General features: G+C 42.4%; 1 protein-coding gene across 1 annotated transcript; it reads right to left on the bottom strand.

Annotated features, from left to right (window-relative positions):
- Positions 1-2497: 2497 nt before the first annotated feature.
- Positions 2498-47324, bottom strand: LOC126259896 (deoxyribonuclease TATDN1). The gene is made up of 6 exons (XM_049956976.1): positions 47148-47324; positions 46846-47025; positions 16667-16856; positions 16402-16605; positions 14039-14242; positions 2498-2959 (listed from the first exon to the last, which is right to left on the bottom strand). Exons 1-6 carry the CDS (start codon positions 47227-47229, stop codon positions 2851-2853), a joined length of 969 nt encoding a protein of 322 aa, XP_049812933.1. The 5' UTR covers positions 47230-47324; the 3' UTR covers positions 2498-2850.
- Between the last annotated feature and the right edge of the window lie 13624 nt (positions 47325-60948).

Here is a 60948-nt window from a genome sequence, read left to right as displayed (position 1 = left end):
AAATTTCAAACTAAAATAAAAATAGGCTTCAGCTGAACATCAGATACATAAACAGGTCATATGTACACTTTCATATATCACCTTACATAGACACTTTTTTTAACACTGTTTCATGCTTTAGGTTGTGAAGCACCATTCAGTACTAAAACTCCCCATTCTTATATACAGTGCAAGAAGTGTTAAACACTGCTAGGATCCCCTTCTCACAATGCAGTGCAAATAGTGGTAATCCTGAGGTGAGAATGCACACAGCAGTGACTCTTTGGTATGCAAATACAAAGGTGATTTTCCATCACAGTGCATAAATGAAAGTGAACAGTGAACAACTGTTCCTCAGAAGTTGCTGCTCAACTCTTCGATTTAGTTTAGCGAACCATTCATTTGTACCTGTACCTTTGTGAATGATCCACTTCTAGTGCACATAGATGTTTGTAAAACCAGCTACTCAGTTCTTCTGGCTTTTCTGGAATTTTTCTTACAGTCTTGAGTGGTTGGGTATACTGCTGATATTGTCACCTTCCTTGCATGATATTGCATTGACTTGAATCAGTACCTTCATCAGGTGTTGCCTGACACTGACTGTCAGATGGAATGTGTCTGTAATTTGCACCACCTCCTTTCTGCTTAGTCTGCACCTGCAGATGCTGCCCTCGAGTGTTCTTTCTTCAGTTGATGCTGACTGGTTGCATTCTGTTTGTGGTCTGTTCCTGTCTGGTCATACTGGGAGGTTCTGTTGTCACCCAGCAGCTTGCTTAAGTTTTCTGTGATGAGTTCTGCATTGCTGTTCAAGCTTTACTCAGCTGATAGGCCCATGTCCTGATTGCTTAGGCTCGTCATCATTCAAATCTCTATTGACTCCCTCAAAGCTGTCCCAATACATGGGCATTCGGGCTGAGATTCTCTTTTCTTCATAGCTCATGGAATGATCAAATTCCAAGCAGAGTTCAGCAATGGCTGACTTGATTTCTTATCACATACTAATGAGGCACTTATGTTCTCAGCTTCTGATAGCAACAGCTCTTGTAGTTTGCCCAATATATGATATTCCGCTTTGGTAAGGCATCCTATAAATTCCTGGCTTTCACAAACCAATGTTATCTTTAATATACATCAAACAATGTGGCATGTCATATATTGGGCAAACTACAAGAATTGTTGACATCAGGTTGCAAGACCATCATTCCAACACTCATCTCCGGCAAACAACCAAGTCAGCCATCATTAAACACTGCTTGGAATTTGTTCATTCCAAGAGCTATCATACAAGAAACTTGGCCCAGACACACAGATATTGCAATAGAATAGTGAGGCATTCGATTGAGATTTGTCTGGCACAGATGCTAATCAACTAGGCACTGGGCATTATCAACTGATGAAAGCTTGAGATCGTGTACTGGATCTAATGAAATCCAACAAATACAGAACTAGTCAGCATAGAAACCTCAAGCTAAATGCCATGTGGAACAGACTGACAGCAGAACTTCTTAGGACGACCCAAATGGGAATGGACTGCAAACATAATATGATCAATTGGCTTGAACCTAAAATAGAACACCCAAGGATGTTGTCTGTGGGTGCAGACAATATTAAGAATTTCATGCTGCAGAGACACCCAAGGGCAGCATCTGAGGGTAGACCACTTATGGATGGAATAGGCAGAAGGTACAAATTACAGACACACTCCATCCAGTGATGTCTCTGGTAGCACCTCATGACAGCAACAAGTCAAGTCACCCAAATATTACCCAAGTGAGGTGGTGATATCCAACAGTAACCCCAAAACTCAAGAATGTCACCAGTTAGTTGTTGTTTGAGGAATCTACCGGTCTAATTTCTAAAAGCTCATTCTTGAGAAATGTTCCATCCTATCATTTCTGAAAGGAGTCTACCTTTCCTGCAATTCCTTCTCATATTGTCAATATAAGGGTAAGAAACTGTTTAGTTGGAAAGCACCAGTTGTCCCTTAAAAACAATAAACACAGTATGGTTCACTCAATATGTTTTGTTAACAAGTACCCCAGACGGACGACCTAGTTTTTAAACATTGGGTGTTAATGCTCTCTGATGACTCCTACAACCACTGGAATGTATTCTTGACCATCAATACCTACAATGACTTGACAGCAAATATTGCACCACACAAACAAATACAGAACTCATCAGCATAGAAACCTCAAGCTTACTGCCATGTGGAACAGACTGAGAGCAGAACATCCCAGGATGACCCAAATGAGAATGAACTGCAAACAGAATATGACCAACATGTTGTGGCTAGTATTACAATAAAAAGTTATGATGGGTTGCTGGGGGCTAGGTATTGTTCTATATATTTGAATTCATAACAGTCTAAAACTCAATATGGGCAATCAAAAATTAATGAACATATTCCACATAATTTATCTTTCTTTTTTTCATAAAAATACAGGCAATCAATGTAAAATTTCCCTTCATTGCTCAAACATTGAACACTAATCTCAAAATAGTAGCACCATAACCATAAGGTTATCAGAAGCACATGCTTCATAGAAACTTTATTTATAAAATATTAATAATACAATAATAATAATCATAATTTAAATGAGGTTTCATTATGGCTCCCTCTTTTCATAATTTCAGTGACACTGTATCTGACACATAATTTCAAGTTGGCAAGTTAGCATTTGTTATTAAGATAATCTGCAATTTGATTTTTCAAGTATGACATATTTTGGTATCAAGTTTTAAAGTGAAAGTAAGGCAATGCCTTTCTGTATTAAACAGCTTTCAAAAATAACGAAAGACTGAGGGAAGGTAAATTCACTGTTGTACCTTTACTTTTTCTTTTACACTGGCTTACAAAAACCAATATAATTATTCAGTCAAATGATCGAAAAATAACTTTTTTGTGTTTTTATAAATTTTTTCACACAGTTCTTCAGCATCTTCATTCCGAACTGCGGCTACAATTTCAAGAACATGCCTGTAAATAAACAAAATGTATTATTAATCATTAGCATTTCAGCTAGACCTACAATTTTGTTGAGACTGATAAAAGTAAGAACAAATGAGGAAAAAATTTTTAAAACAAATAAAATAGGAGAATAAAGAATGAAAAGGACTTTCTAGTTCCATTTTCCTTTTTAACAAGATCTAAAATTTAACTTTTTCATTTCTTTTATGCTGTTGGTTCTCTGACATTCTATGCACTGCATAACTATTAAATATATTATGGTCTACTAATAATCACATGAACCATGGACCTTGCCGTTGGTGAGGAGGCTTGCGTGCCTCAGCGATACAGATAGCCGTACCGTAGGTACAACCACAACGGAGGGGTATCTGTTGAGAGGCCAGACAAACATGTGGTTCCTGAAGAGGGGCAGCAGCCTTTTCAGTAGTTGCAAGGGCAACAGTCTGGATGATTGACTAATCTGGCCTTGGAACAATAACCAAAACGGCCTTGCTGTGCTGGTACTGCGAACGGCTGAAAGCAAGGAGAAACTACGGCCGTAATTTTTCCCGAGGGCATGCAGCTTTACTGTATGATTAAATGATGATGGCGTCCTCTTGGGTAAAATATTCCGGAGGTAAAATAGTCCCCCATTCGGATCTCCGGGCGGGGACTACTCAAGAGGATGTCGTTATCAGGAGAAAGAATACTGGCGTTCTACTGATCGGAGCGTGGAATGTCAGATCCCTTAATCGGGCAGGTAGGTTAGAAAATTTAAAAAGGGAAATGGATAGGTTAAAGTTAGATATAGTGGGAATTAGTGAAGTTCAGTCGCAGGAGGAACAAGACTTCTGGTCAGGTGACTACAGGGTTATAAACACAAAGTCAAATAGGGGTAATGCAGGAGTAGGTTTAATAATGAATAGGAAAATAGGAACGTGGGTAAGCTACTACAAACAGCATAGTGAACGCATTATTGTGGCCAAGATAGATACGAAGCCCACACCTACTACAGTAGTACAAGTTTATATGCCAACTAGCTCTGCAGATGACGAAGAAATTTAAGAAACGTATGATGAAATAAAAGAAGTTATTCAGATACTGAAGGGAGACGAAAATTTAATAGTCATGGGTGACTGGAATTCGAGTGTAGGAAAAGGGAGAGAAGGAAACGTAGTAGGTGAATATGGATTGGAGCTAAGAAATGAAAGAGGAAGCCGCCTGGTAGAATTTTGCACAGAGCACAACTTAATCATAGCTAACACTTGGTTCAAGAATCATGAAAGAAGGTTGTATACATGGAAGAATCCTGGAGATACTAAAAGGTATCAGATAGATTATATAATGGTAAGACAGAGATTTAGGAACCAGGTTTTAAATTGTAAGACATATCCAGGGGCAGATGTGGACTCTGACCACAATCTATTGGTTATGACCTGTAGATTAAAACTGAAGAAACTGCAAAAAGGTGGGAATTTAAGGAGATGGGACCTGGATAAACTGAAAGAACCAGAGGTTGTACAGAGTTTCAGGGAGAGCATAAGGTAACAATTGACAGGAATAGGGGAAAGAAATACAGTAGAAGAAGAATGGGTAGCTTTGAGGGATGAAGTAGTGAAGGCAGCAGAGGATCAAGTAGGTAAAAAGACGAGGGCTAGTAGAAATATTTGGGTAACAGAAGAAATATTGAATTTAATTGATGAAAGGAGAAAATATAAAAATGCAGTAAATGAAGCAGGCAAAAAGGAATACAAACGTCTCAAAAATGAGATCGACAGGTAGTGCAAAATGGCTAAGCAGGCATGGCTAGAGGACAAATGTAAGGATGCAGAGGCTTATCTCACTAGGGGTAAGAAAGATACTGCCTACAGGAAAATTTAAAGAGACCTTTGGAGATAAGAGAACCACTTGTATGAACATCAAGAGCTCAGATGGAAAAACAGTTCTAAGCAAAGAAGGGAAAGCAGAAAAGTGGAAGGAGTATATAGAGGGTCTATACAAGGGCGATGTACTTGAGGACAATATTATGGAAATGGAAGAGGATGAAGATGAAGATGAAATGGGAGATACGATACTGCGTGAAGAGTTTGACAGAGCACTGAAAGACCTGAGTCGAAACAAGGCCCCCGGAGTAGACAACATTCCATTGGAACTACTGACGGCCTTGGGAGAGCCAGTCCTGACAAAACTCTACCATCTGATGAGCAAGATGTATGAAACAGGCGAAATACCCTCAGGCTTCAAGAAGAATATAATAATTCCAATCCCAAAGAAAGCAGGTGTTGACAGATGTGAGAATTACCGAACAATCAGTTTAATAAGCCACAGCTGCAAAATACTAACACGAATTCTTTACAGACGAATGGAAAAACTAGTGGAAGCCGACCTCGGGGAAGATCAGTTTGGATTCCGTAGAAATACTGGAACACGTGAGGCAATACTGACCTTACGACGTATCTTAGAAGAAAGATTAAGGAAAGGCAAACGTAGGTTACTAGCATTTGTAGACTTAGAGAAAGCTTTTGACAATGTTGACTGGAATACTCTCTTTCAAATTCTAAAGGTGGCAGGGGTAAAATACAGGGAGCGAAAGGCTATTTACAATTTGTACAGAAAGCGGATGGCAGTTATAAGAGTCGAGGGACATGAAAGGGAAGCAGTGGTTGGGAAGGGAGTGAGACAGGGTTGTAGCCTCTCCCCGATGTTATTCAATCTGTATATTGAGCAAGCAGTAAAGGAAACAAAAGAAAAATTCGGAGTAGGTATTAAAATCCATGGAGAAGAAATAAAAACTTTGAGGTACGCCGATGACATTGTAATTCTGTCAGAAACAGCAAAGGACTTGGAAGAGCAGTTGAACGGAATGGATGGTGTCTTGAAGGGAGAATACAAGATGAACATCAACGAAAGCGAAACGAGGATAATGGAATGTAGTCGAATTAAGTCGGTTGATGTTGGGGGTATTAGATTAGGAAATGAGACACTTAAAGTAGTAAAGGAGTTTTGCTATTTGGGGAGCAAAATAACTGATGATGGTCGAAGTAGAGAGGATATAAAGTGTAGACTGGCAATGGCAAGGAAAGTGTTTCTGAAGAAGAGAGATTTGTTAACATCGAGTATAGATTTAAGTGTCAGGAAGTCGTTCTGAAAGTATTTGTATGGAGTGTAGCCATGTATGGAAGTGAAACATGGACGGTAAATAGTTTGGACAAGAAGAGAATAGAAGCTTTCGAAATGTGGTGCTACAGAAGAATGCTGAAGATTAGATGGGTAGATCACATAACTATTGAGGAGGTACTGAATAGGATTGGGGAGAAGAGGAGTTTGTGGCACAACTTGACCAGAAGAAGGGATCGGTTGGTAGGACATGTTCTGAGGCATCAAGGGATCACCAATTTAGTATCGGAGGGCAGCGTGGAGGGTAAAAATCGTAGAGGGAGACCAAGAGATGAATACACTAAGCAGATTCAGAAGAATGTAGGTTGCAGTAGGTACTGGGAGATGAAGAAGCTTGCACAGGATAGAGTAGCATGGAGAGCTGCATCAAACCAGTCTCAGGACTGAAGACCACAACAACAACAACAATAATCACACCCATACAATCTCAAAATTGTGTTAGTTTGCACTTATTAGTTACTGAGCAGGACAGCAGGCTTTTGCTCACCATACTGTTGACCAATAACTTCTACCCCTTCAGGATGGTTAGATAGAATACCTCCTTTAGGTAGTATCCTTTATGCAATTCATCTTCTATCACAATGCATGTATTTATGAGATGACAATGACACATACATGACAAATTAATTGTTACACACATATCTATTCTCTGTGCTTAATGCCATTTGTAAAATTATATCCTTCCTTCAAAGGATGACACGATTGAAGGACACCCATTAAAATGTACTTATGTAACATAATGAGACCCAATACTGATACAGATACTAGGTTCTTTATAATGCATAACCATTATGGGGCACATCACATAGCACTGTGCATGCTGATGGACAAGTTGGCAAGTGAAAGTTTGAACTCTGCCAGCAGTAGCACAGCACCTGATACTGCATCTAACATGGGACAATATCCAGTATATGAACAGTATAAAATCAGTCTCACAACCCATCATTGTCCCTGTCTCACATACAGTGTTTTATTAACCTTTCATACTAAAGATACATGTTGTACTGGTCCTGGAATTGGAGTCTGGTGAAGTAATACAAATGGTGCCACGCGGACAGCATGTACTAAATATTTTGTTTGACTTCCTGAGACATTACTTTATATTTCCTGCAGATGGAAACTATTTGAACAGTCTTAACAGTGAGCTTCCAAAATAAACTCTTGCTTGTATTTGTTAATTACAGGAAGTGACTGAGGAGATATATACCTCTGACATTTGGATCACTCAGAATCAGGCTGACACTGCCTGACCTGACAAAGTTAAGTACTGCTCGTACATCTCCACCCGGGGTCTTGAATACTAATGTAATCATAGATAGGGTCTCAGAGGACTTAAATGTATTGTGTGAAGTTTTGGGATCTTGGTATCTCAGTACTATATGACAACTATTTTTAAGTTTTTGATTCCACAAAGCATTATAGAACATTAACACTTTGAGGACTTGGTAGCTAGGGTGTAGAGCAACTGGCCAATACTGTGCTTTTTCATGGTTTTTCTGAATTTTTTGTAGTGGATTCTACTGCACAGAGCTTACATCATTTTATTGCATTTGAGAGTGAGTTCAAATGGCTCTGAGCACTATGAGACTTAACTTCTGAGGTCATCAGACCCCTAGAACTTAGAACTACTTAAACCTAACTAACCTAAGGACATCACACACATCCATGCCCGAGGCAGGATTCGAACCTGCGACTGTAGCGGTCGCGCGGTTCCAGACTGTAGCGCCTAGGTCCGCTCGGCCACCCCAGACGGCTTGAAAGAGGGGTCCTTTTTCTGTGAAGTACTGTGAAGAAACATAGCCTTGCATCAGTGATCTTTTTTCATACTGAAATGAAAATGTATTTTTAAAATGACTTCTTTTTTCTTTTTTGTCCTTCGCTTCCTAAATGTAGGTAGAATTAGAAGCTGCTGGTGTTAAAAATATAACTGCTTGAAAATGTGGGTTTTGATTGAAAATTATTTAATTACTTTTGCCTTGCTGTGAAAAATTCCAAAGATTTTGGAAAATAAAGTTTCTACTTTAAATTCTTCACAATACCACTTGGTATCTTTTCTTACTGGTTTCAAATAACTTGTCTTGATTCTTTCTGTACAAACTTTACACCTCCTCTGAGGCCATTGTGGCCAGATTCAAATTAGGAAAATATCTTCCACCGAGTCTGTTTCCAGGTGAACTATTTTTAGTGGATGTTTATTCAACCAGGCCTCCTTTGTTTATCAAAGTGACTGCCAATCCAGTATGGAATTCAAAAAGATGCCTGCTAGTAGGCCTCGAATTTTTACATAAAACATACAAATTTACTATCATGGTCATAAAAATGAGAAAAAAAGGCATTCTTTCACCACTATTTGCTCCCCCTCAAAGGGATAGTAGCAAGTGTGATCCACACAACCCTTGTTTTCATGCAGTTCAAACTAAAATAGGTTTCTTCTTCTCTGTTATTCCCAGTTTTGTTCTGATGTTGCAATAATTTTATGTTTTGCTGTCAAAAGAACTACAAACCTAATGTTTTTCCATTTTACAAATAGTAAAGTGTCTTGTCTACGAAATGGAAGTTCCTCTTAATTCAGCTTCTGGGGAATTAGATGTTTAGTCAGCACTTTGCTATTTTCAGTACTGTTCTGTAAGGCCATCCTGAAAATAAATAGAAAGCATATAGCAGGCAACTGATGTCCTCTGCACTGACTGTGACCTTGTGAAGCATGGCGTGTGGCAACAAGGGGAATGCCGAAACAGTAAAGCTAGGAGTACATGCTGTTGTCTGTATTTCTCTATGGCCAATACGAGTGACAGGTGCTCTCATCTGTGTTTTGCAGGGTAGTACAAACATTGTAGAGTACCTATATACACATGACAGACATAAGCCAAACACTGGAATATGTTTACAAATCTGAGAAACGGCCGACGTAGGTCCTATGTTGCTCATCTTTTTGGAGCATAAATTTGTGTGACATAGATGCTACATTGCTCAACTCCGAAGTGTTAACAGCTCCAATAACAGACAGCCAAACTATGAAGTATCCAGAGTTACATCACTGAATATTCAGCAGCACGGAAAAATAACAAATAAAATAAAGTTACAGTCTAGTTAGGCTTATTACAAGGAGGCTACTCATGAGCAGTAACAAAATCAACAAAATTAAAAATAAAAAAAAACTGATGACACAGCAGTTTCATACTAAACATCATTAGTGGATTTAAAAATAAATAGAACTACTATTTGTAAATAATAAAAATTTATGTCTCCCATCTTCACATTCTGATGAAGTAACATGCCCTTATGAAGGATGGACAGAATTTTAGCATGTTAACATCATGCACGTGTCATTGGGGACAAAGAATAACTATGACTGGACAAAGATAGGGGATTAAATTTGCTGTTGCTCCTCTGTAGAAATCATCCTACTATGCACATGAAAACACACACACACACACACACACACACACACACACACACACACACTCTAAATCAGAACAATAGGCTGAAGCAAGGAAGTGTACTATCACACCTACTTTTCATTGCCCAGTTTGCAGGAGATAATGACCAGAGTGGCAACATAAACAGAAGATGAAAATATGGAGGAAATGGTGTCTGTAGATGATGTAACGGTGTGGGGAATGGAGGAGAAGATGTATAAGAAAAGCTAAACGTATGGAAGTGGTGGGACAGTTTGGATTAAAATTTAACGCAAAGAAATGTTGAGTGATGGTGACAACAAGGAACGAGGCCAGTGTAGCAATGGATACAAGTATTAGAGGGTAAGCACTATAGAAAAGGGGAACATTTCAAGTATCTGGGGCACATAACAGAAGACAGTGGAAGGAATGATAAGGGGGATTAGTGAAAGAGGAAGGCAAGCCCATGGTTTCCTCCAGAGTGTAAGCATCCTCATTCAGAGCAAAAGTAAGTAATGGAAAATCCAGAATGGAATAATGACAGTACTACGAAAAGGATAGATTGTTACTCACCATATAGTAAAGACATTTGAGTTGTAGACAGGCACAATAAAAAAACTAATAAACAAGTAAACTTTTGGCCAAAAGACCTCCTTCTAGAGAAGACAACACACACTATCAGTGGCTGCTGAGGCCAGATTGCAAGCAACTGTGCATGATGGGAGAAGCAATCTGAGTCATGTGGGTAAGGAGGAGGTTGCGATGGGGAGGGGGAGAGACAGTGGGGTAGGAGAGGGAGACAGTAAAGTACTGCTTGAGGGAACATACAGGGACAAGGTGGGGAGAGCGTAGGACAAGTAGGTGCAGTCAGGAGATTAGACGGAGGGCAGGGAAGGAGGGGGTAGGGGAGGGGGGGGGAGTGGAAAAGGAGAGAAATAAGAAGCCCGTAAGTGCATTGGTGGAATAGAAGGCGGTGCAATGCTGGAGTGGGAACTGGGAAGGTGACAGGTGGATGACTACCGGAAGCTCAGGCAAGGGCGTTAAGGGAAAGTTCCCACCTGCACAGTTCAGAAAAGCTGCTGTTGCTCGTAAGGCTGTGATGCAGTCATTGACACGAAGAACATTGTGTTGGGCAGCATGCTTAGTAACTGGATGGTCCAGCTATTTCTTGGCCACAGTTTGTTGATGGCCATTCATGGACAGACAGCGTGTTGGGCATTAAGCACACATAGATTGCAGCTCAGTGGTTGCAACTTAGCTTGTAGATCACATGCCTACTTTCACATGTAGCCCTACCTTTGATAGGCTAGGTAAAGCCTATGACTGGACTGGAATAGGTGGTGGTGTGAGGATGTGTGGGATAGGTATTGCATCTAGGTCTATTACAGGGATCTGAGCCATGAGGCAAGGGGTTGGGAGCAGGGGTTGGGTAGGTTTAGTGGGCGGCGGAATAGCACTGTGGGTGCGTTTGCAAGGAGAGTGGACAGGGTATTCCTCATTTCAAGACATGATGAGAGGTAGTCAAAGCCCTGGAGGAGAATGTGATTCAGTTGCTCCAGTCCTGGGTGGTGCTGAGTCACAAGGGGAATGATTCTCTGTGGCCGGGCAGTGAAACTGAGAGATTAGGCACAGGAGATCTGTTTCTGTACAAGCTTGGGAGTGTAATTTCAGTCTGGGAGACCTCAGTGAGACCCTTGGTGTATTTCAAGAGGGACGGCACATCACTACAGATGTGATGGCCATGCATGGCTAAGCAGTATGGAAGGGACTTCTTTGTATGGAGTGGATGGCAGCTGCTGAACTGGAGGTGTTGCTGGTGGTTGGAAGGTTTGATATGGACGGAAGTACTGATGCTGTGGTCAACATTGAGGAAGGTGGCTTCTTGGGTTGAGGGGGACCAGATGAAGAGATGGGTAATTTGATGGGAAGGCCATTTGGGGGGATTCCAGGAGCCAGGCAACAACACAGGCACAGTATGTGGCACTGGGTTCTGGCTAGGGATAAGAAAACTTTCCTGTATTGGTGCAGGTGGAAGGAACAAGAATCCATGGTGTAGAATAAAAATGCAAAAAATAAATAAATAATGTAGTTATACTTGTGAAAAAATATGCAAAAGTATGCCAAAATACGTGGAAAAAGTCACAGAAAGGATGAAATGGTTGAAATACGGGGAAACGAGATGAAACCTGAGGAAGTAGGGTCGTTGGCGAAACGCAAAAATGAACTGAAATGAGGCTCATGGCTCCGTGTAATAGACCTAGATATGAGAACTGTCCCACCACCCACTGCCACATACTCCAGTCCAGTCACAAGTATCACTTGTCCTATCAAAGGCAGGAGAACCTGCGAAAGCAATCATGTGATTTACAAGATAAGATGCAGCCACTAAGCTGCAATCTATGTGTGCTTGACAACCAAACACCTCACTGTCCATGAGAAGCTACACAAAAAAAAAAAATCAGAGCCAATAAATAGCTGGACCATCCAATTGCTGAGTGTACTGCCCAATACAATGTTGTTCACTTCGGTGACTGCTTCACAGCCTTTCTATCAACACCAGCTTTTCTGAATTGTGGAAGTGGGAACTCTCCCTGAAAAATATCCAACGTTCCTATAACCCTCCTGGCCTCAACTTTCATTAGTCACTGTCCTTTATCCATCTGTGCCCTTCCCTGTTCCCACTCAACCACTGCACAGCATTCTATTCCATCAGTGCCCTACAGTCTTTTCACTTTTCTCCTTTTCCACTTCCTTCCCCCTCCCTGCCCTCTGTCTAACCTCCCAACTGCACCTAGCTGTTCTACTCTTCCCCCACCTCACCCCTGTATGTTCCCACAAGCAGCACTTCCCCCCCCCCCCCAACCGCCACCCTTCTATCCCATTCCCTCCCACCCAGCCTCCTCTTTAGCCATACCACTCAGATTGCTTTTCCCACCACGCGTAGTTGCTCGCAGTCTAGCCTCAGCAGCCAGAGAGAGTGGTCATGTGGTTGTGACTAATGTGTGTAATGAAGAAAAGGCAGATGTGCAGGCTACAAGCAAGCGAGATAAAATTTCAAAAAAGCAGAATATGACTTTCTGGAGTGGATTGAGTAAGAAATGAGACAATGAGAGAAACATTGAAAAAGAAGCCATTCTAACAGACTATAGAAAAGACACAGTGGTATGGGCGTGTTAAAAAACTTAAGAGTTAGTGGGATACTAAAAACAGGCCCTTGACACGACAATAAGAGGCAGGAGACGTACAGGTAGATGTGAGAAACAGATGTATTGTTGGAGTTAAGGAATATGTGATTAAGAGAGGAGAAGATAACAACAAAAACAAAAAGATGATGGTGAAAAATGTGGTCACTTTGTACGAGGGTTGACTGAAAAGTAATGCCTCCACCTTCGTAACTCTTCAACAGTTGGCAGAATTGGTATGTGGCAGGTACTGGCTTGTTCCGCAGCCTCTTCTCTACAGCTACAGTTGGCGGGAAGCCTTAGCATTGAACGGTTGTGTTGTTACAGTGTAATGTATGGAACCCTGTGAAGACAGCCGGTTATTGCGATTTAAGCAACGTGCAGTCATTGAATTCTTGACAGCAGGAGGTGTCACCTCAAAGGAAGCTCATCAGAGAATGAAAGCAGTTTTGGTGATTGTGTTGATGTGAGTACTGTGCGTTGGGCGAGTAAGTTTAAATATGTTGAGGTGGGGACATCTGACCTGCATGACAGAGTTGGACATCCTGTGACAGCACCACCGAGTTTCACAAGCAAAATGTTGACAGATTGATTCAGAGCAATCGTCGTATCACTCAGAGAGAAATTGCAAGCACAATCAGCATTTCACAAGAACATGTGGGTCACATTATTGCTTTGCTTGGCTATCTGAAGATCTGTGCACGATAGATACCCCAGATGCTTGAAATGAAAGTGCACAGACTTGAAATTTGCCACATTTAGCACCATCTGACTTTCATCTGTTCCCGATAATGAAAGACGATCCGCGGGGGACATCATCATGCTTCTGATGAAGACGTTGAGAGAACTGAGAGACTGTGGTTGTGGAAACACGGTGTCGATTTCTTCCTTGACGGCTTCAGAAAACGTTTTCATCGTTGGCAGGAATGTATCCAATTCGCTGGTGATTATGTGGAAAAGTGAATATTGGTAATTAAAGATCACATTCTAAGGATTACTTCCTCTGGACAAGTCCCAATTTAAAAATTAAAGTTTTCTTTCTAATATCTCACTTTCAGTTATCTGTGGTTTCTAAAATGATAAATATCATAATGAAAAGTCCCACAAGGAATATAAATAATGGAAGGAGTAGAGGTAGCAGCTGAGACACTGATCAACTGATAGGCACCAGAAACACTGTCTGTGCTAAACAACTCTGAAGAATACCATTCAAAAGCTTTAACTCAGTTTTATGTTCTTATTGGCTGCTGAATTATCCAACTGCATGGTGAGATGTTGTATTTACTACTGCCATTATTTAAATTGTTAGATAATTACATAAAAAAAACACAAATTTTTTTCATAGGACTCACACAATATTTGCAGGTTCATTTCTATCTTTAACCATATTTCCTGCTTGCCACTTCTCTTTCTTAACAGAGGGAAATGTAGTTTTTATATAGCGGGCCCCAGCATGTGATGGTCGCACGCCACACCAAGGACAGTCTGTTTCCAGTAAGAGACGGTCACTAGGAATATCAGCAACTGTCTTCAGGTTGTCTTCTGTCTTCAGTGAGCTACAGAATTATAATAAAAAGCACAAAACTGATTACATAACCAAAGAGACGACATATACAAAATACTAAAAACATCTGACTAAAATTATGCAAACACTGAAAACTTACAATTCATTAGGTACAGCTATACTTTGATGCAAAACTTATCACAACACATTTCTAAAAATGCTTCAAACTGTGAATAATAATTGAAATACATGAAGACGAATAGCATGATCAAGTAAAGTAGGTTTATAGAGCAACAGTGACACACAGCCAGTACAGTCAGCTGTGCTGAACAATTATCATCATGTGCACACAATAGCACCAGGTGTGTGTGTGTGTGTGTGTGTGTGTGTGTGTGTGTGTGTGTGTGTGTGGGTGGGTGGAGGGGGGAGGGAATTTAGTGGCACACACTTGTGTTGTATGTTTATGTATTGACTCTCTATTGATGACTCATTTAATGTTGTGGGCTGACTGTGTCAGATTGTTATTGGAAGTTCCTGCCCATTTGCTAGTGATTTAGTTTGATTTTGTGTGTTGTGGCTGATCAGTTCATCTATGTGTTTGGAATTAATAGTGCTGTGTGTATCTTATGGTCAGAGATTTAATACTATTTTTTTTTTCCAATTATCGATGACAGAAATTTAAGAATAGGTGAGTAGGTTATTACTTGTTGAGGTGGGTGAAGATATGTTGCTTACGATCCAGTTCCTACAGTTACTGATAAACATTGCTGATGATTTTGTTTTCTTTTGTTTCTTTAGGTTTTTGTGTGTGTGTGTGTGTGTGTGTGTGTGTGTGTGTGTGTGTGTGTGTGTGTGTGTGTGTAAGGGGGGGGGGGGGGGGAGGCGACGGCTCTGATTGGTAGGTATTCTTTTGTGGTTCTTGTTTTTCATTGTGATGTGTACGGTATGTGTTTTTATGATTATAGTTGTTTCCGAACATCAAAATTGGTGATCTTTGGAGTTTTCATAAATTTTGTGGATTTTTTTGTTAGTGTTAGTAAACTGTATTGAATTGTGGTTGATAGGTATCATGGATATTTGTTTACCACCACTGATTAGTTTATGTTTTTTGTATTAGTTATGTGAGTGAGTTTTGGTTTGTTTTATTGCAGACTTAATTTTAGATAAGACAGGGTAGATAAACGTAATGGATAATGGATTTGACTGTTGGTTCTTGGTACTGAAGGCTTTGTTTTAGCTGCCATATACTTCAAGCAAAATTCTCAATATCAGGTTTCAGAGTCACATGTGGGTTTTTTGGTACTGAGGGCTATGTTCGAGCTATTTAGAACAAGTGAAATTTGTGACACCAGGTTATTGAGTATTGTGTGGGTTACTAATATTGTGATATCCATTTGAACTACAGACGAAAGCAAAATTTATGGTATCACTCCTTTTTTCCCCCCTGCAGGGTTTTTTTTTTTTATGCCGAGAATTTCGTGTGCTTGATTATTGGGTTAATATTTGTTTTGGAATTGTGTCACTGTTCTTAATGTTGGATATTTAGTTTGCCCCTGCCCAAAACCTTCTACTTCTCATGGTTAACCCATTAATTTCATTCTATCGCTGGAGTTAAATATTTCACATATTATATATGTTTGTTTGTGGGTATAATGTGTGATGTCATGGTTTCCATATTGTATATTCTTGAAATAGTGGTGTTACCATCTTGATGATGTCACAGGTCAAAGCAGACAGGCGGAATCGAAACTTTTGGTTTAGCCCATTTCTGTATTCCTCTTAACAGAAAGAGAAAACACACTACTTCAAGTTATTATAACTGCTACATTTTTAGTGTGTGTTATGTACATGACCATCTTCATCACTCTCACATCATATTACAAAACCATGAAGTGCTGTTCTCATTGCCAGATCTACATTTTGCTTCCCTCAGCAACAATGTTGGCACCAGAATATGGAGAACATTAATCGAAACATTGCATTTCTAGCTTCATTCTTTATCAACTAGATAGCAGTGTAAAGGTGTGTAATGAGTATTTTTATTTGCATCACCATACAGTAACTTAAAATGTACTCTGGCATACCGCAGAACAACATCATTGTTTAAAAAGTACAGTGGAAAATTTTCAAAAAGTTCTAAAACAATACATATAGATTTGTACCACATCAATAGCTGAATAAAAAAATATAATGGTACAAAATTGTTCTCACCAGCCATTTATACCTATATAGTATCCAAGATCAAGGAAGGCCTTTGCCTCTTCTTTCGTGCCATCGAACGAGTGAACGACACCACCCGTCAGGCCATCTCTATGTTTCTGGAGGATCTCTATCATGTCCGATGCAGCATTACGACAATGAAGAAACAATGGCAGCTTGATGGATTCACACATGGCCAACTGTTTTTCAAAATATCTATTTCAATGTATATACACACTGTGTATTAAAGAAATGTAATTTTGAGTATCTGAAGTACCTGTATTGAGTTTCCTTCTGGCAAAATTCTAATCTGTCATAGTCCAAGCCACATTCTCCAATGGCTACAACTTTCCTCTTATTTTGAATAGCGAGTTCCTGAAGACTGTTCAGATATTCATTGGGGTCTCCAAATTTTTCAAATTCTCCACAGCGAGTTGGATGACAACCCACAGTGCCGAATAATCTTTCTACAACAATGTAAGCAAATTTGTACATTTCGAAAGTATATTTGTTTGTAAAAATCTTAAGTTTTACAGCAATTTTCTCAAAAAGGTGATGGTTGGTACCTACATCTCTATTATACTTAGCACCTCCCTACACTAATTTTCAAATGTCTTATCAGATCAGTAACCCATAGAAACCAGTCCAGTATATGGTGAAATGTGCTTCTCATACCCATACAATTTTAGGAAATGGAATCATAACATTGATTTTGTGTGGATCAGCAACCTGGTGCAAGTCTTTCAATTGGAACCTAGTTAAGTTTAAGAAATGTAAATAGAAATATGATCCCCAAACTACAGAAATGCAACATCCTACTCACATACTCCAAATTTTTGTGTGTATACATTGATGAAAACTTGAATGGGAATAAGCATATTACTGAGCTTCTCAAATAATAAAGTTCAGCTACTTTTGCTCCTCGTGTGATTTCCAGTCTTGCAGAGATACTAATCAACTTCCTGACATATTTTGATTCAATAATATATTATAGAGTGCTTTTCTGGGTAACTTCATAACTTAGAAATAGAATACTGACAGCACGAAAGCAACCAGGAAGAATAATATATGGTCTACACCTGTGGTCATTACTTAGGTTCCTTTCCAAGGTGTTACACATTTTAACTGCACCATCACAATAAATATATTTGCTAATAAAATTCATCATAAATAATCAATCACACTCTGAGAAGAGGAGTGATGTCTGTACCAAAACCCTAGGTGAAAAAATGGCCTATATTATCCACTATTAAAGCTGTCAGTGACTCAGAAAGGAGTTCAATATGTAGCACCAAACATTTTTAATCATTTGCCCAGTGACATAAACTGTCTAATAAGTAGCAAAGCATTTCTCCTGGACAACTCATCCCATTCCATGGATGAATTTCTCTTTAAAAACTGGCAGACAGGGAAAAAACATCTTACTTTTTAGTGTATTTGGATGAGCAGGACTAGAAAATAATGTGTTCATTAATGTTAACACTAATCATGTATACATATCCTATAAACTGACTTGTTCTACATCATCTTGGTAAAGGAATCATTCACATGATATATGCAATTTGTAACTAACTAGCTAGAAAATCCTCCCCATGAACCATGGACCTTGGCGTTGGTGGGGAGGCTTGCGTGCCTCAACGATACAGATAGCCGTACCGTAGGTACAACCACAACGGAGGGGTATCTGTTGAGAGGCCAGACAAACGTGTGGTTCCTGAAGAGGGGCAGCAGCCTTTTCAGTACTTGCAGGGGCAACAGTCTGGATGATTGACTGATCTGGCCTTGTAACACTAACCAAAACGGCCTTGCTGTGCTGGTACTGCGAACGGCTGAAAGCAAGGGGAAACTAGAGGCCATAATTTTTCCCGAGGGCATGCAGCTTTACTGTATGATTAAATGATGATGGCGTCCTCTTGGGTAAAATATTCCAGAGGTAAAATAGTCCCCCATTCGGATCTCCGGGTGGGGACTACTCAAGAGGACGTCGTTATCAGGAGAAAGAAAATTGGCGTTCTACAGATCGGAGCGTAGAATGTCAGATCCCTTAATCGGGCAGGTAGGTTAGAAAATTTAAAAAGGGAAAAGGATAGGTTAAAGTTAGATATAGTGGAAATTTGTGAAGTTCGGTGGCAGGAAGAACAAGACTTTTGGTCAGGTGAATACAGGGTTATAAATACAAAATCAAATAGGGGTAATGCAGGAGTAGGTTTAATAATGAATAAAAAAATAGGAGTACGGGTAAGCTACTACAAACAGCATAGTGAATGCATTATTGTGGCCAAGATAGACACGAAGCCCACGCCTACTACAGTAGTACAAGTTTATATGCCAACTAGCTCTGCAGATGACGAAGAAATTGATGAAATGTATGACGAGATAAAAGAAATTATTCAGGTAGTGAAGGGAGACGAAAATTTAATAGTCATGGGTGACTGGAATTCGAGAGTAGGAAAAGGGACAGAAGTAAACATAGAAGGTGAATATGGATTGGGGCTAAGAAATGAAAGAGGAAGCCGCCTGGTAGAATTTTGTGCAGAGCATAACTTAATCATAGCCAACACTTGGTTCAAGAATCATGAAAGAAAGTTGTATACATGGAAGAACCCTGGAGATACTAAAAGGTATCAGATAGATTATATAATGGTAAAACAGAGATTTAGGAACCAGGTTTTAAATTGTAAGACATATCCAGGGGCAGATGTGGACTCTGACCACAATCTATTGGTTATGAACTGTAGATTAAAACTGAAGAAACTGCAAAAAGGTGGGAATTTAAGGAGATGGGACCTGGATAAACTGAAAGAACCAGAGGTTGTACAGGGTTTCAGGGAGAGCACAAGGGAACAATTGACAGGAATGGGGGAAGGAAATACAGTAGAAAAAGAATGGGTAGCTTTGAGGGATGAAATAGTGAAGGCAGCAGAGGATCAAATAGGTAAAAAGACGAGGGCTAGTAGAAATACTTGGGTAACAGAAGAAATATTGAATTTAATTGATGAAAGGAGAAAATATAAAAATGCAGTAAATGAAGCAGGCAAAAAGGAATACAAACGTCTCAAAAATGAGATCGACAGGAAGAGCAAAATGGCTAAGCAAGGATGGCTAGAGGACAAACATAAGGATGTAGAGGCTTATCTCACTAGGGGTAAGATAGATACTGCTTACAGGAAAATTTAAGAGACCTTTGGAGAAAGGAGAACCACTTGCATGAACATCAAGAGCTTTGATGGAAACCCAATTCTAAGCAAAGAAGGGAAAGCAGAAAGGTGGAAGGAGTATATAGAGGGTGTATACAAGGGCGACTTACTCGAGGACATTATTATGGAAATGGAAGACGAGGTAGATGAAGATGAAATGGGAGATATGATACTGCGTGAAGAGTCTGACAGAGCACTGAAAGACCTGAGTTGAAACAAGGCCCCCGGAGTAGACAACATTCCATCAGAACTACTGACAGCCTTGGGAGAGCCAGTCCTGACAAAACTCTACCATCTGGTGAGCAAGATGTATGAGACAGGCGAAATACCCTCAGGCTTCAAGAAGAATATAATAATTCCAATCCCAAAGAAAGCAGGTGTTGACAGATGTGAAAATTACCGAACAGTCAGTTTAATAAGCCACAGCTGCAAAATACTAACGCAAATTCTTTGCAGACGAATGGAAAAACTGATAGAAACCGACCTCGGGGAAGATCAGTTTGGATTCTGTAGAAACACTGGAACACGTGAGGCAATACTGACCTTACGACTTATCTTAGAAGAAAGCTTAAGGAAAGGCAAACCTAGGTTTCTAGCATTTGTAGACTTGGAGAAAGCTTTTGACAATGTTGACTGGAATACTCTCTTTCAAATTCTGAAGGTGGCAGGGGTAAAATACAGGGAGCGAAAGGCTATTTACAATTTGTACAGAAAGCGGATCGCAGTCGAGGGGTATGAAAGGGATGCAGTGGTTGGGAAGGGAGTGAGACAGGGTTGTAGCCTCTCCCCGATGTTATTCAATCCATATATTGAGCAAGCAGTAAAGGAAACAAAAGAAAAATTCAGAGTAGGTATTAAAATCCATGGAGAAGAAATAAAAACTTTGAGGTTCGCCGATGACATTGTAATTCTGTCAGCGACAGCAAAGGACTTGGAAGAGCAGTTGAACGGAATGGACAGTGTCTTGAAAGGAGGATATAAGATGAACATCAACGAAAGCAAAACGAGGATAATGGAATGTAGTCAAATTAAGTCGGGTGATGCTGAGGGAATTAGATTAGGAAATGGGATACTTAAAGTAGTAAAGGAGTTTTGCTATTTGGGGAGTAAAATAACTGATGATGGTCGAAGTAGGGAGAATATAAAATGTAGACTGGCAATGGCAAGGAAAGCATTTCTGAGGAAGAGAAATTTGTTAACATCGAGTATTGATTTAAGTGTTAGGAACTCGTTTCTGAAAGTATTTGTATGGAGTGTGGCCTAGAGATGGGGGATCCGCTCTTGAACTAATTCATAGAGTTCAATCTTTCAAAGGAGTGAACAATCAGTGATTCAGAAAAAAAGAACGGTAGCTCCAAACGTTTCCCAGGCAGAGAGAGAGAGAGAGAGAGAGAGAGACGGAGCATATCAGCAGCGCCTCTGCTGGTCAGAGCACAGTGCACGCCACACAACACAGCCAGCGCCGGCCTCTGCCCTGCTTCTACCTTGGCTGCCTGCATTGTGCAGTGCCCCATTGGATTTTGTGTTTCACATATGCCGGGCCGTCTCTGTGCGTCGTCTGCCGTGTGCACTGTGCAGTGTCTGGCGCAGCTTAACTTCGCATCGCACTCTGTCGGCGATCGTTTCAGTCGCACGTCCTGCCCTCTGGGCAGTTGATGCCAGCAACAGGACAGAGAGCCACCTAGCGGATAACATAGGAACTACTTGCAAAAACCTGCTCGCAAGGGAGCGGACGATTAATTTTTGTCTCGGAGCGGGTGAGCTCCCCCCACCCTCGGAACTCGCCCGCTCAACGCTCACCCCACCGTCTCGACTCTAGCCAGAGCGTCGAGCAAAGCGACTCTAGTGTCACTCTGGTCTCTGCGGTCTCAGCTCACGCAGTAATACAGCTCGCGGCTCGACCTGCTCGACTCAGCGCCTCTGCATCGGAGTTTGTCCCCACTGGATATTGTTCTTCATAGTAATACCGCTATGTATATTACATTATTATGTTATGTATACATCAATTGTTTTTATTTTATTTTTATTTGTTTAAACTGATTAGATTAGGTTCCTGATGACTACTCTTACTATAGGATTTTTATTATGGACACTCGAATTTACGCTTTAATTACGAGCGAACCGATAAACGTATCGCAAAATGTGATACACCAATATTTTCCTTGTTTTATTCTGCGTAAGGCTATATGCAGCACTTTCGTTTTACAGTCAAATTTATATTTTTTTTTCTTATTCTGGTACAGATTTTGCGATTTTAGGCGTCTTCGAAAGGAAAAATATATGGCTTGCGATTTATTTGTATGAGGTTAATGAAATTTTAATACATTATAGCCAAATATATTGTTAATGTAAATCTCAAGTTACAACATTTTCCGATCACCCAAAAAACCACGCTAGTGCAAAATAAATCAATAATCAAAAACTTTGTCATATCGTGGAAATTTCAATAAACAATACAAAATTCTTACTCATTATCTATGTTACTTCAAAATAGGATCAAATAAGATCAAAATACAGGTATAGTACTGGAATAAACCAAGTTTAAAGGGCAATGTGCCTTTCATTTATTTTCTTTTGTAAATGAGTGGTGAGTCATGAAAAACAGCTAATTCATTTCAGGGAGTGAACAGTTCTGATCCAATCTCTGAAAAGAACAGTTTTGCCCATCTCTAGTGTGGCCATGTATGGAAGTGAAACGTGGACAATAAATAGTTTAGACAAGAAGAGAATAGAAGCTTTCGAAATGTGGTACTAAAGAAGAATGCTGAAGATTAGATAGGTAGATCACATAAATAATGAGGAGGTATTGAATAGAATTGGGGAGAAGAGGAGCTTGTGGCACAACTTGACTAGAAGAAGGGAAAGGTTGGTAGGACATGTTCTGAGACATCGAGGGATCAGCAATTTAGTATTGGAGGGCAGCACGGAGGGTAAAAATCATAGAGGGAGACCAAGAGATGAATACACTAAGCAGATTCAGAAGGATGTAGGCTGCAGTAGGTACTGGGAAATGAAGAAGCTTGCACAGGATAGAGTAGAATGGAGAGCTGCATCAAACCAGTCTCAGGACTGAAGACCACAACAACAACAACAACAGCTAGAAAATGTTGAACACAAACCACATGCCATTCCTGGTGAACCTTTAAATCACTGGGTTAAAGACAGACTGATAAAATCTATGGTCTGGCCGGGATTTGATTCCACTTCTTCTGGTTTCCAGTGTGTGTGTGTGTGTGTGTGTGTGTGTGTGTGTGTGTGTGTGTGTGTGTGTGTGTGTGTGTGTGTGTGTGTGTCAAGAGGTGGAAAGGGACCAAACTACAAGGTCATCAGTCCCTTGTTCCAAATAAAATAATGCCACAAGTGTGAGAATAAAACAAACGAGACTGACAACTCTAAACAGAATGAAATGGAAAATCACAAGAATGATGAAGGGCAACAAGCATGTAAATGGACAAAAGGGGACAAGAAAACCACAGAAACACAAGAAACTGAGTGAAGAGATTATAACAACAAAGCAGATTACCATGGCTGGTTAACCATGAGAATAAAAAAGGAGAAGCCAGCCACTCTGCAACACATTAGAACCTCCACCCTAGACGCACTAGGGTGGATGACACAGAGGGACAAAGGACATGCGCTAAAACTTAGATCAAATGATAAAACCCACCCTCACGAATAAAACGTAAAACTAAATCAGCGGATGAGGCATTGTCAGACAAAATTAGAGGCAACGAGTCCGGTAAACCAAGATTTCGTCACTGGGCAGTCAAAGTGGGACAGTGCACCAGAATATGGGCCACCGTCAACCGGGCACCGCACCGACACTCAGGCGGGTTTTCACGGTTCAGGAGGTGGGTCACCCAAGCATGGCCAATGCAGAGCCAGCAGAGGACAACTGATACCCTGTGAGAGGCCTGCATGGAAGTCTTCCACACATTCGTAGTACCCTTAATGACACGCAGTTTGCTGTGTGTACTGTTATGCCATTCCGTCTTCCAAAGCCGAAAAACCCTACAGCGTAAATCAGAAAGCAGATCAGGTTCAGAGATGCCCATCTTCTGAAGCGGTCTCCACGTAGCCTGTCAGCAAGTTCGTTACCTGGGATGCCAACGTGTCCTGGGGTCCACACAAACAACACTGAACGACAGGACCAGTACAGGGCACATATAGACTCCTGGATGGACACTACCAAAGGATGGCGAGGGTAGCACTGGTTGATAGCTTGTAGGCTGCTCAAGGAGTCAGTACACAGAAGAAACGATTCCCGGGGGCATGAACGGATACACTGAAGTGCATGAGAGATGGCCACCAGTTCTGCTGTGAATACACTGCAGCCATCGGGCAAAGAATGCTGTTCAATATGGCCCCTGTGGACATAGGCGAAGCCAACATGACCATTAGCCATCGAGCTGTTGGTGTAAACCACTTCAGAGCCCCGGAACACGTCAAGAATCAAGAGGAAGTGATAGTGGAGATCGGCACGAGTAACTGAGTCCTTAGGGTCATGCGAAAGGTCCAGACAAATCTGCGGCCTCGGTGTACACCATGGAGGTGTATGCGGATGGACCTGGATGGGACGTGGTAAAGGGAAGGAATCCAGTTCAGACAGAAGGGATCGCATGCGAAGCGCAATCATTAGCCCAGACCTGGGCCACCAATGTGGGAGATGAACTGCCGCAGGTGGAAAAAGGAGACGGTGATTTGGATGCTCAGGAGAACTACAAATGTGTGCAACATAACTGACGAGCAGTTGTGCACGTCAGATCTGCAACGGAGGGACTCCAGCCTCCACCACGACAATCATCACCAGACTTATTCAAAAAGCTCCCGTCACTAGGTGAATGCCAAAGTGGTGCACTGGGTCGCGTACACACAACACTGACGGAGCCGCTGAACCATAAGCCAGACTCTCATGGTCAAGGCGGAACTGACCAAGGGCTTTGTAGAGCTGCAACAGAGTAGAGCGATCTGCACCCCAGCTGGTGTTGCTCAGGCAGTGTAGGGTATTGAGGTGCTGCCAGTACTTCCACTTAAGCTGACGAAGGTGAGGTAGCCAAGTCAATCGGGCATCGAAAAACAGTCCTAAGAATTGATATGTCTCCACTACAGTGAGTGGATCATCATGAAGGTAAAGTTCTGCTTTCGGAGGAACGGTATGATGTTGACAGAAGTGCATGACACACAACTTAGTGGCCGAAAACTGGAAGCCGTGAGTGAGAGCCCATGACTGCAGTTTGTGGATGGCTACCTGTAGGTGCCGCTTAGCAACACCAGTACTGGTGGAGCAGTACGAAATGCAGAAGTTGTCTGCATACAGAGGGGGTGAGACAGACGGCCCTACAGCTGCTGCTAGCCATTAATGGCCACTAAAAATAGTGATACACTCAGTACAGAGCCCTGCGGGACCCCATTCTCCTGGATATGGGGGGGAACTATGGGAGACACTAACTTGGACACTGAAAGTATGGAGCGACAGGAATTTCTGGATAAAAATCGAGAGCAAGCCTTGGCGTCTGGAAAAGGCTGTTCGGATGGCAAACTCTAGACACACAAGATTATCAGTGGTAGAGTGCTCCTAGCGGAAGCTGCCCAACATGGAGCCAGTAGGCCACGTGACTCCAGGACCAATCCAACCGCCGACACACCACATGTTCCAGCAGCTTACAAATAACTTTGGTGAGGCTGATAGGCCGATCGCTATCCATAAGTGGGTTTTTACCAGGTTTGAACACCGGAATGATGGTGCTCTTGCGCCATTGAAATGGAAAGACACCACAGCACCAGATCCGGTTGAAGATGATGAGGAGATGGCGCTTGTAGTCAGACGAGAAATGTTTGATCATCTAATTGTGGATCCAATCCAATCCCCGGAGCTGTGTCGGGGCAATGTGCAAGTGTGCTGAGGTGCTCCCACTCCGTAAATGGGGCGTCATAGGGTTCACTGTGGCATGTAGTGAATGAGAGGACTTTCCTTTCCATCTGCCGTTTGAGGGTGCAAAAGGCCTGGGGGGGTGGGGGTATTTCTCTGACGTAGAGGCTCAAGCATAGTGCTCAGTAAAGTGCTCGGAAATTGAATTTGCGTCGGTACATAGCACGCCATTGATCGTAATGATGTAATGACACATTGCACCCAATGGTTGACACGTACCTTGTTCTTGGGGGTCGTCTTTTTCGATTTCTCACACTGTTCCTTGGGTTTCCCTGGCTGGGAGGACTTCCCTGAATCAGTCTTCGAGACTGATGATGAGCGTGAAACCCTACGGCCAGCTGATTTTGGGGTCTTTAGCCACTGACGGGTGTCATCTTTCCCACTAGCAGAAACCTGGGAAGGGGGAGTGGCTGAAGAGACCCCTTCCTAGCAAGAGGAGCCGAAGAAGCCTTACGCTTCTCTGGCTCAGAGGTGGGGATTGAAATCCCCATTGGTTGGGGGGGGGGGGGTGTTGCTCCCGATGTACGTGGGCAAGTGTAGTCTCCTGGGTCTGAGGGGTGACAGGAATTTGAGGAACTGATGGGGCAACAACTGTTCTCATCGCAGCGGCATATGAGGAGGTCATAGCCAGAGGATGTAGGTGCTCAAATTTCCTCTTAGCCTCAATGTAGGTCAGTCGGTCCAGGGTCTTATATTACATGATTTTCCTCTCTTTCTGTAAAATCCTGCAGTCTGGCGAGTGAGTTGAATGATGCTCTCCGCAGTTGACACAGATGGGAGGCAGGGCACATAAGAGTATTGGGATGCAATGGACGTCCACAATCTTGACTGATGGGGCTAGGAGTACAGTGGGAAGACATATGGCCGAACATCCAGCACTTAAAGCACCGCATCGGAGGAGGGATATATGGCTTGACGTCACAGTGGTCGACCATCACCTTGACCTTCTCAGGCAATGTGTCACCCTCGAAGGCCAAGATGAAGGCACTGGTTATCCCTCGGACCCCGATGGACGCGCCGGACGAAATGAAAATATCTCCGCTCTAAATTGGCGTGCAGCTCGTCGTCAGACTGCAAAAGAAGGTTGCTGTGGAATATAATACCCTGGACCATATTTAAGCTCTTATGAGGTGTGATGGTAACAGAAACATCCCCAACTTGCCACAAGCGAGTAATGCCCATGACTGGGCAAAGGATGCTGTTTTTATCAAGACTGATCCAGAGCGCAGCTCTAAATCCACAGGCTACCACAGCAGGTGGAGGCCACAATCCATTCTGGGGCCTGAGGCTGTAGGCAGCAAGAGGACGGAAGAGGGTGCAGAGGATGTGGCAATGGCGAGGCACGCTGTTGCCAGTGGGAGCCACTCCAGGAACAATGCTGCAATCAACCCTACCATTCAGCTAACTGGAAGGCTGCTGCATCAGTGACGCTCCTACTGGTCAGTGGCGCAAGTGACTGGCATGATAAGCCAGCTGCTCCCCAGTGACATCCACCACAAATAACCGCCAACCTCTGTGGTCTACTACAAGATCTAGCAGCCTCACCAGCTGCCAGCCGAAGGACCAGGCCCACATTGGAGCACCATGAGAAAAATGCAGTGAGCCATGGTGGTCCGTTGCGTGCAACTCATGGTGCAACAAATCCGTGAGACCCTATAGCTGGCGCCTATGCAAACGTTCCGCAGGACTGTACCTGTTGACTGGCTTTTCTCGGTATGAATCCAAAACACTTGACATTGCATTGTTGAAGTAAAGGCAGACACAGACTTCTTCATCTGAGTCTCGCAAGTATGTACAAAAAGCTCCACCTTCAAGTTAGAAGCTGAGTGAGATGGGGCGGTAGTCAGTTGCTGACTGCCACTGCAGATGCAAAAGTCCTTAAACTCCCATGACACAAACTGCCAACCATTACAAATGTAAGGATCTGAGGAGGTCCCTCAGCGGCAAAAATAAGTGATAATGCATGAACGGTGGCTGTCGGCAATGTGGAAAACAGCTTGGCTATGAATGGGAAATTCAATAATGTATCAACCACCAACTACTACATACTGTCCAAAAATGGAGGTGCAAAATCAATGCGTGCCCTGTCCCAAAAGTGTTCCAAGACCGGCCAAGGAAGATGTCCCATGTCAAGATCGATCGCCAGCCAGTATAGTAGATGTGATGATGTGCCAAAGCCTCCATCTGAGCCATATTCCAGTGCAACGCTTCCAGCAACTGGAGGCTGTGAGGATGTAACAGAGAAGTGACAACCACTTGACAGTATTGCTCCTCTGTTGCAAGCATGGAGAAAATACATAAATCACACTGGATCTGCACCAGAAAAGAGACAGTCTGGCCAACTCATGTGCTGATACGATTTTCCGGAAAATCAGGTCAGCAGCTGTCGTCGTCATGACCTCTTGTACTGCCAATGTTAAATCTGACAGGGTTTGCTCCAAGGCATCTTCTAATGCAAACACAAGAGCGTCTTGCTCAAACTTCGGATTGGGCCCCATCAGCAGCCGGATAAGTTCATCGGTTTTGGCATACTGGGCGACGGAGCAGTAAAAATGTCACAAGAATAGTTACTGAGAAAGAGAGCCCATTGCAGCAGCTGGTGGCAGTCCTATCACACAGTTTGGAATGAGGGTCAATTAAGGAAACTAACAGTTTGTGGTCAGTGATGAGTAGGAAGCTCACCCCATTCTCATAAACCATTTTAATTTCTACAGCAAGAGTGACAACGCTGCTAATCAAGATGATCGGAGGCCGACAGTGACTTGGTAACAACCAGGGAACAAAACCCTGTGAGTGGAACAAACTTGGTGTGTTAATTGAACTACAAGAAGCAGAGTGTCAGAATCCATGTAGTTATGTGTACAACAATATAAGCACAGCATGCGGCTAGTGTGGGTGGCTAACGACTGAGCACACAACAACTCTTGGCATAAGTGTAAGACTAACAACTGGCACATATACACCTGTGCCCACCAAGAATTTATGTTTACTGTGCCAAGCAAGTAACAATTTTTCTCTGCACACATTCTTGAAGTGTACTGTTTCATTGGGAATGGAATTCGATGTTAAGGCACTCCTATTTGCATCTGACAAACATTTCCTTTGATTCCATTTATCGTGCTTCCTACTCTTGCAGTCACATGTCCTAAGCCCAAATTACCACACTCAGCACATTACAGCTGATGACACTGCTTTGTTATGTGGCCCACCAGTCCATTTGACACTTGACGTCAAGAGGATTGAACTCTGCAGGAAAACTGGCCTGCTCCCCGTACTGCCACACATGTGCCCTCCGTGGCAAGTTTCTGAAATACTCTGCTGTACCACCCATGCCAGTTTATCTGCCTCTATTGCAACTGATGTACCTTCTCACATGATGTGCGCAATTTTAGAGAGTATGTGCCCATAGAGTTCACAGTCCCACTTAAAGAGGCCACCTGGGTTGGCTCTCTGGCGAGCCACCAAAGAAACAGCATTATTTAAACAATCACAAACGGGTAGCCACCTTATCGTTTACACTATATTAGCATTATCCAGTCATTATGTTTGGTGCTACACACAACGTGTGTCTTAGGTGTTGCTCTAGAGAGTACTATGTTCCATAAATCATGTTTGTTATTGCTATAACAGGGACGTTCGCTGGCAGAGACACTAAACTATTTAATAACTACCCATGCAAACCTAGTGACAGTATTACAAGCTTGTCTTTGAGGAAGATAGATCATTCTTTATTGTCATGTTGATGACGTCAGCAGGAGTCTTTCAATGTGCAGATCTCAGTTCAAGGTCATATACCATTAAATACTGCTAATAATGAAAATTCTCTACCAACAACTGTAGAGCAGCCAGTTGCTCCATCTTGACTGATGTGATCGTATGACATCAGACATCAGCTTCTGAGGCTAGAACAAGGGATGAACACACGTGTGTTTGGGACCACACTTGGTGTGGTGCACATCAAGCCAAAATGTTCACCCTGTAGCAATCACTGGTGTAACTTTGACTAGATTACAGTGTGGTGCACTTCCACAGCAGCACCAAGCTAGCAGTCACCAAATTAGATCACCAGTGCAACGCCTTCAATGCTGTTCCACAGTAAAATAGCATTAGAGTGAGGAACAAAATTTTTGAGCTGTCATAAACAACATCCAGATGTAACGCGCTTGTCCAGCACACATGGTTGCATAACGAGAATAAACACTTGGGAGCACCAAAACACAAACAAGCAAGGAGCACATTGCCACAAACAGTGTGGGAGAGAACACTGGGAAAACACAATTCAGCATCATGACGTCACTGCAAAGGAGGTGTAACAATATTCTGACAACAAGTCAGCGTGTAGTAACTGCACCAAAAGACTATGCAAGAAATCCATTCAGGCTGCAAACCTTGCATAAAAGAATGCTCTGAAGCTCTTAGGTCAGCAGATAATGCTTACAGGCTCCAACAACTGGAGCACATTCGATCACCCATACAAAGGAATAATGTCATCAACCACTGCATAGCTCTCCACTTCCTTCTCCTCACTGCAACAATGAGACTGGAGGAAGGCCATCACCTGTTGATGTACAATGAAGTGCTGCTAGCCACTGCCAGTTTGGAGTCTGCTTCTGCGATAAATAGAACAACAACTCTGAGAGATGACATTCCCAATAGTCACAATGGTGACTGACTGAAGATGAGGGCCAGGCAGATCTTCCATGGATAAAGAACTAATCCATCCAACTGCAAGCTGTTTAACTTGGGAATAGAGTGCCTGGTACCATCTCTCGATGGAAGTGCATGTACCACCTTATCGGCTGTATGCTGGAACCGCCCCTCAAACTGTCATCTGTGTCACTGTTGAGACTACCGCCCACTCGCCATCATGAAAACTGTCATCAGGTGTAAATAGATTTCTGGGGCAAGCCCCAAACACAACTACACTCAATGATAACGCTGAGACTTCGGGAGATGTCCGCAGTCACATCATGCTGTAGGGACATGCCGAGCTCCGTTCCGCCAGTATGATGCTGTGGAACTAACTGCAAACAACACCAGGGGCTATCAATGCACATTCCATGACAGGCGCTGATGTGGCACTCAGCGTGTTCCTGCGATGCAGACGCAGGACAGCTGCAACTAAGCCACACTGAATCACTGTAAAACTCTCAGCAATAAATGGATCTTAATTTAATGCTGTCTCACTGATGCATTGGGCATGGCACCGGTCCTCCCCACTACACCTCCTCTCATCCATCCTGGACCCTTGCAGGGGGCCACAGCCATTGAACCCCTATATTTTGTAGTTGGAAGTGTTTATGTCAACTGCTGCTCGTGTAGAGGAATCACACCTACTCATCAGTCACCACCACTGATATCTGTCATTATGTGATGTGGTGAGTGACCAATTTTTGATGGCCTGTTTCCTTTTTTCTTCTATTGAGTCAACAAGATATTCATATGAACTTAAGAGAGGCACCGTTTAGACCAAGGGAATCTGCAGATCTGGAGCAGTTCTGGGGTGTAGAGAGGAATATTTACCATTGAGAAAGTGCCAGTATTGTAAATTGTTGGGGCATGAATTACCCTCTACTACGGCAGCGCGTCCTGTCGAGCCATGACATCTAAGAAGGGTTAGTGTAATTGCTTTGCTTATTCATGCAGTGTCAGTGTACTGGGTTCTCATACATCCTGTGAGTCATACAATGACCAGAAATGCATGCAGTGACTTTAAATGAAGTAATTTTAGTTCTGAAGAATCAGGTAGCCACGTTACTCTGGTGTAAAGTATATCAAAACCAAGTTAATGAGGAGTTGCAGAAGGAAATGGAAGTGTTACAAATTGTGAATGGGCAGATGCAATCCCAGAGAGTGGACGCCAAGACCTTGTGCACATACCTGTCCCATCCATTGATCCTATGGCAGACAGTCTCATTACGCCTTTTTCTGGAAAGACTCCCAGAAACGTGTCAGTCTTCGTTAATATGAGGGCAACAACTACATTAGGGAAATGGTCTCGAGGAAATGTGAATGTGCATGGCTAAGTTACAATTAGTGGGTGATGCTAAAACATTTGTCAGTACCATGAAACACTTAGGACACACACATTTCACCAGGTGGCTGATGGGCTTGTCCAGGAATACCATAAGCAGAATAGACCCATCAAGTTTTTCAGGGAAAAACTCACTGGGTTAATACAGAAGCACAATGAGTTGGTTGAGACAGTCTCTGACAGAATTCATAAAGGAAGTTGTCATGTGGGAAGCAGAGAATAAAACCTTGTACATATTCATAAGGGGTATTTTGTTGGATATGTTGCAATAGGTGAAGATGGAAAATCCTAGTGATTTGTGGGATTGATGTTGCAACTCAGAAATGGAGTGATCATGGTGTCTTCTCCTCTGACGTTAAGTGTCAATTGGACTGGTGGGCCACATAACAAAGCAATGTCATCAGCTGTAATGTGCTGAGTGTGGTAAGTTGGGCTTAGGGCATGTGACTGCAAGAGTAGGAACCAGGATAAATGGAATCAAAGAAAATGTTTGTCAAATGCAAATGCCTTAACATCGAATTCCATTTCCAACAAAACAGTACACTTCAAGGATGTGTGCAGAGACAAATTATTGCTTGCTTGGCACAGTAAACATAAATTCTTGGTGGGCACAGGTGGACGTATGCCAGTTGTTAGTCTGGACCTCGTGGGTAGGGAGAGGCTTCAGTCTCCACAGTATAGGTTATGTAGAGCGGATAACAATAAGGTGGAAGAATCACCGAGAACAACACTGCTCACCTTCAACATTGGAGATAAGAGTTTTGAGGGGCATACTGAACTGTTGTCACATATTGGTGAGGAGAACTGTGCAATTCCCGGTCTTGATTTTCTGGAAAAACTTCACACTGTAATTGACCTTTCATGGCATACAATTAAGTTTTATCGATCTTGCTTTAGGCTAGGGGAGAGAGTTGCTAGTGAAACAATGTTGCAACGTGCTCCTGCCATAAAGATGTTGTCAACTAAACTGTGTACAATTACACTGAAGATTAATTTGTGAGATAACATACCAGCAAAGGACAGCAAAATTGATCTGAGTCAGTGTAGGTACAGGTTTACCAAGGGAACTGTGCATGGTAGAACTACTTAACCACAATGAGGAATTAGATAAGTCAATTGTATGGTGTGCAGGGGCATAGAACATATCATGCATACAGATGTTGGATCTATGGTTCCAGAGAGTTGGACAATTTTGGTATGGGCTAATGGTTGCCAGTTTCAGTATCTTAGAGGAAGACAATACTGACAGGTTGAGTATCCAGAAGTGGACCAACAGCATATGTGAGGAAGTTAAACATTTTCAATGGAAAGGTAGGTTGTCATGGTGTACATTGAAGCTAAGCAAGTTTAATTATGAGGTGGAGCACAGACCTGAGGAAAAGCACACAAATGTGGACACACTAAGCGTGAAGATTGGAGCTCTGCAAGCACTAGGAAAAAGCTTGTCAGAGTGGCCGACGGCACAAACAGCAGATGTAGACTGTCAGGTATTTGGGTCACAGCCACAGTTTGAGATGCATGATGGCTTGCTATGCAGAAGTTTGAAATGGCCATGTTGGGTGTAGAACAACAGATAGGAACGAAGCTGAGAATTTTTGGTGGAGAACTAGAAAATAAGATATTCATAAGAGTACGTGAAAGACTGTGTGTCACGTGTGCAAAGAGCGGATCTTAGCCACCAGTGTATTCCATTGCAAAGATTGCAGGAAGCACTGAATCCCTTTGAAATGCTCGGATTGTATATAGTTGGAACACTTAACAGGACAGCAGCTGGAAATAAATATATTCTGACAATAACAGACCATTTTTCCTGATTCATAGCAACAGTGGCAATTCTGGACCAGGGAGCAAGCACAGTGGCAAACGCAATGGTTAACTATCGGATGTTAAAATTTGGCATTCCTGATATTATAATTACAGATCTGGGTACACCTTTTACCTGTGTGTGTGTGGGGGGGGGGGGGGGGGGCATGTGCACGCTTGCATAGAGTTGATATGTGCTCAATGGTGAGATTATCACTGTCCTTAGAAATATTAAACAAAACTAATGTGGATAAAATGGTCAAAAATGTTATCACACAGTGAGGAGTAAACCTACAAAACGACACTTACTCACTCCCCTCTCACTCGTGTTGACTCACATATTCACTCTACCTCACATGACTTAAGACAACAGAGACCGGGTGAAATGTACTGTACCTGGGATTAAACCATAAATAAAATAACAGAGGAGCTAAAACAACGGCAGAGGAAATGTCACTGGCTATAAATTACAGCAAGCCAGTCACCCTGTTAACATATTAAGAACCTCCCCCTAAAATCTTTGTACCTCAACAATGGGGCAATAGTATGCAGGGGAATGGCACACAGAACTAACAGAGGATTGGAACATGCCCCCTTCGCTGTTACATCTGCCCTTTCGTTCCCTGCAATACCCGTGTGCCCTGGTGCCCAGCAGAAATACACCTCATTTCTTAGCCTTTGCAGTCAGAGGAGAGCATCCTGGATATTCTGGACTAGTTTGTATGCTGGGTACAAGCATTGTAGAGAGAAAAGGGCACTCAGGGAATCTGAACAGACAAGGAATTTAGGACCCATAACACATCTAATCTGCTTCAGTGCCCGCAAGATCATCTATAATTTCATGTCGAATACAGTAAACTTGTGAGGCAATCTGAACTTGAGGACATGATCAGGGAAAACAAAGAGCAACCAATGGAGTCCTCCTCTTTAAGCCCATCCATAAATGCTGCTGGAGTTGTAGCGCTCTTTTAAAATTTCATAAAATAATGTATTAAAAACTTAAGCAAGAGTGTCATCTCTACTGTAATCCACTAAATCTAAAATCAATCTCGGCCTCTGCAGTAACCAGTAACCAGGGTGGCTGTCAGCTAAAAGCCTGGATTTGAGCATGAACAAACCCCACACCAAGAGATTGCAGCACATACTTTGCGCAGATCCCAAACATCCTAGTTGCCTGGGGAGAGTTGGTAACATGGCTTTCGCAGCTGAACAATCAATGGAATGGTGTGGTATGGTAGGGAAGTCCAAGTAGTAAGAAACTTACCAGCTTTATGAATCAGGTGCAGTTTCTGCCAGATGGTAAGTGGTTGGTCCTGTAAATGCCAATGGCCAGCCCAATCTCTTCATGGCGTATAGCATCAATGATCTTCAGGTACTTAATAAGGCATTGCTGACCCATACACTGTGCACTCATAGTTCAGCCACGATTGTGAGAAGACCCTATAGAACTGGAGCAGAGAGGCTCTGTCCACTCCCCTGAACCTGTGGCTGACTCACTTCAAGATGTTCAGTGCCTTCTAGACCCTTGCCTTCAGGTCCTTTAAGTGTGGTAACCACAAAAGTTTTGAGTGAAAAATGAGGCCCAGAAATCTCTCTCTCTCTCTCTCTCTCTCTCTCTCTCTCTCTCTCTCTCTCTCTCTCTCCCTCCCCTCTGCAGTAAAAGTAAACCGAGCTTTGCAGCATACTCCTCCAACTTCTTCACTGTAAGTTGCAACTGAAAACTCGCTGATGCTGTATTGGAGGAAGAGAAGGATATCACAAATAAGGAGCACTGGATGTTATACTGTTAACGGCTATGGCAAAGAGTTGTTATACCTAAAACACTGTCCTTAGTAACACTATTCTCCTGCACAAAACAATCCGACAGCATGTCACCAATCTAAAAAGGGATCTTGACAGGAAGTATCAAATGAAGATGGAATGGTGGCCACAAAATCCCTATTGGTACAGCTGATTAAGAATACTGTGTCTCCAAGTAGTGTCATAGGCCTCATCAGTGTCACAAAATACCCCTAGCAATGCTGTTTGCATGGGAAAGGCTGCTGGATTTCCACCTCTAGCAGGGTCATGTTGTCAGCAGTTGAACGACATCTGAATACCCACTGAGAACAGCTAAGAAGCTGCCGTGTCTATAATAAAGTAACCAGATGACGATTGACCATACACTCTAGGGTCTTTCCCAAACAGCTTGTTAAGACGACACTCTAATAACTACTGGGACACATTTGGTACTTTCCTGGCTTGAGGAGAGGTATTAAAATTGCCCCTCACCACAAGCCACAAAATTAACCTGTCAGCAATATCAAATTAAAAAATTGTAAGAGGATTTCCTCTGGCACTGTTTGCAAGAGCTGTAGCATCCTGTATTGGATTTGGTCATGACCAGATGCCGTATCCAGCTGCCACATGGAGAATCGGCAGTTGTATGACTGGTGGATTTGAAGTTCAACTTGACCCTCTCCATGGTGGGATGGTAATGACAGAACACTGGATCCTGGCTGCCAGTGGCAGTAGCCAGTGCAAAATGCTCTGCCATTATCTGTGCAATGTCTCCAGCTGTTGTTTTTGAGACACCTGTGTTTCAACAAAGCTTCTAAAGGTAACAGACTGCCTGCACTAGAAATCCTCCTGATGGCTTCCCAAACTGCAGCTGAACAGGTGGAAACATCGATAAAGAATGCACAAATGCTTGCCACGACCTTTTCTTGCTCTCCTCGCCAATCAAAGGTTGTGAGGTTCTTCACCATTGGGTGGCACTTAAACCATCGCAGGGCAGCATGCCTGACCCAGCTTACTGAACGGCACTCTTCAATCCAGCAAGGGACAGGTTGCCACTGATGATGACCTGAGGGCTTCAGGATAAAGATGTCAGTGGCATGGTGGATCGCTTTTGTGATGCGGGCTCCCAACTACCAGATGCTGTTGTGGCATTCAAACACAATCATCTGGCTGAACAGCATTCAGTTGGCTCTGCTGATCATCCATCACGGCTACATTCTTTCAGGGCCTGCTCCATCCAGCAGCCGTGTTCAGAGTGGGAACTGGTCACCAGAATGAAGGTCATCAATGACTTCCCACTGATCAGAGTCCTCAAGGGCTGGAGAGCAGAATGAGCAATTGATGGATGAGGATGACACAGTAGTAGTAGTAGTAGTAGTAGTAGTAGTAGTAGTACAGAAATGAGTGGGAGTCCCTGTGTTGAGGATGCACAGCTCCTGAGGTGTCATGGTGCTCTCCAAAATCTGGTGGCAAGTAGGGGTTGAGGCCCACAATACATAATGGGCACTGAAGTCTCCTGGTAGGAGAAATGGCCGGGGGAGTTCTAGGAGTGGTGCACATTATTGACAAATCCAGCAATTCCTCCCTTAGGTCTTTCCCCAGTCAGGCCATCACTGCAATGGATAGTACAGCCTCATAGTACAGGGGCATCAGATGCTTTAAAATGCACTTCCTGCAAAAAACAAGCATAGGGGTATTCTTGTGTTAGGAATTTAAGTTCCTCCACATGAGTTCTGAACACATTAACGTTCCACTGTAGTATGGAAGCCATTTATCACTGTGGTTGCACTTTCACCTGTCTTTCCGTCAGGGAGGATTGCCCACACAATGGGTGCAGGCTCACTCTTTGGGCAAGATGAGTGCCCCCCCCCCCCCCCCCAGGCTGACTGACACAAGGTCCATAGGTTCAGAAGACGAATCATGAATGACGTCAGATAGAAGGATGTTGACACTGCCAGACTGTTTACTTCCCATCCCAGTCAGTGATTGATGATTTGCCTTTGATTTTTTAGCTTTGGGAGGCTTTGGAGTCAAAACTGCAGCAGAGGTAGCAGCAATGCTAGAAACTGGACTAGACCAAGCCATGGGAGGGGCAGGTAGCCCCACAACGTTGGCAACCATGGCCTTTTCCGAACAGGTTTTTTAAAAGATGAAGAAACTGAGGTAGCCTGTGTGTGTGTGTGTGTGTGTGTGTGTGTGTGTGTGTGTGTGTTTTGGGGACCAGGGGGAGGGGTGGAGAGGGGGGGGGGAGCAGCATGGCCTTATACATCTTTTTGGCCTCACCACACAGGAACAGGATTTGCTTTGTTGTTCTGCAGTCTCTACTCTAGACAGCATGATCCCCAGAGCAGTTCAGCAGTTCACACACTTCAGAGGAGACGAACAACTGACTGCTTTGTGGACAGCTTTTCCACATTAGTCACAAATAGCTTCTCCCTTACATCCTAAGGTGGTGGGCCCAAAGCACTGGCATTTAAAACTGCTTATTGAGTTGGAGACATAGGGCCACATGCTGAAACAACGGATACCCCCTTCACATGCTCTGGGAATGTCGTGCTACTGAGCTTGCTGAAACATTCCTTTCTACAAAAAGCACTTTCTGACATACAACATGCATTCTGTTACAAAATAGGGAAGTACCCAGAAGAAATTTAGAATCTGGAGGACTTGTCACATGAGGTCTCTTACATTGTGCATTGATACCTACCAGCAGCCCACCCATACCACTGGAGCGTGACAGAGGAGATTTCAAGTTTCTATCTTGGTCCCTTGAGCAGCTAGGGAAATAAGGGTGCACTTGCCAGAACCCCACTTGCCTGAGTAGCCTTATACAACCTAGATGCAGCAGCTTCCCCAGAAGTTGCCCACTAATGACTGTTCTACCTCAACAGCATTACATCTCACTGGCACACAGCAAACCTTGAGACGTGTGGTTTTTAAACACATATGTATCTTGTAATCCAGGTGGTCAAGTAAGATCCTCATTCCCTGTGAGACACAATGTTCCACTTCCGTGCTGAAGCACGCTCAGAGCTTACGGTGACTGAGGATTGACAGTGCTTACCAGCCCCCAGCTTTGTAACCCCAGTGTTGCAAAGCCTGTACCCAGCAAATGAATGCTGAGCCCCAAAGGGCTACAAATTTTATATCAGATGTGTTGAGGCAGTGGTGTCACCTGCTTCATATCTGAAAACTTTGCACTAGTCTTTTCCATCCACAAGTGAATGGGTGTACTGAGAGGGTTCAGTGCAGAGTTTCTAAAATGTTCTTTACATAAATAATCAGCATGACAATCAAGATACATATCTTAAATATGTCATCTCCACAAGTAATTGTGAAGTACACTTACGTACAGTTCTTTCACAATATGGGGTGGTATAGGGTAGGAACATGCCATCTCTTTTCAAGGTTCTGAAACCTAAATTAGGTGCTAATGATGAATTGGTGAACAAGTGTGCAAGAGAGGTTTGGCAAAAGGTTGTCAGGAATGGCTGTGGCAATGTACTGGGAAACTGTCGCTATACTGAGGTGGCCGGCAGGGTTTAGTGACAAACCCTTATATACCATAGAACACAACACAGAAGTTTTTAACTAACTATCATGGTGCATACAAAGTGATAGAAGTGAAATCACTGATACATGTGAAGGAGCAGCTTCCAATGGAGACATTTATTATTCATGTCAGCCAAGTCAAACCATTCAGTGCAGTGGCAAACACTTTGCCACAGATTCCATCACTGCAGGTGATATAGAATATGATACCAACGAAGCCAGTAGTTAAGAATGATTAGAATACATGCAGCATGCCATATGATCTAAGACTGCATGATAGGTAAACAGTATTTAGTTTCTTTTATCTCAATATGCATTTTTGTCTTGTTTCTGAACCACTGGGGTTCATACTACTGTGCTTTGGCAGTTTTTTGCTTGTTGTGTGCTGATTAGGTTGGGAGTCGATATTATTATATTTTTTATAGCGTTCTTCTTATGCATCTGCATTTCTTTTTAATAAGGGAGGGGAAGTGATGAGAAGTTCTTCACATCAACCAAGTCAATTCTTTCAGTGGAGGGGTACATGCTCTGCCACAGATTCCATCACTGCAGGTGACAGACAATACAAGAGCAAAGGAGTCAGTAGTTAAGAATGATCAGGATACATGCAGCTCAGATGGTGTGCCAGCAGGGGCAGCTAGAAATAATTTGGCAATCTTGCTGATGCACACCTCTTGCAGAGGGAAGAAGTGGTGGATTACAGAACCAGCCTGTTGAATCTAGAGTAGTGTTCTCAAGGCAAGAGGATATATTGTTAACAAATCATCGATCAGCGTTTAGACCAACTTTCAATGTCTGGAAGGTATCTTTTTGGAACTGTAGGAAGAGGTACAGAAAAAGGAGAATTCTAGCAGAAGTTCACTAATAATACTGCAGATTACAGCTCTTATAGTAAACAGAAGGAGTAGGTGACTGATCTGATGCTGATATCACTAGTTTGGAAAAAGAGAAGATGGGTAAATGCATGTGGGAAACTGTTGAAAACAGAGTTTGTGACAGCAGACAACGGGGATATTCATAATTTGAACAACACGGTGGGGCAGGTGCAAATGGTAGCGGAGGCTACTAAGTACAAGGTAGACTTTCGTACTAGCAAACTGGTCAACATTGAGCAGAATGCACTGAATAATATGAGGATGGTATGAGAGTTGGCAACAGAGTTGATGCAATATACAAAAGGCACAAAGTAGAATGTAAATAGTGATCTAGAAAGGTACAGAACCAATAGAACACACAGGATGAGTGAGTAGCTGTAGCCAGATTACCATGGGTTTTCGTGGAAAGTATAAATGATGCAAGGTTAGAAGCAACTACATTGCAGGGAGCTCTATTCCATGTCATACACAGGCAATTGAGCTCCACACTATTGCCACTGCAGCAGTTCCTACCTGACTGTGGAGAGCCCAAAAGTTATTGCACATAACCAACTGACGGCAGTTTGGCACCATTTTATCACAAGTCAGTAATCGAAGACATTATGGAAGGCAAAAGGTTGCATGTGTTGGCACATTTTCCAGCTGCAGGCTCGAATGCACAATATCAATGTTTGCTATATGCCTTAGCTGATGAAACGTTGCGCAGCATGAAACTGGGTACAGGTATGAACCAGTGAAGTGCTAATTGTCTTGAAAACGGGGGAATTGATTTTCCAATGTCCTTTGAAGAGCTGTGGTGTTTCCAGCAAGAGAGTAACATGGTCTGTCCAACAAGGGTGGTTTGGACTAACACACTGGCATATGAGATGCACCTGTTCCTATGGAAATCTGAAGCAACAGAGTATCCAAGTACTAACCCCCATCCACATTTTCGGAGAATGTGCGCACATTGGATAATGTGCGCACATTGGATTTATTTGGTATTTACTCCACAGGTTGTAACTCTGAATTGTTATGAGAACGGGAAGCCGGAGGGTTCGACTAAGATGGGACTAAGTAACAGTGGCATTCCCACAAATGGTACAGTTTGTGACACAGCCAGAAAAATCTTCCACTTCCAGCCACAATTATGGATACAACAGTGATCAAATTGACACAATCTTCGATGTTTGGCCACAGAAGAAATTGAAGATGCTGCCAGTTCAGAATTTTAGATTTTTGGAGGAGGAGATTAGTGATTAACGTCCCGTCAACAACGAGGTCATTAGCTACAGAGCACAACCTCGGATTAGGGAAGGACAGAGAAGGAAATCAGCCATGCCCTTTCAAAGGAACCATCCCGGCATTTGCCTGAAGCATTTAGGGAAATCATGTGAAACCTAAATCAGAATGGCCAGACGCAGGTTTGAACCATCATCCTCTCAAATGCGAGTCCAGTGTACTAAACACTGCACCACCTCATTTGGTTTAAGTTTTTGAATGATAGCATCACAGAAGAGGCATATTTCTGCCAGAACAGGTGTTGCAACACATTCAGCAGTACTAAGAGAAGTAGGATAACTACATTGTGAATATAAGCATTTCAGCTACCAGTACTGCAGCAACTCTGCTCAACATTTGTGTCATTTGTATTTTTTTGCAAACAAAAGACTGAATGACACCCAGAATTACCTGTCAATCAGTTACCAGTTGCCTGGTTTACTCATGTGAGTGAGTCTAATCATAGATCTACGCAAATAAAGGATAAAGAGTTGTCTGGGGATTAGGGTAATAGATTAAGGAAATACGTGTGAGGGTTTATGTTTTGTGGAATTAGATGTAATTAGAGGGAAAAGATACCCAATGATGAGCGAATTAATGATGAAGATGTGAACACCTATTTTAGTTAGTAAGAGGGAGGATGAGTGTGCACAAATTCGGATCAAATTTTATAAAAAATGGGAGAATGTTGCACAGCAAAATAGTATTAGAGTGGAGAATAAAAATCTCTGAGCTGACTCGAATGATGTCAGACATAGCACACCTGCCCAGCATGCAATGGGTGTGTACAAATATTAATACCTGGGGGCACTGGAACACAGACAAGCAAGCACACTGCCACAGACTGTGCAAGATTGTCAGGAACACATGATTCAGCACCGTGACATCATTGCAAAGAAGGCATAATGATATTCTATTAATGGGGCAGCATGGAGTAACTGCATCTAAGGGCTATGCAAGAACACCTTTCAGGCTGTGAACCATACATAAAAGAATGCTCTGTAACTAAACATTAGTCCAGGAGAGAATGTTGACAGGTTCCAAAAACTGAAGCATATCTGGTCACCTGTATGAGGGAATCACATCATTTACCACAATATAACCCTCCTCTTCCTCCCACTCAGTATCAGTCTGGTCATTCCATCTGCATCACTGAAATTGGCTGGAGGCCATGTTCCTTAGTTCCAGGACGACCTGTTGAGATACGATGCAGTGTTGCCAGCCACTGCCAATTTGAAGCCTACTTCTGCAATCTGCAGCCATCCGGATGTGGGTTGACCTTCGACTCTGCAAGATAATATTCCTGCCAGTCACAATGGTGACTGACTGAAGATGAGGGCCCGGCAGATCTTCTATGGACATAGAACTAATCTATCTAACAGCATGCAAGCTGTTCGAATTGAGAGCAGGACACGTGATGCCATCACTCCTTGGCAGTGCATGTACCGCCTTACCGGCTGTACTCTAGGATCACCCCTAGGGTTTTACTCTATGTCGCTGTTGGAACTACTGCCTACTCACCATCACCACAGCCATCAATTGCACTCAACAAGAGCAGCGAATCTTCGAAAGACGTCCACAGTCACGCTATGCTGCGGGGATATGCCAACCACCATTCTGCCCTGGATGAGGCTGCAGAACTGACTGTGGGCAAGATCAGGGACTATGAGCACAGATACCATGATGGGCACTGATATGCCTCTCAGTGCATTCCTGCAATGTGCATTTGGCAGCCATGGAACTGCCTCTACACATACAGTGTCTGATTAATGTTATAGAGAATACAAATTCTAGAAGCCCCCCCCCCACCCCTCCCACTTCTTTAGCAATTAATTGAGCTACAGTTGCTTCTTTGGACAAATTATCATTTATCTCTTGAAACAAAAAGAGTGCTGAATAGTAACCACTACTTAAAAGGAACACTGATTTACTATCCAGTTCTATGGACTGAAAGTTATATAACAACAAAAAAGACTGGCATAAGACAGAACAACGGAGACCCAATATTATGTCAATATCTGCCTAATGGTCAGAACACCACAATAAGATTAATAACTGAGCTAACCAGCACTTTGAAATTCCTTTCCCCAACTATCAGTTAGAACATTACTTGTTCCTCAAAAATGAAAGATCAAACATTAGCAACATATTCAAGACAACCATGCAAATGCAGTTACCAGAAGTGATAAAAGAAATGACCAATGGACGAAAAATATCTAATCAACAATTTGTAGATGATGCCTTCTTCAGTCCTGATCTCAAAGCAGAATGGACACACTCAAGATTCGATTAACAACCAAACTGTCACCATTCAACTTAACATAGATCTTGGGCTATGACACAGATCAGTCTGTCATCACTTCAAAGATATCACATTTACATCTGATGGTTTCACCAACCCACAACCAAACAGAAACATTCTAACCTAACCTAGATGTCAGACTATATTACAGATCAGTTTGCCATTCCAACTCCACTACATTCCAAAAACTATACAGACATAAAAGTAATATTGTCTGTGTTCTCTATTCTTTCTGTTAACGCCAGATGCCACACCATTAATTTATACGACAAAGAAAACATCTGGTATTGATAAGTTCAGCTGAGCCCATACCATGTCAATGTTTATTTCTAAGGCATAACAATAACGGAAAGGCAACCACTTAACTTTAGAGGAGTGGTATGCAACATACAGAAACACATAACAGGAAACAGTTAACACTAGCTTTTGAGCTCTTATTCTTTTCTAGTATGAATACAGAGCTCTTATTCTTTTCTAGTACACACACACACACACACACACACACACAAACACACACACAAACAAAACATCTGCACTTGCAGTAGCAGCAAAACTGATTGTTGAATATCAACTATCAAAAGTAGTTACCTGGGTAGATTGAGGCAGGAAGGTGGTAGGGAAGGATGCATGAGGCAAGGGAGGTAGATGGGTGATGACAGAATGGTGTGAGGCAGGTCAATTACTGGACGACTCAGTGGCTGCACAAGAAGAAGAAAGGAGTTCAGAATGTAGAGCCTAACTGATTTGCATGGGGAAGACACAGTGTGGACACAAGAGAGAAAAGGTAAGGTCAGGCAGTGTGGAGCACATTAGCAGAGGTTTATGTTAGGGGAATTGGGAGAGCGCAGAATATGCTGTTATGCTGTAGAGACAATTGCTACGGTAACTTCCATCCTGCAACTCTCCAGTTCATCAAGCAGCTTGGATTGAACAAGGTCATGGTGATTTCCAACTCATTATGCGTACCATCAGCGCTCTACACATCAGCAATACAGCGAGATAACATTGCTTATCTTAAGAATGTAAAATACAAGGCGATTTAGCTGCAACGGTATGGATCTTGAGTGAACTTGGACTCCACACCACCAACAAAATGAGGACATGGACATCCTTGCAGTGCACGACAGACGCTTACTGACAGAATGGGTCCAGTCGCATTACTGATCTTAATGTCAGAGCATGTAATTCATGGACAGGGGAAGAAGAAGACACAAAATAGAGAGAGACTGATCACTGTAATGTGGACCTTGCTCTGCTCAAACCAAAGTTTATGTATTGGACATGTGGTTAATAATAGCTAATATCAACAATAAGGATCCATTCACATAATGTAAACTTCACAAATTAACTCCAAAGGATAGGCGTTTAATACTATCAAACCTCTTTGTGCGATTCAACATCAGGAGGTCACTTAAATCACATATTCTTTTGGTGTGAGTGGTAATGCTATCAGATAAATGCTATCAACCATTAATTAGTTTCCAGAAAGGGGTGCACTAAAACTAGCACAATTTCTCACAAAATAAAACACAAAATTACTGAGAAACATCAACCAATTCGGGGCAGAACCGACAACTTTTCAGGCATGTATCAACATCTGCATACTTTGTCTTAAGCGGCCTATACTATGAGCAGACCAATGAAGTGGCCATGGAGAGCCCTGTCTCTCTGGTGATAGCCAACCTATTCATGGAGATTTCAAAGAAGTAGCCCTGGAAACCACCGGACTGAAGACTGTATGATTCTTCCAAAATGTGAACAACACATTTGTAATATGGCCACATGGAAAGGATCAACTACAAATATTCTTACAACATCTAAATTCGATCTGTAATAACATACAGTTTATTATGGGCATCGAGAAAGATTGACAACTACCCTTTCTTGATGACTTTGTGCACCACAGGTCAGATGGCTTGCCAGGTCACAGTGTGTATCGCAAGGCCACTCACACTGACCTATACCTACATGCTTCCAGCTGTTACCACGCGGCTCAGCTAAATGAAATGCTCCACACCTTGGTACACAGAGCGCATACAATCTCGGATGAACAGAAGCTATCAACAGAACTCAAACATCTGGAGACTGTGTTCCGCAAGAATGGATACAGCAACCACCAAACCCTAAGAGCCTTCTGACAACGTAAGTGCAGTAGGGACCAAGGTGAAGAACAAACCAAAGAAATGAGAAAAAAGGCCTGACATTTCTACCTCTTGCAAGCAACATGTCATCCAAAATAGGGAGACTATTGACGCAACACAAGATCGACACAGTCTTCAAACCACCACCTAAGAAGTATGCAGTACTAGGAACAGTGAAAGACAATATTGGTCTCAAGAAAGTGGGTATATACAAAATTCCTTGCAGCTGTGGCAAATCCTACGTTGGCCAAACAATTCGTACGTTGGGAGATCGATGCAAATAACATGAATGCTACACCTGCCTAGGTCAACCAAGCCAATGTGCCCTAGTAGAAGACTGCATAAACACTGGACACACAGCTAATTATGATGAGACAAAAGTACTAGCCTCCACAAACTACTAGGACTGCATCTTCAAAGAGCCCATAAAAATTTGTGTAACAGACAACCTAATCAACAGGGGCACTGGTTACCAACTCAGTAAGACCTGGGAATAATACAAAGCACTATGCAGGAGCAATGGTGCAGTGGACACGAGATCATTCCGCGATGGCTGCCAAGGAGATAGTGCGTCGCCCCCCCCCCCCCCCCCAAAAAAAAAAAAAAAAAAAAAAAATCACTTGACGCAGCCTCCGCTTCTCCCACCACCGGACGGGCCGCACACCATCGGCACATGGAATCACACCTGGACCTACAAGGGGTAAATACTAGCGGTGGAAAGTGGACAGACTATTATATCAGCACCATCTGATGATGATGATGATGGAATGGTTATTCGTCAAAACGTTGTGGGCATTTGACGATGGTATCTGGCTGGACTCCCGAGAACATTTATGCCAGGAAGGCTCTGGTTACATATCAATCAATCATGATACCTCTTTCTTATATATATTGCATACACTGAACCTAACATAGTCTACACGAGATCTGTGTATATTATTTTACTACCTGGTAAATACACGAGATACTTTATGTATTCATATTTATCATAATTCCCAACATTGGGTGGTGACAACGAAAACATTGTGAAATGAAGAGACACAACAAATTTGAAACACAGTGGCAGTTGATGAAAGTTCAATTTATGAAGATCATCAATCATATTATTTTCTTTTTTCCTAAGAGAGGATAGCCACACTGTACTGCCTCTTGCTGGGAACACCCTTGGAATTTTAAGGTGCCATGCTATCGAGCCTATTGGACTGATACCTCAAACATAGTCTTCTTGCATTAATAACATCGCTGTCTAGCATTCTAAATCCAACGAACCACATTTATAGTCCGAAAGCTTTGGAGCTTACTTCACGCAGCAGCAACGGTTATACATTACATGCCTTTGTCTCTACTGCACCATGTCAAAACTACCGCTCTCTTCACTTCGACATTAAAATTTCTTTATTCTTTTTTTTTACCTCTGTGTCGCATGTTTGCAGACTGTGATTCATGGTGGGTATTATTATTTGCACTATTGTTTCCTAAGTCTAATATGACATACATTCTTCCAAACCAACTATATACACACAACTCAGATGACAAGGAAGGTGATGCGTGGGAATAGTACACAACAGATTTACATTAACTTACCATCCGAGTTCGCTAACTGAAGAGCCTCCTTGCTTTCATTTAAACTTCCTCCGGTAATGATTATTTTCTCCAAACCTATATTCCACGCACGCTCGAGAACACTGTTAAAATCATCGTCGTGCTTACGCTTTGAATGGTATATTCCTCTAAACATTGGGTCCGTGAGATTCGCACCAATATCTATTAACATATCATAAAGTTAATACCATTATTGGAGATAATTAATACAAACACTCTAATCAATATATAGGAATGGAAAAGAAACAGTATCTTGAGTAAAAATGGTGTTTCTTGATACTGACCGATAAACTTTCTGCTGGTGCACATCCTGACAGTTGTTGACAACACCTTATTTACTGCCAACGCTATTGTAATATTTCTCATCCCACATTCCAACTTTAATGTTTATTTTACCTGCTTCTGCAACAAAGATAGTATACTTTCTAATTCCAAGGGGATATGGTGTATGTCAAAGAAGTAAACTTCCATATCTCTCGGGTGCATGTGCGTAAAGTCGAGCTTTCACGTAAAGCTAAAGTGATGGCGCTCGATTGACACCATCGAATTTCTAAATGGAAAACACTGCCCACTTAACTGAAAATTCGCCACTTGGGCCTGTTGTCGGGCATAAGTGGACTATACCAGCGTACGAAGGAGAGCGAGTACACTGATTGACTGATTTTGACTGATTTTTATTTGGCCCCGTTTGATTACATTATATACATAATGTGTACTCGTAAAATAGGACAGGTCAAGTATAACCGAGGATTCGCGCCATTGCCTTACTTACACAACCGAAGTCTATGTTACATGACCACTGATGAGCATTTGAGATATAGCGCTCCTCAGTATCCATGTAATTAATTTCGACAAATACTGTTTCAGGAAAGCTATAACTGTATTCGCAAAAGGCTGAATCTTTACCATACAAGGACAGAAGTTTTTTAACAAAGAGAAACAAATATAAACAAAGAATAAACAACAATCCCAGTTTTCTTTCACGGAATAAACAACAACGTGTACTGTGCGCTCAATCTGATGATGAAGATTGCCCCACAGCCCTCCTGCGGTAGAGCAGAGCTCTGGGAACGTAGGGATACTTGTATGCAATGCGTCTGCCAGCTTTAGAATGTCTCAGAGGCATCTGTGGCTCTTCCACAAAGCCTGCCGGATTCGTTGAGGGTAGCAGCCTCTCTACCTACGTCGTCTGTTCTTTCTGCCATTCCAGCGGTACAGGAGCCGTCTCTATCTGTCATTGCTGTCCTGCTTCTGCCTTAGGCAACAGTATGTGGGCACGTTTCCCTCAGTCTATGGAGACGGTTTGCTGCTTTCCATGAAACTCTATTTTCATCACGTTGCTGTCTCTTGTTAATACCACGTATAGCCCAGAATAAGGCGGTTGCAGGGGTGGTCGTATTGCATCTGTTCATAACCACGCATGGGAACAGTGCTCCAGGTCTTTGGACACAAAATGCGTGCCCTCTCGGTGTCGAGAACTTGGTGCTGGACGTAGTTTGGAAATGTATTCTCGCACTTGCTGCAGAACAAATGACGTGTCTCTCGCTGTTGCTTCGGATGGTGCAGCAAAAAATTCTAATGACAGGTGTAGGACTTCACCATAAACCAGCTCTGCTGTGGGAGCTCCTAAATCTGGTATGCAAGTGATCCATAATCCCAATACCACTGGTAAAGCTGAAGTCCAGCTCTCAACATGGCACATCAAGTCAGCCTTCAAGGTCCAGTGCCAACTCTCGAACATGCCATTACTTTCAGGGTGGTAGGCTGTCATGTGGTGGTGCCAGAACCCACACAACTTTGCCATCTCTAAAAATAGGGTGGATTCAGATTTTGTCACATGGAGGAGGCAACCAAAACAAGCAATCCAAGTTGCCATCTCTGCCAATATGACAACCAATGGCACTGCTTCTGCCCATTGGGTGAACTGGTCTACAGAAGTAAACAAATAAGGTACTCTTCTGAGGGCGGCAGCAGTCCTACGATGTCTAGGTGAACATGTGCGAACTGCTCCATAGATTGTTGAAATTCTCCTATTGGTTTGTGCACATGTCGTCCGACCGTGCATTTTTGGCGTGCCATGCACGTTTTTGCCCACCTACGGCAATATTTCTTAATTCTTGGCCACGCAAAATGGTTCCTTCAGCAGTTTTACAGCACTGTTTGCACTGGGGTGCGCCAGTCCGTGAATGCTATCGAAGGTCGTCTTCCGCAGCTTTCAGGAACAAAAGGTAGAGATTTATCTTACGATATGTCGCACCAAGTGCTAACTTTTGTCCCTGCCAACCTCATTCACTGAAGTTTCAGTCCAGTAGTGACGTCCTGCTGGTATTCTCATAGTGGGTCCGTGGCCTGTGCAGCTGCCAAATGTTCATAATCGGTTTTCTGCGAGATGATATTGACCCTTGACCAGAAACCTGCCGTGACTTTTTCCGCCCCTCAATAGGACGCAAATCTGTCGTGAACTGGCCAATGAACTCTAGTTGTTGGGCTTATCGTGGAGAGCAGGATTCTCTGAATGCGAATGTAGTAGGTTTGTGATTGCTGTGGCCTCCAGGCAGCGACGAAAATACTTTACAGTTTCGTACACTGCCAGAATTTCTTTGTCATGCGCACTCCATTTGACCTGCTCTGCTGTGATTTTGCGTGAAAAGAAATCCAGAGGCTGCCAGTGGTTACCTGCAAATTGATGGACGGCTGCTGCTATTACCTGTTGACTTGTGTCAACCACTATAGCCAACGCTGGTTGCAGTACTGGGTATGCAGAGAGAACTGCTTTCTTCAGACCTGTTTTCATTTGGTGAAACGCCTTTTGCATGCCTGGAAACCACTTCAAGCACTGCTTGCCAGTCCTGTTTTTTCTCGCCAGTGCCGCTACAATGGTGCCTGAAACTCGGGTGCCTGTGGCAGGTGTCGACTGTAGAAATTTATTGCCCCTAAAAATCTTCTAAGTTCTTGGTAATCAGATGGTTGAGGTATTTCTTCGACAATGGCTGTTTTATCCGTCGAGAGGGCGTATGCCATCTGCTGACACCATGTGACCCAAAAATGTCGCCTGCTGCTGTCGGCTCATGCATTTCTCCTCATGGATAAGTTCTTTCGAAAACGGACCTGAGATATTCTTCATGCATCTCTTTTGTCTCTGAGTACACCAATATATCATCTAGGTATCCGAAACAACACTTTAAACCCCATAGTATCTTGTCCATGAACCTCTTCCATATCCACACCAGGTTTTTAAGTCCGAAAGGCATTCAGATGTACTCAAGCAACCCAAAAGGTGTTGTGACTGCCGTCTTTGGTATATCCGCCCCTGCGACTAGTATCAGATGGTATACCTTCTTACAGTCAATCACACTAAAGACTGTTGAATCTGCGAGGACATTTGTAAAATCTCTGTCGTAGGGAACTGGGTAACGGCCTAGAACCGTGCGGGCATTTAAATTTCAATAGTCAGCACAACGGTTACAAGTACCATCCTTCCTTTTTGTTAAGTGTAACAGTAATGCCAATGCGCTATTGAAGGTATGTAGCACACCTGCTTTTAACACAGCCTCGAATTCGGCCTAGGGCTAAAATGACCAACATTGTGGTGCTGAGTGACAGGGTATGATTCTAATGTGGTGTACTGTGCTATGTGACAACAATTGCTGAAATGCCCTTGTGCTGCCATTTTCGCCCCATACCACCTCCTTGCACATGAAGCCTGCGGTGTGACATATGTCTCCTCCAAGTGTACCTATGACAACTTCATCATCTTTTTTAATCCGTGGAGCACTGATATTTATCTCGTCCTCATATTACACAGTAAGTCGGTGCCTAATATGGCCTCTGCTACACAAAGTTGCAGTGGCAGCTCCGTCTAAATCCTAAACCCCCTCCGTTTCGTAGGTACCATAAGTCGTTGTCAGTGACGCATTTGGTGTAGTGAGGTGCACATGTGAGGTTGTGGTGGTAGTCTGATAATCGTTGAATGGCAGTGCACTGACATCTGACCACGAGTCAATCAGATAGAAACAACATGACCTTAAGTCTTTAATATACAGCCTCTATGAAGGGGTGGATAACATTGACAAATTACTCACCATCCCGGTTCCCTCATCGTACTCACCTCCTTGCTTAAGGCGCTTCTGTTGATTCTGACGGCCTGCCGCGCCTACTGCCGACCGCCGTTGGCGTTTGGGTATGCACATGGTCCAGTACATCTCGTGGTCTTGTCGCCGAACCACTAGTGGTGGCTGCCACTGTTAGTCCAGTTGTCATCTTTCTTTTGACCAGGTGAGCTCTTCCTGTACTGTAACAACTGCGACACTTGTCTTTGTGATGTGTCAGCATACCCATGAGTTCATCCAGCTGTCTGGGCAAATCCCCACACTGACTCCTCAATATAGCTGCTGTCGCTTGCTGCTCACAATCTTCCACAACCAATGTCATACATGCCATGTACGTATTGTCCATTGTTGGGTAAAATTTGGCTGCTGTCGTTATCAATACCTGGACATCATCTTTTGTGTAGGTAACTATTGTCACCTTGAGTGCTTCGGGCATCTGTGCCAGCCAACTGTGCCACAGTCTCATGTCTGGTAGGTTTTCTTTTCTGACAATGGCATGTAGTTGTCACCAATACTCGGAGCGGGTCCTGTCGCCCATCTGTTCATTCTTCAACATCTGATGTATGCATTGTTCAAATGGTTTAGATATTCTATCGATCAATAACTTCTTTGAAAATGTATATTGCCATTCCGTCATGGGCCAAAGTATTATGTCTGCAGCTTTAATAGTAGCTTTGGCGTCTAATATGTTTATGGGTGCTGCAGACCTCGTATGTTCATCAGTTATTACATTATGATCGAATGCCAATTCAAGCTTCACAAAACAAAGTTTTGGTTTTCCGGGAGGAACTGTGGTATTTGTGCTTTCATCTGAAGCTTGCTCATCATTGCACATTTGCAGCAATAGCCACCTGTGGACTCATCGATGGACTATTTTGCTTTTCTACTGCCGATTGCAACTTCCTGATTTGTCTTTGTAGCTCGTCTTGAATGCCTACTAGCTGTTCTTGTATATACATTCTCGTGGTCCTCGAACCCGACGGTATAGATCGACTCTGTCTTTTCACGTGCATATTTCCACTTGTTTGTGAGGTCACCATTTTATAGCGCTCCTCAGTATCCATGTAATTGATTTCGACAAATACTATTTTAGCAAAGCTATAACTTTGTTCGCAAAAGTCTGAATCAGTTCCATACAAAGAGCAAAGTACACTCTTTTAAAAAAAACGTAAAAAAAATAAACAACAGTCTCTATTTTCTTTAACAGAATAAACAGCAAAGTGCACCGTGCTCACAGTCTGGTGATGGCGATTCCCACAGAGATGTAAGATATGTAACAATACAGTTCGTAAATTGAAGGGGCATCGCTGCTGTCAGCTGCAGCAGGACATACAATGCAATTTGTGGTTGATGTATGATGGCTACTTTGTATATTAAGCATATTTATTTCATACTGTTTGGCACTGGCGTTTGACGGCAGTGACATCAGAAACTTTGAAATTATGGACATAAACTGTATTCAAATTAGAATTACGTTAATACCTTCAGCTGCTAACGAGAGTTGATATATATCAACGGGGACAGGTGAAAATGTGTGCCCGGACTGGGACTCGAACCCAGGATCTGCTGCTTACATGGTAGATGCTCTATCCATCTGAGCCACCGCATGCACAGAGGATAGCGGGACTGCAGGGACTATCTCGCGCACGCCTCCCGCGAGACCCACATTCTCATCTTGTATGTCCACACACTACATTCGTAGTGTCCCACCCCAACACACTCATTACACGAGGAAGACATTCTTACCAAGTCCCGTAAGAGTTCGGGGAATATGTGTGCATCTGCACGGAAGAAGAAGGTCATGGCTGGTATTGCCAGAACTATATACTTATACTATATACGGTTCACTGCTCTCACGAGGCCTCCAGGGGCCCCACAAAAGGTATGTCATGATACAGTACGCTACATTAATACAAAGGCTGGCCCCCCGATTTCATGCAGACCCAGACGATTAGCTCCCGACTGGTACGCGATCGCTAAGGCAGAGTTTGATGGTATGCTGGCCGAGGGCATTATGCACCCATCTAGTGGGGCGTGGTCGTCACCCTTGCATTTGGTGCCTAAAAAGAACGGCATGTGGCGGCCGAGCGGCGACTACCGAGCCTTAAACGCGAGAACAATTCTAGACCGCTATTCAGTGCCTCTCCTGAAAGACTACAATCACGCACTGCATGGCAAACAGGTGTTTAGTGTGTTGGATTGTGCCAAAGCATACATACAAATTCCGGCTGCTGAGAAAGATATTCCGAAGACAGCCATTACAACGCCTTTTGCCTTGTTTGAAAGCTTATTTATGACGTTTGGCCTGAGAAATGCCGCAAAAACATGGCAACGAGTCATTGATTCTGTATTACGAGGGTTGCCATGTTGTTTTGCCTACCTAGACGACATACATGTCTTCTCAGCGACGCCAGAGGAACATGAACAGCATCTCATCGAAGTTTTTGAACGCATTGACAAGTATGGCATTGTTTTGAACGTCACTAAGTGTGCTTTCGGACAACCAGAGATGACGGTTTTAGGTCACCTAATTTCTTCTGCGGGATCGCGCCCTTTGCCAGAGAAAGTTAAAGCCATTTTGAATTTACCTCGCCCAGAGACAGCCAAAGAATTACGTAGATTCCTCGGTATCCTCCATTTCTATCGCTGCCATCTGCCACATGCGCCAGAACTTCAAGAACCACTTACAGCAGCGCTGGCCGGTCCGAAAACAAAAGGCAAAGCGCCTGTCCTGTGGTCAGCCAGCAACGGCATGGTTGAACGGTGGCACCGGTTCCTCAAAGCCGGCCTACCTTGTCACAAATCGAAGTGGACCACCGCTCTTCCTTTAGTGCTACTCGGCCTCTGCAACATCACTAAGCCAGACCTCGACGCATCCCCTGCTGAGTTGGTCTATGGTGAATCCCTGTGGCTACCAGACGAGTTTATTGATCCAGGTGCCTCACTGGGGACTTATCACATTCGTCCCAGTTTATAATCTAATTGCGGGATCGGATTTCACACATGCGACTGCATCTGGTATCGCAACATGGGACACAGCATACATTTGTATATAAAGAGTTAAAGCATTGCACCCATGTCATGCTATGCAAAGATGGCATTAAGCCAGCATTCACATCACCTTACACTGGAATACACCGCATAATAAAAAGACGGGACAAAACGATGGACATTATGGTGATTGGAGAAAGCAGCATCAGTCGACCGAGTTAAACCTGCTTTTGTCTTGGAAGAATCTTTAGATGAGTACAGTTCCCTCCACCGACTGGCATTTTCGCTAGCTGATAATCCAGTACCTCAAGCAGCTCCTTCAGTGCAGACGCAATGTACAACGTGATCCACATGGGCTGTGCACTTTCCGGCCATATTCAAGGACAGCGTCTGAAGCAGTTACCAACTACAGCGGCGTTCCGCTCTCCTGTGAGGGGGCTGTGTGGCGACTAAGGCGGTCGCGCGGCTGGCTGCCACTGTCAACTGACGGAATGCAAGTGTCAACGAGGTTCGCGTGCCGGCCGCGAGGAGCGCTGACATATACTTACTCCTTGCCGCGGCGCGCCAGCGTTCCACGACTTTTAAACGATGTGTTACGTTATAATTGTTCTGTTGTTGATTTCACAGAACGTTTCTGGGGAGTTCTACCCAAGTTTTCTGTAACGTTCCATTGGGTACTATTGTTTAATGGAAATGGAAGTAAGCGTTTGGCGTCACTGACCGGGAGGCCCCAAAGGGTACAAGTCCGGCCGCCTGGGTGCACCTCTTCTTACATTCGACGCCACATTGGGAGACTTGCGCGCCGGATGGAGATGAAATGATGATGAAGACAGCACAATACCAAATCCCCGAGCTGAGAAAATCCCTGACCCAGCCGGGAATCGAACCCGGGCCCATAGGACAGCAAGCCGTCATGTTGACCACTCAGCTGTTGGGGCGGACATTGTGTAATCACTGCCTATGTTATGGGTTCTTTCCTGAGTTATCTTCAATAAAAACATGAGAAACATAGAAGACGTACTTCTTCCACAAAAAGAACGCGATAGTAGTGAGCCTAACGCACAGTAGGAACACACCGATAGCTTGAAAGAGAAATTCAAATAAACAATAGAAGTATTCCTTGTAGAAAGTACTTTCTATTTAGTCAGTGAATCCATAGTAGATGCAAAAAATTGGAAATGAAATAACGTGTAATAAAATTTTAAAAAATGTATATAGGCAGAATGGCAGTAGATTTAAAAAGTGTACTTATGTATAGTATAACAGAATTTAACTGTACATAGGTAGATTGTATAGCAGACAAGAAAGTATTATTACATGTCATGTTATTCTATTGAAAGCGATATACCTGTGTTAGTTAAATAGTTTATGTGCTTATTATTTTGTAAAACTGACAGTGCAAGTATGTGCTTGCATCTTATCCTCGTATGATCCTCCAACACTGCTCAATACAATAAATCAATAGTATGCTCCTTACTCTGTATATGCTTTGTCCTTCTCTATACTGGGGTCTATGTTAAGTTAATATTCGTAATCTACTCGGTTATTGCTTGAGGTCTATTTTTAGATGGGCATTGAGATTTTGAGGTTCCACATTTGTAACTATGCAGGTTGTTGTATACTGATATTTCAAAATATTTGTGTATGTTTATTTATTTATTCCATGTGATCTGATGGTACACAGTGTGTTGCAGATGTCGGAAAATATCATTTAACATTGTTAACATATATTAACGTAAGCCTATAGTATCCTAATGTATTATGTTGCTCAATGTTTTCAATTTAACACAAACAGGAAGATTACTGTGCTAAGTATTCATTTACAGAGTAAAAACAGTGACACAACAAATATGACTTCACGGCTTTGCTAAATTTTATGTTGTCTTTGATGGACTTAATACTAGTGGGAAGATTGTTGAACAGTTGGAGGCCCATGTGGAAAACTCACTTTTTACACAGTTGAGTGTTTGTACGTATAACATGCAGGCTTGCGTTTTTCCTGGTGTTGTGTTCATGTATTTTATTATTTTTTACGACTCTGGGGTCAGTTGGCACTATGTGTTTTCTGAAGAATTTTAGAGTCTCAAGAATGTAGAGGCAAGGCAGTGTAAGGATTTCCAACTTTCTGAAGATGGGTTTGCAGGAGTCTCTGGGTTTGCTCCCAGTAATAATCCTCATTGCTCTCTTCTGGATTCTGAATGTGCTCAGAGCAGTTGGAGCATTTCCCCAGAATATTACACCATATTTTAGGTGGGCTTGTATGTAAGCATAGTATGCACTAGTTAATGTTTTCAGGCTAGCACATGTTTTCAGTACACTCAATGCATAACAGCCAGTACAAATCCTGGCATTTACCTTTCCTGTATGTGTATTCCATTTCAGGTTATCTTGAACCCACAGACCCAGGAATTTGAAAACAGTGTCGGTATCTATTGACTGGTTGTTTATAGTGACAGATGGCTGAGAGGAATTTGCATTTTGTGTTGTGTGGAAGTTCATGGAAGCTGTTTTTTTGGTGTTGATAGTTAATCTGTTGATTTTTGCCCAGTTGCTGAGTTGATCAGTAGCCAAGTTCACAGCTTTTTGCACAGCCTCTGTATTCTCCCCTTTGAGGAGTACAGTTGTGTCATCAGCAAATATTATTGTTTTGTGTGCATCAACATTCAGGCTCAAGTCATTAATATACAGGAGGAAAAGTAGGGGTCCCAATACTGAGCCCTGTGGAAGACCTTGCTTTACAGTTTTATTACTTGATAGTATTTCAGTTATTGAGTTGCTTTGTCTATTAGTATATTTCATGCTGACTCTCTGCATCCGATTGGTTAGGAATGTAGTAATCCAGTTGTTTGCAATTCCTCTGATACCGTAGTGTTCTAATTTTTCCAGTAATATTTTGTGGTCAACAGTGTCAAAAGCCTTTGACAGATCCAGAAATATGCCTGTTATGGGTTGTTTTCTATCGAACAGTTCTAAAAGCGTATTAATGCAATCATATACTGCAGTTTCAGTAGATTTGTTGCTCCTGAACCCATTTTGAGCTAAACTTAGTAAATCTTTTTTTTTTTCAATGAAGTCCATCATTTTTTTGAACATTATTTTTTCAAAAACTTTAGAAAAGCAGGATGAGATTGAGATAGGCCTGTAGTTATTCATATCTTTATTATCACCTTTTTTGAAGACAGGAATTACTTTAGAAAGTTTCAGAGCTTCAGGGAAGATACCTGCCTGGAAAGAACAGTCACAGAGGTGAGTTAATGGTTCAGCAATTGTGTGTTCACAATTTTTGATTACAGCTGCTGGGATACCATCAATTCCAGCTGAATATGAATTTTTTAACTCTCTGAGGGCTTTTGCAACATCATTTTCAGTGACTTTGGTAATGAAAATTGATTCTGCACATGTGTGATATTTTTGGTTTGCTGGTTGGTAATTTGTGTTAGGATTATTTTGGACCAGTTTTTCAGCTATGCTCGTAAAGAAATTGTTGAATGAGGACATGCAGCTTTACTTTGAGTAGCATGGAGAGCTGCAACAAACCAGTCTCAGGACTGAGGACCACAACAACAACAACATTGCTTTTACTTTATTGCTGGATTTGTAATGTACTCATCATTCTGCATCCTTTTTGCTTGTCTTATCACTCTTCTTAGGATACATGTGTAGTTTTTATAGTATTCTGTTAGTTGGGGGGAGTCACTACTTTGTTTACATAACACATGGAGTATTCTTTTATGTTTGCAAGAGATTTTTATAGCTGGTGTAATCCAACTCTTGTTTCTATTATTATTATTATTATTATTATTATTTATTCTTACTGGTTTTTGTGGAAAGGCCTCTTCAAAGTGGTGGATCATTTTGTCAAGAAATATGTTGAATTTCATGTTGACATCATTGGCTGTGTACATCTCTGTCCACTTTTCTTTTCTAAGGAGGGCATTTAGCTTGTTCAAGTTCTCTTGGGTGAAAAACCTTCGTAAAGTTTTAGGTGGGACTGGGTTTGAGGTATCTTTGCTAACATCGACCTTTAGAATGACAGCTTGGTGGTCACTGAATCCTGCATTGTATACTTCTAGAGTTGGGTTAAGTTTATTTCTATTTGCAAAAATTTGATCTAGAGCTGTCTTGGATGTGGGTGTTATTCTAGTGGGCTCGTTTACAAGGTCATGCAGATTATAAGTTTTTGCAATGTTAATCAATGTTTCCCTGTTTCTGTTGTGGGTGAGAAAGTCTATATTAAAGTCACCACATATAATCACATCCTGTTTCCTCTGACTTATTTTGGATAGAAACAAGTCCATTTGTAAAAGAAAATCATTAATACTACTGGAGGGGGGACAGTAGATTGTAGCTACAATTAGATTTAGATCTGTAAGCTTTATGGCTGCACATTCAAAGATCTTATCTGTTCCTATTTCCTTTAGGGTAGGAAGTGGGCTATATTCAATGTGTTGTTTGATGAAGATGGCAACCCCACCATGTCCATCATTTGATCTAGAGTAGTGTTCACACAATTTGAAGTTAGGTAGTGAGATTAGCTTAACCACATCAGTGCAGAGCCAGTGCTCTGCTAGGCATACTACTGAGATATCACTGAGTTCACTGGTCAGCAAAATGCTTAAGTCATCAGTTTTGTTGCTCAAGGATTGGACATTGTGATAATAGATTTTCAGGTCTGAGTGGGGTTTACTCAGGGGGCTCGAAGTCATATTTACTGTGTCACTGACCTTTAGTTTAAATTGTGCTGTAATCCAGGTATGTTGACTTCTGAGCAGTTGTGCTGGTTCTGTTGGTCATCCTTGGCAGCCATCTCATCTTCCAGGTGGGCCTGAAAAGTATCCACATGCACTTCACACTGTTGAGGCATCACATTGACGTTTTGGAGGGATGTCTCGATAATGTTCACCATCACATTATTGATCATTTCAGGTTCCTGACCTTTTTGAGAGGTCAGGGGGTTTGTGTTTCGTCTCTGTGACTTCGTGACCCATTTGTCTAGTGTAGTTTGCACAGTATGGCCACTATTACTCTTTTTATTTCCCATCTTGTTTGTCTTTATCCAATTGCTTATTAGCGTCTGTTTATGGTTTCTGACTTTTGGTTTCTTAGTGTCCCCCATAGTTGTCAGGAAGGCCAGTCTATTGCAGATAATCTCCTTGCCACATTTGTTTAGGTGTAAGCCATGTGTTGTGAAGTGGTTTCTGCCTAGTCTCTCTATTTCAAAGTTCACAGCAATTCTTTTTTTTGTACGCGTGTTTAGCTAAATTCAGAGCCTGTATCAGGTGGAGGTTTGCAGTATTAATTTTACTATTTAAATTTTGAACATCATATCTCCTGGGTATAGGATGGATAATGATATTCATTTTGTGACTTAGAGCGAGTATTGGTTCCAATGGTTCTACCACATGCTTCAACATTAGATCGAGAGGTTTGTCTATGTCGTTAGAACCCCCTATTACAATCAAAGTATCACGTGTACCGAAGCTTCTTGTCAAATATTCTGCGTTTTTTATCACTTCTTTTAGTGGGGCGCCAGGTTTTACTATGCTTTTTACCTGGTATGAGGGCCCTAGTTTGTCTTGCAGTATTTGAGCACAGTCTCTTCCATGACTGTCACTTAATATTAGTACTTTCATTTTTTCCGAGATTTTCTTGCTATGTAACGTTCTGGAATTTCTTTCGTTTCTGTCCTGCACATATATATTGGTGCTTGAGAGATTATGTTCGTCGGCGGATTATTCATACACTTTGTGGCGGATTGTTCACTTTGGGTTAATTTTTGCGTAAGATATTGAGCAAAGTTAGACTGTAAATTGACCTTTCTAGCACCTTGCACCCGGCGGTTATCAGTAGTTACACTTTTAAAATCACTTTCTGGATCCATTTCACGTAGGCGTACCCCCACATTAGCTTTGTTTTCCGTTACAATTTGTTTACATTCAGATTTTACAGGGCTACGATCACACGTGGCGCTAGACAACACACGATTTCTGAGCATTGCATTCTGAGCACGATTTACGGCTTGACTATTTCTCATAGTACGTTGTCCCGTCAAACGCCAGTTTTTGTTGCCGATATTTACGTTCGGTGTGCGGATAACGAGTTCATTGTTCGTGGTTTTATTGGTTACTGCCACTTCAAGTTCATTACACTTCACTAATAGTTCATGATACTTCACCAGTAGGCTTTCAAGCTTCAGGTTGAGGTCCACTATTTCTTGTTTCAACGACGTAATTATGTGATCCTGCGTTTTTAGAGTATTGTTGATATAGTGTGATACCACTGCATATATCGCCCATATACCAAGTCTCAGTTATTGTGTTATTTACTGTAGTGCTCCAGGTTCAGGGATATAAGAAATCTGTTTACAATAGCAATATATACAACAGGTCCTGTGTATTACCTTTCTTATGATGTATAGTATCCAAGATCTAAATCATCTAGTGACTGGGCCCTTGGTTAATCGATAAGCAGAATTCAAAACGATAACTGCCAGATATCTACATCAAATTATTACAGATTACAGCTCATGATTTAGGTTGTTTAAAGGTACAATTCGTTAATATATGCTGGTTGTCAATAGTATAGTTTCTTGTGAGTCTATTTATGTATGTTTATGTACAGCTGTGGACGATAAGATGAAACAATTTTGCTTTTAAAAAAGTGTCTGGTGCCTATTTAATTTATTTATGATACAACTTTGCAGCTGAAACTTTTGGGTAAATGCTGTATTTTTGCGATGTATATGTTGCTAAGATTTCGTGTTAACAGTTTAGGACTCACACAACATTTGGTTTCACTTTGCATGTTGCACTACTTGTATGTATCACTCTTTGAGTGATGACATCAGCTTGTTTTCATGCATGTCATAGGTCTTCACATGGCTGACAACAATGTCACATTGTAATACACTATTCTTCTAAAGTATATTTGATTGCTTGTACTTATCTGATTGCTGGCAGTATATTTCTTTGTATGTAACCTATAT

The sequence above is a fragment of the Schistocerca nitens genome, chromosome 5 (assembly GCF_023898315.1).
Source record: "Schistocerca nitens isolate TAMUIC-IGC-003100 chromosome 5, iqSchNite1.1, whole genome shotgun sequence".
NCBI lineage: Eukaryota > Metazoa > Arthropoda > Insecta > Orthoptera > Acrididae > Schistocerca > Schistocerca nitens.
Note: the sequence above shows the minus strand (reverse complement) of the source record. Positions and strands in the feature narration are given on the sequence as shown.

Coding starts and splice junctions, on each gene's coding strand:
- LOC126259896 (XM_049956976.1), bottom strand. CDS start 47,229: ATGAGAAATATTACAATAGCGTTGGCAGTAAATAAGGTGTTGTCAACA. Junction 16,606..16,666: donor CAGAAGGAAACTCAATACAG/GTACTTCAGATA, acceptor ACATTGAAATAG/ATATTTTGAAAAACAGTTGG. Junction 14,243..16,401: donor TATATAGGTATAAATGGCTG/GTGAGAACAATT, acceptor ATAATTCTGTAG/CTCACTGAAGACAGAAGACA.